Source organism: Cyprinus carpio, unplaced genomic scaffold (assembly GCF_018340385.1).
Source record: "Cyprinus carpio isolate SPL01 unplaced genomic scaffold, ASM1834038v1 S000006776, whole genome shotgun sequence".
Taxonomy (NCBI): Eukaryota; Metazoa; Chordata; class Actinopteri; order Cypriniformes; family Cyprinidae; genus Cyprinus; species Cyprinus carpio.
This window is the reverse complement of record NW_024879365.1, coordinates 372160-444248: the sequence shown is the minus strand read 5'-3', so window position 1 is coordinate 444248 and position 72089 is coordinate 372160. Positions and strand designations below refer to the sequence as shown.

The following is a 72089-nucleotide window of genomic DNA, read 5'->3' as shown; positions in this document are numbered from 1 at the left end:
GACAGCATTGGATTCTGAAATAAATTGAAGCAGCTCGATATCACTTTTTAAATTTTGGTGTTATTCAACACATTTGTCAGTTAAATAAAAAATCATTCAGTGTTTCACTAATATACTAGACTCTGAAAGCCCGTTTATATGTGCCAGAGTTTAGTAATGAAAATATTTAAAAACTTATCATAACTTATCAACAACATATTGCTTCGACAAAACAGCTGTCAAATGAACTAAAATCAAAACTGCAATAAGGCGTTGTGTTTCAAAGCGAAGCCCACACTTTGCTCACAGGAATCACTGGCTGATCCAGTGTTTCTGCATCTTTAGTGCAGCTCAGGTCAGTGAATGCAGTGTAGTGTTCTACATGTGGTGCTAGTTTTAACATGCATTTGGCAATGAACATGCACCCAGTCACGCATTATTTTAGCATTTTGCATAATTTACAACATTTTGGTGTGGGGAGATGATTACAGCATTTCACTATAGATTTATAATGAGAAGATGTTTTTCAGAGAAACAGTAGTTTCATTTAACACACTAAACGTGGTCTTAATCTGAGCTCTCCTCAGTGTGCACCAGATTCAATGAATTTAACTTTAAAATATACAAACTTTAAAAATGTAAAGAAATTTATGTATAATGTTATACTTGCTGACACTGTTTTATCTTATGTAGTGTGCTTTGTTGCCTTATAAAATATAAGAGAATGCAAACTAATATATTGGTACAATTTTGTGAAGAAGTAATTTTACATTGCATGTATTTGTGCAATATTCCCTGATAATAATATTTAATATCTCTGATGATTTACTCTCTGTGTGTGATGTTTGACTTGCAACATTATTTATAATCACATTTTTTTATAACACTTTTTTTAGTATGAAAAGAATATCAGAAAATCAGAATTGAAGAGGTTAAAAGTTTTCACTTGTTTTTTCAAATCTTTATTTTTTTTTTCAATTCAAACATTATTTATTTGTGTACCTTACCTATTGTTTCATTTTCTGTGTACTAATTGAGCTTTTTTGCACAAAAACAAAAAAAGTGAAAAGGTCTCTGGCCCCATGCAAATAAACAGATGGCAGTAAAGCTTGATTATAGTTAGTGATGGGAGAAATAAACCTTTCAAAGCTTCGAATCAACTGAACCAATTGCTTTGCAAAATGATTCACTTTCTCGAAGCATTCAAAACACTACACGCCTGACGGTCATGTTGTAAATTTAACGAAAAACTCAGGCCAAACATGCATAAACAGCACCTAACAAACAAACAAAGGTTTTATTCATTTATTTATTTAGTGGGCTATCATATATCAAATTAAGTTAAGTAATAATCTGATAAATATTAAGTGTGGGTTATGGGTTTCTTTTAGCAATTTTCAGGGCTTATTTTGTTTTTGTTCTATGGATGACTCAGCTAAACGGTACAATATTAAAGACCGCATGATTCAAACATCATTTCACATTTCGAAACGTTTCGAAACAGTTATGACATAACGAAGCCTCCTATACACGCTCCGAACCACTAGTGATTCGAAACAAAAGATTCGGAAAAACTTTCGAAGCTTCTTGAAGAAGAAGAAAAGAAGATGCTGGCTGCTGCTGGCCGCCGCCGGCAGGATTTCTGGAGCATTCCACTGCCATTCTTTCAGATTTTGGAAGCATACACTTATTGCTCCTTCTTTCATCAGTCATGTATATTTATTGGACGGTCACTGTTGGTATGAAAAGCTCTCGTTAGTTTTTAGTTCGTTTTGTTAATGTCGGTAACGCTGTCAGTAGGTTGTGTGTGGCGGTCGGGTTTATTATGCATCGATATTTGTTTTTTTGTGCGAAATTGCAACAGAATGAATGGCACTTTACGCATTTTTCTGTTTTTATTTCTAATGTGCGGTAAGTGTGTGTTTCACTTTAGGTTTCGCTTTGAGCATGAATGCTTTGAGCAAATAACTGTTTCTGTTTGTTCTGCAGGCGTGTTCGTTGCGGATACTGATGCAGTGAAGTCAGAGTCAGTGATGGAGAGACAGTCTGTTACTCTAGACTCTGATCTTACTCAAATACAGGAATTTATTTCAGATACAGTGGAGGTTTGGAGATTATGGTCCAGTCATTGCTGAAACCGATGGAAATGAGATCTCATATCTTTATGCTGAGAAATTCAGAGACAGGCTCCATCTGGATCCTCAGACTGGATCTCTGACCATCAAAAACATGAGAACACAGACTCTGGTTTTTATCAACTAGTGATCAGCCACAACACTGGGACCTCATATATGGCCATTCAGTGTTACTGTCTATGGTAAGGATGCAAATTATTATTTGAGTAATTTTGATGTCTTCACATTTTTATTTTTTTTTGTTTTTTTTATAAATGCACTGATATTGCAACAAACAAATAGTTATATATGGACCCTTTTCATATTCTGAGTTCTCATATGTGGAAGTAATCATAGTTGTAAATACTTCCGGTAGCAAAAGAAAAAAAAAATCTTGGCTGTAATTTTACAGTAAAGTACTGTTAAAATTACGGTTTTTTTTGGAAATGAAAAAGAAAAAGTCATTGTACAATTTACAGTGAAAAACCAGGGACTGTCTAATATGGCGAGAAGTTTCACTCTCACTACACTTCCGGCTTCTGAACTGGTTTCAGTTCCACTCTGATTCCATATGAGGGCGCTCACAGGACGAGTGCAGAATGAATGGAGGTCAATGGGGGGTATACCCTCAAAATCCACTTTTCTCAGGATATAATTTTTTGTCTAGTAATTTGAATGTTGTATTCGAAAGGAGATGCAAAGAAATTACACATTGCTGGGTGTTTGATTTTTTTAGAGTCACTTATTTGCTTTAAAAAGCCTTTTAAAATGTCAATGACGTCATACACATCGTACGACCAGAGATACTGCTTTACGGCAATTCTTCAGTCACTTTGGTGCTTTCAGAGAATGTCTTCCCCCTCCCAACAACACGTATCGTTACGATCCGTGGTAGCCCGCGCAACTGGCCGATTTTGGACATTAGCTAACTTGGCATTTGGCCAACCTTTCTCTCCAACGTGAACCACCGTAAATTCAGGTAGGCTTTGACAATTAACACAGTCCACATGGGTTACCTTTTTTTCGTTCATTGGGAAATGAGAAACAGGACAACCCTTGCCCACCTATTAAAACCAATTTATTTCCATCATTCCCACACCTGCGAGGCATTTTTTTCCTTTTTCAATTTTTATTGATATTTAACACTATTGAGCGTGACATTTTTTTTGTGTTTTTTTTAAGGTGGCAATACTATACCATATGTATTCGGTAATTTCAGTCTTAACACAAGAATAACAAAACAAGTACTCATATTTCAATTTTTTTCCACGTAAATTTCACAGTACATACATAACAATAGGCAGATAAAAGTGCCAGCACCCAAAAAAAAAGTTGCTGCGTTGAAAAGAAAAACTTGGGCGAAATAGTCCGCCTTAACATTCTGAACTGCTGATTCTGATTCGGATGCCATCAAGCGGTAATCTCTGGTCGTAATCAGTCCTTCACTGACCAATCAGCTTTCATTAGCAGAATGCTAGCGTGTTATGGGCAACAACAACTCAACCTGTAAGAAAATCGAAAGGACATAAGTACTCGTTCATTCAACTTTCGACCTATAACCCATGTTGAACTTGCAAAAGCTATAATCAGATCTGAGATTTCTCAACGGCAATCAGGTGAAAGGGACAATTTAGCCGTCCAGCCCCATAGACTCCCATTCATTTTGCACTCATGGCGATCGCTGGTGGAACTGCAACCAAAATTCAGTACAATAGGACTTAATAAGGAGTGGGAAGGCTTTCCATAGATGGGCTCTGGAAAAACTGTAAATTGACCCTCCCAGAATTTCCTGCATGAACTTTCATATTTTATGGGTTTTTGTTCATTAAAATAACTGTGTACAGGTCATTTCAAGAGTGATAACAAAGTAATTGAAAATATTTATTTTCAGGCATTTTAAATGTTTTAACCACTCATTGCATCACACCATCTCCTGACTGCATTATTATTTGTAAAATAGGGGCTTTATGGAGTGTGTGTATTGTAAGGGAAACAGGTCAATTTTAGCTCAAAGGGAATCATTTAAGATTTTAAAGGGAATATGAACAGAATCACTGTTTTACGGCTGATCACTGAGACGGCCAGCGATTCACTGAACAAGTCGTAGAACATCAACTCTGCAATGCATATTAATATCCAAAATATAATGAAAACACTAACAAGATCGGCAGTTTAAGACTTTAACTTGTAAGCACAAAACACAAGATACTTCTCTTTTCATTATGAATAATTATTTATTTATTAGATAAATAAGACATATAAACTAATCTAACACATAAGCACACGCCCACACACAATCACACAAGTTGCAGGATGAGAGAAAGTGAGGAAAGAATGAGTTTTAAGAGAATGAAAAAATGTGAAATCCCCAATTTACAGCAATACGTGAAATTGCATAGACATGAACAACCATCAATCACTTAATTAACCCCTTGCACGGAGTTCCTCAACTCCGAGGTTGCTGATTGGCTGGAAGTTCAGTAGTCATTGAAGTGACGTCTTTGGGAAGCCAATCGTTGGGTGTTGCCTGAAGATGCAGAGTTGTGGGCTGGTTGAAGTTTCAGACGGGCACTCGAGGTCAGAGACACGGCGTTACAAAACTTAATTCAGAACACGAAACTCCCAAACGGAAAAGAATAGAAACGAAAGTAAAAGAATAGAAGTGAAGTTTGACGAGACTATGTGGTGTATCTTCTCATCTTGGCTAAGCAGCAGCAGGCGTGCAGGCTGAAACATGCTGGAATGGCACTCAAAGAACTTAAAAAAGTAATGGCAAAAAGCATGGCTAAAAGTGATGACTAAAGCTAAAGAGCTAAAAGGCTAAAAGCAGGCATGCCCTAAAAGCAAAAGCTAAAAAGTGAAAGCTAAAAGCAAAGTTTGATGGTGTCCTGAGTTTTTTAAACCGGGCTGTGGGACACCTCCCAAATGGTGTCTTAACCAATTAGATAGTGTCTTTGCTCAGGGCGTTGTATATTTCTCCACCCCATTATTAATTCAAATGTTATCTTATCAATCACGTGCAGTCTGAATTTTCCCGCTCTTTAGGTCCATATATACATGGGAAAGGCCGTTTCTGTGCCATTCTGTGGAGTAAGGATATGTCCTGTAAAGACCAGAGAGATGGAAAGGTCTTCTAAGGAATTTCAATCTGGTTTTTCTTCTAGGTGGGGGAAACCACCCAAAGCAGTTTCTACTAATGATCTTCCTCATGAGATGGCCATGATATACTGTGTCTTTGACCATTGATCTCCTTTCTGATTTGGAATTGTCAATACGGGTTCTTTTGTTTAATGTTGAAAACTGTTTTTCTGAAAGAGTTTGTTGGTTAGGCTTGCTTCAGACTTGTGGCACTAGGAGTTGATTTACAACATCCTGTGTCTGAGCCTTTCTGTGGAATTTGGCTCCTCATGTTTCAATCATGCTCCCGATCGAATCTTTAATTGTCTGATTCGGGTCTGATACCCTACAGTACACATGGTTATAAGTATAACAGTTTTATATTCCATTAATTTAGGGAAATGAACAAGTGTCTTAGCCCCTCAAAGGACTATTTGGCCAACCAACTTATTCCTGCTTGAAAAGCAAAATGTTTATTGATAGTGTAAAAAACATCAACTTTGAAGCATAGCTGATTGATGGACTAGCATTACTCAACATTACTTATACCTTCCAGCAACACTACATTCAAAGAAGGTAAAATAGTAAAAAACATAATAATAGTTCATTTAAATGGAACCCGAATCTGAAACCCTACTTATGAAGTATACTGTAATATATACTGCGTATTGTGCATTTTTCCTTACCACTATTTTTTAATAGTTGATTAATGATTTTAATGGAAAACCGGAACCGGAACCAAAAAATTTATAATGATTCCCAACTCTACACAAGAGAGATTCAAAGTAGTACAGATTCATCTGCTCTCTATAGCTCTCACAACCGTGGTCACCATTGATTTGGTTCTGCACAGATTTTGCTAATCTCAGATGAGCCTAAACACTAATTGGTCTGCTCAGCGCAGCTTCAAGTCAAACACACCCTACAGTCATGCTGTTCTCTTAATGTCGTCTTGGCTGTGATTGGGCTGCAGTTGATCACATGACTGGTATTAATATGAAGTTGCTGCAAATGGCACCTTATACCAGGTTGTCAATAACTTCTGCTGTTAATTAAATGCTTTGGTAATACCATTTTAAATATATTTCTGATGAACAGTTCAGTTTGCTCAGTGTTAAAATTGCTAAAAGGCTAAAATCTTTTAAAATTTTCACAATTTTACAGATTGTCTGACACTATTTTCCTGTGAGAAGTACAGTGTATTGTAAATAGCCGTCAGAGGTGAAGAATGGCAATTTTTTACTTTCCTGCTTTCCAGGTGGACAGGATAAACTCACAAAAGTCACAAATCAAACAGTCAGGATGATGGTGGTTTAGTCTCAATCTTGTATTCAACTGTTGGAACTATTACACATTATAAAACAAATATTTTCAATGAAAAATAGGTTTTTTTAAATTGATCAAAAATTAGCGATAAAATATATTAAATATATCCTGTTTTATAAGTATTTTTTTTAATTGTCTGCTAAAAAAAGAAATGTAAATATAGCTCATTCTTAAATTCTAGATCCACTAACACTTAATATTCAGCAGTATTATTGATTTCACTGCACTGACACTATCAGATGAGAACTGAACAGAGGTGGATGATGGCATCACTGTTTTCTCCAGGACTGCTTTATAGCTGATCATTATAACTCATTATAACTGATGAACTTTACACAGTAAACTGAACTGACCTTAACTGAATAATGACACCATTGTCTTTTTTTATATATGTTTTATTATTATTTATTTTTGTAGCTGCTATTCAGCAGAACTCAATAATGTCTATATCATTGATAACTATTTCTTAGAGTGAAGCATGCTTCAAAACAAGGTGACTTGACTAACATGAGATTTTATTGACTTTAATCAGGACTGTTCTGTATTTAAAGCTGAATAAATCAAATTGTGTTTATAAGGCAAAACTGATCTTAATTACTGACTATAGCTCTGTTCACTAAAATCAGCAGTGCAATATGGCTTTAGTCTCAGATAAACTGTTTTCTTCTGTGTTTTCTGCAGCTGTGTTTGGTGCTGATGCAGATGAAGTGAAGTCAGTGATGGAGGGAGATTCTGTCACTCTGAACCCTGATCTCACTCAAATACAGGGAATTAATAGGATAATGTGGTGGTTTGGAGATAATATTTCACTCATTGCTCAAGCTGATAGAAATAATATCTCATATCCCAATAATGAGCTATTCAGAGACAGACTGCAGCTGAATCAGACTGGATCTCTGACCATCAAGAACATAAGAACCAAACACTCTGGGCATTATGAAATTCAGATCAGCCACAACACCGGGACCTCATTTCAGAAATACAGTGTTACTGTCTATGGTGAGTATACTTTTTTTTTTTTTTTAGTTTATAAGCAAACAATTACAAAGAAAGGGCAAGTAATATATTATTTAAAAAACAAATAAAACTTAGTATTTTGAAGTAGAAAATCAGAAATAATATTTTATATGGTATTACTTGTGAAATATAATCCATTAATCTATTTACAGCTTTGAAAAAATATTTTTTACAGTGTAGCTGAAATGAATAAGTTGACGCTTAAATTCTTCAATTACTAAAACTGAAAACAATAAATGGAAGCTGTGGAAATATATTAATAATAAAATTATAAAAATGACAAAAGTGTAAAAAAGAATGAAACTAAAGTTAAATAAAAATAGTAAATATTAAATTAAAAGCTAATTCAAAATTATTAATAATTTTTTATAAAAATAATATTAAAAATGACATTGGTCCATTTCACTGTAAAGACCTAAGTTATAATTTTTTTTTCTAATTTTTGTATTTAAGATTTTTTTTTTGCTTTGGTCAGCTACCTTTAAAGTACCTCATTCATTGTCTCTCTTCAGCTCTTCCTGATCCGGGTCTGTCTCCAGGTGTTATAGTTGGGATAGCTGCTGCTGTTCTGTTATTCCTGACTGCAGTTGTAGCTGTTGTTGTGATTTACTATCGCCACAGGATCTCTAAACTACAAAAACAAGTGGGTAAGTATTACAGCTGATAAAAAGACAAAGACAATGACTTCTACATTGCAACAGTAGTGTTCAAATGCATACTATGATGTTTCATAATCAATATTTGAAGGTTTCTGTTTGATTGATCATATCGCACATTACAGAATTAGATGTCAGTTTTACAACACATTAAGATCTGGGTTTGTTCACACTTTAATGCTTCAGATCAATGCAGGAGTCCATTACTATTGTAAATGGGGAATTAGATGAGAAACGTTTTACCGGATAGTCTATTTCCTGAAGACACTGACACCACAGCTTAATTCTTATCCGCCGACTTCTTTTTTTTTTTTTTTTACTTTTTTAGAATAAATTTATATTTATTTTTATTTAATTCTTTAAATTAAATGGGGTATAGTTGTGGATAGGCTGGTCATTTTTAAAAGGTTGTTTTACAAAATAAATGCACATACAAAATTTACACAGATTTTACTCAAGAATGAACTTTCTTTACACTTCTCATTTTCTGCATACTGCCACTTGTTTAATGTACTTGGCAGTTGGCAATGGCACATTCAAATAAATAAATTATCAATCAATAAATTTGAGTGAGTTTTGCATGTTCATTTCAGACTGATATTTGAGTATTCTTTCACATGTCATGCTTTACAGAACTAAGCTGTATAAATGCACCTTTGTGGAAATTAAATATAATGAGAAAATAAAGTTATGTAAACATCATGAGAAAACAGAAAAGAAAAATATGGCTTCCGTATAGTCCTCATTTTAAGTCACTCTTTCAATTTTTTTAGATATCTAACCACTCGCAGGAATGTTCTTGCTCTGAAATAGAGCTGTGCAATATTTACAGAAAATCAAACCTCAGTATTGTTTAGGCTCAATGGCAATATTCAATATATATATCATCGCACTTTCTATGATTTTCTATTTACATAAAAAAGGCCAAATTATATTTTCTGTATTTACTTTTAAAAATGTTATTTCACATACTGCCCAGTGTTGTCCTACAAACAATGCACATAATGAAGAGCACTCATTTACTAATTAGTAATGATCTGTTCTCTGCTTCTATGTGCTACTGTAACAGATAATGAAAAGACTGTGTCAGTGGAGGAAGGGAGATCTGTCAATCTAGAGACTGATACTGAACTACAGAAAGGTGATTAGATAAAGTGGTGGTTTGAAGTTCTCTATCTCACTGAATTCAGAAAAAACAACCAGTGAAGAAAATGATATACAGTGTAATGTTCCTGATGGGAGATTCAGTAACAAACTTGTTCTGAACAAGAAGACTGGAAATCTCATCATCAGTAACATCAGGACCTTTCACTCTGGACTCTACAAACTACAGATCAGCCGCAAAAATGGAAAAACCGAATACAGGAGATTCATTGTTATTGTCACTGGTGAGTAGATCAATAATCATGAACTTTGTGAACAGTTCAGATCATCTGAACTTAGCCCAAATTCCCAAAGTGCAGCTAATAGCCGTTTGTCAACAAACAAAAAGAAATTAAACTTAAATCAGTAGTAGCCGTTTGTCAACAAACAAAAAGAAATTAAATTTAAATCAAACTTACAAACGACAACTTCTAGCACCCTGGGCAGGTGATGTACGCAGGCAAGAAACAAAATCATATTCAAACTGGATTCAGGGTTGTGGCTGGTTTATTTGTTCCAACTGAGCAAACAATACAGCATCTCTCGCGCTGGTGAAAAACCATATGCCCATCACCCAGGTGCTACAGGCCATCTCCTACTTCCTACCTATATTTACCTTTACCTGTGCCCACTACCGCCCTCAGGTGTCTAAATCAAATATTGTAGTTATTAAACTAACCAAAAATAAAGACTAAACATATAAATAAAAACAATTAACTAAACAAACAAACAAAAGAATATTACCAAATATAGATTACTAATATAATCAAAATCATAATATTAAACAAATTAATTAACAAATTAGAACTACTGAAAGCAAACTAATGTAGCTCCAACACTCCGGCCCCTAATTGTGCATTATCACAATTACTGAACTCTCAAAACAGAGCTACACTATGTATTCTAACTATATCAGGCACAGATGTCTTGCCGCACCTGCAAGCAAAAGAGAAAGAAAGAGAATAATAGAGTCAGACAGAGAGAAAGAGAGAGAGTCAGTTCATGTGATCACACTGCCGCCTCCAGCAACAGGCACAACTTCGTCACAGGCCTCTCTAAGATGCTGGTCTTCGTTTGGAGGCGGACAGAGTGCACAACCCCATTCACATCTGATCTGACATCCAAAACTTTCCCCATCATCCAAGATTCTCTTGAAGCTGTAGCATCTACCACAAGAACAACATCTCCAGGTGTAAGGTTTCTTCTTAGTGCGGTCCATTTTTGTCTCTGTTGCATCAATGGCAGGTACTCAGAAATCCATCTCTTCCAGAAGAGTTCCGCCATATACTGTATCTGCTTCCATCTTTTTCTGACATACAGTACAGATCATTTCTGTCAAACAATCCTGGTGGCATAATTGGTTTACCTTTCAACAACAGAATGTGATTCGGTGTCAAAAGCTTCCAGGTCATTTGAATCATCTGAGGCCCTTGTAATAGGCCTATCATTCAATATTGCTTCAACTTCGCAAAAAATAGTATGGAGTGCTTCATCGTCCAGGGTCTGCTGTTTAAGGACTGAGGTAAGAACACTCTTCACTGAGCGAATCAAGCGCTCCCAAACACCACCCTGATGGGAAGCTGATGGAGTGTTAAATCTCCATTCTATACCATCCTGAAGAAAGGCTCTTTGAATTTTACCATGATTCAGAGCAGTCAGACTCTCCTTGAGCTCACGGCTGGCTCCAACAAAGTTAGTTCCATTATCAGACCTGAGAGTTGAAACTGGGCCTCGTCTGCAGATGAACCTTCTCACTGAATTTATACAGGAGTCTGTATCCAATTTGTATGCTACTTCCAAGTGTACAGCACGACTGGTCATGCAGGTGAAGAGCACTCCGTATCTTTTGAGAAGACCTCTGCCTCTTTTAACTTCAATGGGCCCAAAATAATCGATGCCAACATGAGTGAAAGGGGCTTCATCAGGCAACACTCTTTCAGCAGGTAAGTCCGCCATTTTTTGTTCAAGGAGTCTTCCTCTGTTGCGTCTGCAAACAACACAATCTGATATGACCTTTCTGGCAGCAGAGTTTGCATTTATAATCCAATACTTCCGCATTAAACTGGACAACATATAATTTCTTCCAGCATGACCTATCTGCTGATGAATATGGCGCAGAATTAGTGTTGATACATGCAAATCTTTTGCCAGAATAACAGGACGCTTGGATTCCACTGGCAGTGAGGCTTTGCTTAACCGACCACCCACTCTGAGAATCTCACCATCCATCACTGGGTCCAATCTGTACAGTGGACTGTCCTTGGATATGGATTTCATACCACTCTGCAGCGAGGTAATTTCATCCCTTAAACCGTTGATGTTGTACATACCGGATGATTGACAGCTCTGCCCTGGTCACATCTTGAGGTGTCAGACTCTGTCCTTTGAGCGTAGCCTTAAAGCTCTGCATTTGGCTTTCCACCTGTTGATGACAGTCTGTAATGTCCATACTGAGGTCAGCAGAGGCATAAAGCTCCTTTCTCCTATGTCCCAATAACACAAGAGTATCCTTGATCTTAAGAAGCCAAGCTACAGCTACCTGCAATCTCTTCCAAGATGAAAAGTAATGAATCAGGTGGCTCATAGCATTGTCTGTATCTTTAACAACAGCATTCACTGTCAAATCCCTTTTGATCTCAGGGTCAGGAATCACCCGAAGATCTACCTCTAATTTAGGCCACCCATCCTTGGACTTATAAAGGAAATCAGGTCCCATCATCCATCTCCTTTTATTCAGGAGATCTTCTGCCCTCATTCCTCTTGACGCTTCATCTGCTGGGTATTTCCTTTGTCCCCACATATCTCCACTGATCAACATGTTGCCTCTCTGATGACTGCAATTCTGTTAGCCACAAAGGTATAGAATCGCCGGCTTTCATTTGATATATATTTAAGGACTGTTGTGCTGTCAGTCCAGAAAAACTGACTTCTCCAGCCTAAGTTGCAACTCCTTCTGTAGCATGCGGTCTACTCTAACAGCGAGGACTGCAGCTGTTAGCTCCAGGCGAGGAATTGTTGTCTGCTTCAGCGGAGCAACTCTGGCCTTCCCCATCATAAATGCAACATGCACTTTATTATCCCTTTCCAGTCTTAAGTAAGAGACAGCTCCATACCCAACCTCACTGGCATCAGAGAAGTGGTGAAGCTGTACAGTGACAGGATTGCCAAAGTCATTAGGCTTAATGCAACGATCAATCTTGAACTTTGCCACCTTGTGGAGATCTTCCAACCAACCAGCCCATTGCTTAGCGAGAACATGGGGAATATCTTCGTCCCATCCAAAGTTTCTTTTACAGAGTTCCTGCAGTAACAACTTAGCCATCATTCTGAATGGAGCAAGGAAGCCCAATGGATCATAAAGGGAGCTGACCACCGAAAGAATTCCTCTTCTTGTCTGTGGTTGCTCTTTTGCTGAGGCCTTAAATCCAAATTGGTCAGTCTCAACATACCACTGTAGTCCTAATGTACGTTCAACAGGAAGTTGATCTGTATCCAAATCCAGCTCCATCATGTCTTTTGCTCTGTGGCCTTTACTGACAGAGCGCAACACTGCACGACTATTGCTGACCCACTTTGACAGAGTGAATCCTCCTTTCTGACAAAGTGCAGTTAAATCCTGGATCATTTTCCTAGCTTCCTCTTCTGAGGCCACTGAACGGAGGCAATCATCGACATAAAAATTGTTTTTCACTGTACTCACAACCTCTGGAGGGAAGTGTTCTGCGTTGTCATCTGCAGTTCTCCTCAAGGCATAATTGGCACAGCTTGGCGATGATGCAGCTCCAAATAGATGTACCTTCATACGGTATTCCTGCGAAACCTGTGCAGTGTCACCACCTGGCCACCAGAGGAAGCGGAGAAAGTTAATGTGCTTATTTGAAACATGAACCTGGTGAAACATAGATTGAATATCAGCCACTATTGCAATAGGCTCCTGCCTAAATCGGACTAAAACTCCAATGAGGCTGTTGGTGAGATCGGGGCCTTGCAAAAGCTGAGTATTGAGCGATGTTCCTTTATACGAGGCTGCACAGTCAAAAACAACTCTTAGCTTGCCCTTCTGAGGATGATACACCCCATGATGAGGGATATACCACACTTTCCCATTGCTCTGTGTCAGCTGGTCAAGAGGAACTGGCTCAGCATGTCGCTGTGTTATTACTTCATTTAGGAACGTGGTATATTCCTCCTTAAAAACACTGTTCCTGTCAAACTTTCTTTTCAGGCTCCATAAGCGCTGCTCTGCTATATAACGATTATCTGGCAGGGCTACATTTTCCTTTCTGAATGGCAAGTCAATACAGTAATGACCTCCAATTAGTTTTGCTGTACTACTGACAATATCCATGAACTTAATATCTTCTCTGGACATTTCAATCTGCTCTTCTGATGATTTCTCATTAAAGTCATGGTGATACTGCTTAACAAGCATTTCTTGCAGGTGTTCAACAGAGATGCGATTTGCTGTTACAGCAGAATAGCCACTCTTACCTCTACAGCTTCCACCATGAAGAGGACCATTAATGACCCAGCCAATCCTGGTTCTGACAGCATATGGGCCCTCATCTTGACTATTTATTACTTCCCATGGCTCCAAAACCTTAGGGGCATCGGTTCCAATAAGCAGATCAACATTTGCATGAATGTCATGGAGTATTACATCCTTCAAATATGGCCATGGATCAATATCTGCTTGTCGTGGAATATTAAGTGTAGACACAGGCATAGTTCTTTGAGTCAAAACATCAGGAAGCTCTATGAAATCTGCAGCACCCATGCCAGAAACTTCAAGACCTGACAAAACATAAGCATTCACAACCTTCCGTTGGCCCATTGTTCTCAACAAAATGCTTGTCTTCTTACCTCTCAAATTTAACCTTTTCGCCATGGTTTCTGTACAGAATGTGCCGGAACTGCCAGGATCCAGGAAAGCATATGTTTGCATGATCTTATTAGTCAGTTTGCTTCTGACCTTTACTGCAACAATAGAGAAGGTAGAATAATCTTCCACACCGGCCCCAATATGGCCACACGTCTGAAAGGTTACAGCTGAATCACTTGGAAGTCTCACAGGATGTTTGACTTGTTCTACAGATATGCCTTTATCCTGTCTTTCTATATGAAGGACCCCGGGGTGTTTCTGATGACATACATAGCAATCCAATCGACTCCTACAGTCTTTGCTTGTGTGGCCTACCTTCAGGCAACCAAAACAAATACCCTTGTCCTTAATGAAGTTGATCCTGTCCCGGTGTGCCTTGGCTTTAAACTGTGAGCACTGACCTAATGTGTGATTTCTCTGCAGGCAGAAAAGACAGCAATGAGTGGAGTGGGTGCTATGTTCTGCAGGCCGTGCCATAGCTTCTTCCCTCACAGGAGTGACATTCGTAACGTAGCTGCTCCCCTTCCTTCTTTGTCGTAGCTGGCTGCTACAGGAGGCCTTAACGTTAGGATGTTGTGGATCTTGAATGTTTCCAAAAACTGGATCTAAAGCAATTTTCACTTGTCTCTCAATAAAATTTACAAGATCAATGAATGTAGCTCTCTGCCCACTTCTTTCTTGCAGATCACATGCCATATTCCTCCATTTTTCTCTTAGTTTGTAAGGAAGTTTTAAAAATGATGCTCCGCATGTTAGATGGTAAATCCAGCTCCCTCATATACATTACTTGTTCTGTTAAGTTTGAACATCCTCGGAGAAACAGAGAGAATGCTTGTAATCCTTTTACATCTTCACCTTTAACGGGTGTCCAGTTAAATATTTTTTCCATGTAAGCAGATGTAATTTTATATTCATCTCCAAAATGCTGAGCAAGAAGATTCTTGGCTCTTTGATAGCCTTGATCTGGAGGTATATGTTGACAACTATGCACAAGATCCTTTGGCTGCCCCCTAGTGTACTGTTCAAGGAACTGCAAACAGTCGCTAGGATTATTTGTTTTCATCTCCACTACATTTTCAAAGGCTCTAATAAAGGATTTATATTGAAGAGGGTCTCCATCAAAAATTTGCAGATTTCTTGGAGGAAGAACAGAGGATATATTTTGCTGAACCAACTGTGCAGTGATTTCGTTTTGTTTTTGCATAATGCCCACCATGTCATTTTGGTTGTTACCGCTTTGAGTTTGAGAATTTTAATATATGTCCCATTTGACGTCCATTTGCAGTCTGTACTTCTTGATATGGAGCTTCTGGCCCAAATGGCCTTCCATACATTCTCTCAGCAAATCCTTGTTTTGGCCTAAAAACTGATGCCGGATCAGGTGCAGCATGAACATCATTTTCAGGTGGGACAAAGGCTTTGGCAAGAGGATCTAAACCGATGGATCTTTGAGCTTTGCTCCTCTCCAAATAAGAGTTCATTCCATCAGATCGTCTTGAACCACGCTGTGATGAGTTCACTTCTAAAACCTGAAGCCTTGCAGTTGTAGCTGCCAAGTCTGTTTCAAGCTCCAATTGCTCCTTTTCTCTACGAAGCCTTTCCTCCTGCGCTTCTATATGATGTTTCCTTTTTAAAGCTTCGGAGCGTTTAAGCACAGCTGCTCTCTCGGCCTCCGCATTAATGCGCGCCACGGATGTTGCAGAAATCTTTGATATACCAGTGGTGCGTGATTTTACAGAACTTGCTCTTACACTTAAGACGTTAGAAATACTGTGTTCAGGTTGTATTCCATCCTTAACGCATCCTGCGTCAATATGTTCTTTTGGCTGTGAGTATGGATAACCAGCCTTAGACAGCCACTCCTTCACATCTTCAATAAATGCATGACATGATTTCATCTTCTCCTCAAAGGTTTTAGTTTTAGTGATAAGTATTTCATCTTCTGGTAGAGGCAATTCCATAAATGTTTCATGTATATCGAGTGCTTCTTCATAACACTTAATGAACAAAGCGAGCTGAGTGTTCACTGCGTCTGCATTTTCATTTAATTCTATTAGGACACGAATTTTATCCATAAGCTTTTTAGCCTGGTTAGTTTTTGCAGTGCGTTTTTCTTGACAAGTTCGTATATAAAAGCACATTCCTTTAGAAGTCAATTTAATTGACCGCTTTGATTCTGGCCTCTCCAGATCTGTCATTTTGTTGCAAACTTATAGCCTAATTATTGATAATATCAGTGAATGTTCACAATCGGGCAACAAGGCTAGCAAAAGATGGCAACGTTTATTGAAACAACTTTGTTTTATACCAACAATCCTCTTCATCCACACAAGCGCACTTTCACTGGCTTTACCTTTTATAAATGTATGCCACCTGATGCGCTGATAATTCAACAAGCGCACAGCCAATTAAACTTAAAGCAGTCCAAGTTTTAAGGTCATGTAACTTTTCATGAACCCGTTTTCCCATACAGCATTTCTAGCAGTACATACCAACTGGAGATTTCTTAGCTCGGATCGGCCTCTGTCTCATGCCAGCAGATAATCCATGAATGGTGAATAAAACAATCCTTGATGATTTTCCATCGGGTATCCCAATAATATCCGAAGCGAATTCCAAGGAAAGTTCTTCTTCTTTCTTTAATCAATGGGCGGGTTTTTTACTTGATGTAGTAGCCGTTTGTCAACAAACAAAAAGAAATTAAACTTAAATCAAACTTACAAACGACAACTTCTAGCACCCTGGGCAGGTGATGTACGCAGGCAAGAAACGAAATCATATTCAAACTGGATTCAGGGTTGTGGCTGGTTTATTTGTTCCAACTGAGCAAACAATACAGCATCTCTCGCGCTGGTAAAAAACCATATGCCCATCACCCAGGTGCTACAGGCCATCTCCTACTTCCTACCTATATTTACCTTTACCTGTGCCCACTACCGCCCTCAGGTGTCTAAATCAAATATTGTAGTTATTAAACTAACCAAAAACAAAGACTAAACATATAAATAAAAACAATTAACCAAACAAACAAACAAAAGAATATTACAAAATATAGATTACTAATATAATCAAAATCATAATATTAAACAAATTAATTAACAAATTAGAACTACTGAAAGCAAACTAATGTAGCTCCGACATTTTAATTAGTGCCATGTTAAAATTACCAGAATAAATTCATTTTAGTATAACTAAAAAAAAAATAAATAATAATAAAAAAAAGTCTATATCATCACTATTTTATCGCCCCGCTCTGAACTGAGCCATTATTATAAATTTCAAACACTAACATTATGAATTTCAGTGAAGCTGCTTCAAAACAGTGTGTTTTATGAAAAGTGCTACACAAATATACTGAAATTATAAAACTAAAGGTTTGCTTCCACCATGGACAATACAGTGAAGATATATATATATATATATATATATATATATATATATATATTTATATATATATATATATATATATATATAGAGAGAGAGAGAGAGAGAGAGAGAGAGAGAGAGAGAGAGAGATGTTTATGTAATATCTTCCTAGACATATGAGCTGAAACTACAAACATAACAAACTAGGCTTAAAAAATGGCATCTAAATAAATTTGTTGAAAATGCAAATTAAATTAATTCACACTTTGTTTTTGTGTGTGTGTTGCTTTGACATGAAGTGAAGGAACTGTCAGTGAAGGTTGGAGAAACTGTCACTCTAGACTCTGGTGTTAAAACACTGAGTGGTGATCTGATACTGTGGACGTTTGGAGCTAAAAACTGTCTGGTTATTAAAGCTGAACCAGGAACGACTGATATTATTGAGAGAGACAGACTGCAGCTGGATCCTAAGACTGGATCTCTGACCATCACAAGCACCACAGATACAGACTTTGCACTTTTCAACTTCAGATCATCAACAGAGCCCGGACCAGATACAGGAGATTCAATCTGACTCATTCTGGTGAGCAGAACAACATTTAATACAATATCTATATATTTATTTTGAACAAACAAGTGTTTTCTACACATTTTTAGATGAGATGTGGACAGCCCTTAAAAACGCAAATAGGTTGTTCAAGTCCGTATCTTAATAAGTCATTTATTGAATCATTTATTTCAAAATGATTCATTCAAAATGGCTGATTCATTTAGAAATGAAGCAAGTGATAGTCTTTATGAATGGATCGTAGAATTATTGACTCACTCAATTCATTCAAAGACAGATTCACTCATGAATGAAACACTGCAGTGTTTTTATGAGACGCACAAAAAGTCTGCCTCCGGCTTTGTTTGGAACTATTTTTGCTGGTGAAACAGACAAAATTGTGTCTACAATGTAACACTATATATTAAGTTCATATTTGAACTGCTGTATAAAATTTTGTCACAAGATCAGGCTCACAGGAAAATTACACTCTCGCTTGTGTGATAATACTTCACTTTATCTTATAAATATGAAAAAACTCATACAGGGGAAAGTTTTGCGTTTTATACCTTAAATTATTGGGTCATTAACTGCATTCTAAAAGGCATCATCATGAATGCTATTGGACTCTAAAATTATTTTTTTTATTTTTTTTGAGTGACAGACTCAATAGAGTCAGTGCACACACCTGTTAAAACAATAATTGATATCAAAGATGACACATATCACATATCCCTATAGTACCTGAAGATGTTGGATTCATTAATAGTCTTTCATGAAAGTGATGTGACATACAGTACAGCCAAGTACGGTGACCCATACTCAGAATTCGTGCTCTGCATTTAACCCATCCAAAGTGCACACACACAGCAGTGAACACACACACACACCATGAACACACACCAGGAGCAGTGGGCAGCCATTTATGCTGCGGCGCCTGGGGAGCAGTTGGGGGGTTCGGTGCCTTGCTCACGGGCACCTCAGTCGTGGTATTGCCGGCCCGAGACTGGAACCCACAACCTAGGGTTATTTCCTCAGTTTCTATTCTATGCATTAAGTAAGGCAAAATGTGTAGTCAGCTGGTGATTATAACAAAATAAATCCCAACAATAACAGATTATGTTCAGTGAGCCTGTCTGTCAATTACCTTTTTTATTAACTAAATTAAATTTGGCGTGAGCATCCTTTGCGTTTACAGCAGCTTTTGCCCTCTGTGCACTTGCGCATTGCTTTTCAGGTAGCTTTGCAGGTAGATTTCTTGAAGCATCTTGGAGATGTAGCCACAGTTTGGATTTAGTCTGTCTCTGTTTTGTTCTGTTTCTTCATGTCTTTCCAGACAGACTGATGATGATCAGATCAGATCCTCTATGTGGAGCACTGACTGTTGTCAGACAAATCTCACTGGATTATTACAATGGCAAAATGAATGTTTGGAAACGTAAACTGATATTTCTTACTGACACACTTCAGCAAAAGATAGCTATTTCTGACTTAAAACCATTTTTTAGCTAGTGAAAATACTAGTGTTCTAATAATTTTGGCCACCACTGTATATTTAGATGTAAAGGTAGCATCAATGTTTCTTTCTCTTTTTTTTTTTACATTTCTCTCATTGTCTCTGCATTTTCTGTCAGATTCCACTAAAGAGAGGGAGAAAGAATCAGCAGCTGTGAGGAAGCCAAGTGAAGAGGATAAGCGGGAGGAAATGAGTTCAGTTTGATAAGACACAAGTCATTCACTGAGATTTGAACACAAAAAAGATATTTATGTTTTTTATTTTATATATATTTTATGTTTTATTTTAGAGTTTTTCAAGATTGTGGGAACCTTGGTTTTTCAAAGGAAAGGACCTGTTGTTGAGGGGGTTAATTAAAATAAGAAATATCTTGATTTTTAATTCTTTTAGCTTGTTTTTAAAGCTTGTTTTGTCTTATTTTTAAGTCATGTTGAGGCCCTCTTGAAAGTTTGCTCAGTCCCTGAGAACCAATGCTCTAGAAAGTTTTTTGTTTACATAATATATGTGTGGGTACTGTGTGAATTTATTATGTATAAATAAAGACACACACATACAGTATATATTTAGAAAATATTTACATTTTTACATGCATATTTCTACAGTGTATTCATATAATTTATATTATATTTAATATATAAACACATCCCATTTTTCTTAAATATATACGTGTGTGTGTGTATTTATACGTACATAATAAATATACACAGTACACACGCACATGTATTATGTACATAACTTTTATTTTGGAAGATCTGTCCTAAATTTAAATGCAAATTGTGAGAGAGGCTTCAAAGAACTAAAGAAAAAGCTCATCGTGCACAAAGCTAGAAAGATAAAGCCTCATTGTTTACATTGGGAAAAAAAGAAACGTTTCGAACAGATACAGATAAAAAATATTAGTATTTATTTATTCATAAATTTAATGTTTATAACTTTTTTTAACTCATTTCCTCCCGCTTTTTTGGCAGTGGTCCACAAGCAGGCCACTACACAGCCACATTTTAGCTAATAATGAACCAAATAAACCATAAATATATTTTATGGAGCCATGTGAGGGACATTTTATTACAGATGCGTGCACTTTATTTCACGTCTTCTAAACTATTGACAAAAAAAAAAAAAACATTTTTGGGTGAACTAACCCTTTAAGGCATCCAGATCATCCTGCATCAGCTAACTGTGTTGCATCCTACAGTAGCCAAATTCTATTAGGCCATATTTGGGTCTCACTTGTCGAGTGTGACAACCAGAAGTGGTCCTCATCTGTTTTATAATATATGGGGCATAATATCCATGTCAAAAGTGGGCACAAGTTAGGCTTACACAATGATTAGCCAATGCTGACTGTGGCATATATTTGGCAAAAGTGGCCCAAATTGTTATTAATAATAATAAATAATAATAATATTATTTATATGTATTAATAACTGCACCACATTTGTGGCATCATATAAGGGCTACTTTAGGCTCACAGCTACACTAGCCAGTACTCACTGTGCCATATCTTTGCTAAAACTGACCCAGATACTGTTTAGGATAACTGGGCCACATTTGTGGCTTCATATGCGGGCCACTTTAGGCTTACATTCATTTTGTCCAGGCCATAAGAAGACTAGACAGACTATGCTATCTGGAATGCGTCCCAGAAGTGTAAAAAGTACCTGAAAAACATTTATTTATTTAACATTTTTTTAATTAGGAAATTAATAAGAATAAGTTTCTTATTTTCAATAACAGCCTGGCAGGAGAATTAAGAGGTCAGAGCACATTTAATGCACATACTGGAATATTTATCTCTAGTTTCAATAGTTTTTGTAGCACATAAAAAATATACAGGTCAACAAAATAAAAAGATCTTAGTAGTAATTTTTTAAATGTACATACTGGAATATTTTTTCAGTAATTTTAATAACTTTTGTAGCACATTACACTCATTTGGGGCAACAAATTCAAAACCAGAACAACCATAAGTAGTTTTCATTCTAGGAATAGCCAAGTAAAATATAATTAGTTGATCTAGTTGTATAAAGTATTAGAATGAGGTTTTCAGCAACTTTTGAAGATATTCAGGTAATAAGCCCAGTAGAAAACTTTGTAAATAAAAATATACCAGTGGACTTCTCGTCTTGTATGCAATGATGTCCAATTCAGAAGGGAGTATAATTCGCAATGATGCGTTCTGTAAGATGCATTAGTAATCAATCTAATTGCTGCACAATATAACACATCCAATTGCTCCAGAACACCTTTGATATGCATTTCTATATATCACATCATCATAATCAAACAAGGGCAAAATAGTAATTTCAACAAGATATTTCTTGGCTGACATGGTAAACACAAATCTTATTTCGAAACAAGAAACAAATTCTAGATTTAACTTTCTTCTGGAGATTAGTTATGTGGTTAGAACTATCCTGTACCCTTTTTTAAAACATCATCATATGACGATCCCACAGGTAGAATGAAAACAGAGTTAATGCTAACACAGAGCTCTGAGGCACCCCTTTATTAATATTTAATGGTTCTGATAATTGTTGGTCAATCTTTACTTATTGGGATATTTTAAATAAATAGTTAAAAAAACAAGATAGAGTAAATTATACACACCAATACTACATTATCTGGATAACAATATAGAAAGATCAACTGTATCTTTAAGTAAAGTTAAGGGTACAGATACGCTGGAGCGAAAAATGACTCCATTACAAGTCACCAATTCCAATACAGCCTGAGTAAGAGTCTTAGAGATCTGATTTTAGCAGTACATAAGTATTATACTCGTACTGAATATAGGCTCAAATTTTCTACAGTCAAAATAAAAACTGAAACCCTAAATCAAAGTTGACACAACAGACTCTTAAATGTCTAAACAAACGCTCAAAAAGGTCTTTTAAATAGAACAGATAAATAAAATAAAGTAAATAATGTATATAAATAAATCTAAATAAATTTAATAAACAGTCAAAGCTTGCACTGGATGTGTGCGGGTTTTGGCCTCATCACCGGCTGCAGCCACATCTTCTCATCTCATATTTGAAACACTTGTAAGTCAAAACTATCTATTAATGCACTCAGCATTCATTCATATGAAAGTCTGTTTTTCACCAGTGAATAAAAAAATAAAGCATGCCTTGAAGATATGGTGAAATCACTTCTTGTATAGCAGAAATAAACTGCTGCAATGACAAAATTATCCACGGTGCTAGTATTACAAATCTTCATTATTTGGAAAACTGTATTAATAAGTAATACTAAAACAAATCTTCAAAATTATCAAAACTTTATAAAAAAACAAATCTTAATAATAACTAAAACAATAATAAAAACTAAATCAGAACAATTGTAACAATGAAAGCTGGCTCCATGTCTCCTGGTAATGAAAGTGTACATTACATTATTAACTACATCACTGAGCTTTTCTAAACATGTTTGTGATAATGATTGTGAAGGTTTGCTTGCTTTTAATCAATGTGTATATCAAATGTTTTCATATACAGTATAATATGCGGGGAGGTCATCGATGAATTAGTAACCTGTGTGTGTTTGTATGTGTGTGTTTGTCTTGGTGTAATAACACTTGTTGGATTTGTGCTGCTCTTGTCAGATGAAGTTACATTAAACATTGAGACACTAATATTATTCAATAAACTCTGCTAATTTAACATCAAATTTGTTTCCTGCTCTTTAGCTGCCTCTGTCTGATATATTCATTTGCTTTAATATTCAAAGAAAACAGAGTGATTATCAATGTTTCCACATTGCCAGCATTTGAGCTAAAAATATCACAATGAGGGAGCTGATAAAACCAGCTTGTGTTTTCATGTTCAGTCAGAAGGGGAACTACAGTGTCATCTGCATTAGGAGAGAGTCACATGTTACTGGTAAAAATATAATACAATATTTACAATTTAATTTCATGAATCTTGGAATGAAAGTGAATTTCAAGCCACATTAACACTGCTATGTTAAACATTAAAGACCTTTGCTTAGAGTTCATGGGGGAAATTGAGCTGAATAAAGTTTGTCTGTGTTTCCTTAATAATATACTGACAGAGGTTTTTGACAGGAGCTTCTGATGATAGATGATCAGATCAACTGAGCAGTGAACTGGGAAATCTCCTGATTCACCTGATTCTCACTCCAGGCCTGATTTCCATCATGTACGAAAACAAACACAATGAGAGAGAATCAAACTGAGAGCAAAGGGGAATCTAAACTAAAGAACTGACGTGACTAAAGCTCACACATTTATTTTTGTGATTGTGTGGCTGCGGTCACCTTTTTTTAACACCACAGTTCAAACCCAATGGTTTTTTCTTCAGTCCAGTGGTCGACATCTTCCTAGAACTGTTTCACAGTGTGTTCTCAACAGAAATGCCCAATGATTATATATAGATTAATGTTTCTGACATGTTAAAAGACATTTGCAAGGTTTGAATATATATTCACTGAAATGTTTCTCTCTTGGCAATTTGTTTTCATGTAATAGTTGCAACCAAACATTATAATAACATTAAAATGTTATTTTCAATTGACATTCTAATAGCATTTTTTTTATTATTTATTATTGCAATAACTGGCCAGCAGTGTCTAATATGTTTCATGGAAGAAGAAAAAATGCTTAACTGTAAGTAAAAAGTAAAATTCAACAAGACACCAGCAGGATGTTAACACTGTCTTGTAACAGCAGACAGAACCACTTTAGAAATAATAATATTGTTAAAAAATAAAAGTGACATTAAAATATAAATGAATGAACTTTACATTTAAAGAAAATGAATTCAAAATCACTTAAATTACATTTGCTCATTTACTCAAAGGAGATATAATGTCATAATGTCTCCAGTGGTACAAAATCATCTCTGCATTCCTGCAAATCTGTTTAATCTTTGTGTGATGGTGAAATCTGCTCTCTCTTCTGTTGAAGACTTCTGGATCTGATGTCATAAACCAGCACAGCAACAGCAGCCACAGCAGCTAGAGCAGAGAGAGCCAATCAGATCACAGCTTCAGTAGAACCACAAACAGCGACAGTCTTATGAGAGAGAAGAAATGAGCAAACATTACAAAACAGAAACTTGATTTGTCTAGTTTGTGGAAAGAAGATAAATATAGAGAACCACTGAGATACCTGAACATGTGATTTGGCTGAGGTCCAGATGTTGAGTCTGGTTTCTGATGGGATTGTTCACCACACAGCTGTACGAATCATCCAGACACTCCAGATGTAAAGAAAGACTTCTGCTGAGATCAGACACACTGATGCTGGACAATAAACTGTTTCCTTTGTACCAGGAGAGAGTCACATCACTCACATTCACCACTGAACACAGGAATGAACAATTCTGCTGGGATGAAGATGATGAAGAAGATGATGAATTTTTTGGACAGTAAATGCCGAGGACAGGAACAGGCAGAGGAGCTGACAAGAGATATTAGGAAACAAATCTAATTCGCAGTAAGCAAACGGGCAATTTTAATTGTTCATTATTTGATGTGTTGAGTGTAAATTGTGATGTCAGCTCAGTGAGAGTCTGATACTAACAGTCTTGATCTCTCTCAACATTTATAAAGGATTCAACACCATTACTGAACTGAATCAACACTAAATTAATTGTATAAGGGAACTTCTGCTTTCTGTACAGCTGCTTAAAGTTGAATTAAACTTGTTTCAAACTGGTGAACTTCACACTGGTATTGATCTGAACTGAACCAGCACTGAACTGACTCAAGCTAAATAATGACACCATTGTGTTTTAAAGCTGCTTTCAGCAGAATCTGAATTGTCCTCATAGTTGAGTTTCTGTAATTCATTCTGTTGTTTGCCTGTTTATCTCTGTGAAATCACTATAGAAATAAAGGTGGATTCCTGTTTACACAACTGTTGTAAACAACTGTTTACACAAAAAAACAAAACATGACATTGCAAAAAAATGTCTACAATGTAATTTCCACCACAAGCTGTTATCAAATAATAAAAAATGTGCTGGAAATGTTCATGACTTTCAGATGACAATATAAGAAAGAAGACAAAAATAACAATTTTCATGTTATGCAGTGTTGGCCATTAGTAGAGAAATTAAAGAGAAACTAAATAGTGAGAGTATGAAAAGTGTTTTCGACTCACCAAAGACTGTAAGATTAAATGTGTTGAGCAGAGTATTTCTTGTGCTGCTGTATACTATATAAAGTCCAGAGTCTGTGGTTCTGGTGTTTGTGATGATCAGAGATCCAGTCTGATCCAGCTTCAGTCTGTCTCTGAATCTCCCATCAGCATTATCATCATAAAATGTACTCTTATAGTTCTTTTTGTTGATTTCAGCAATGAGGATTTGTCCAAACCTCCACTCGATCTCATCATTGATCTGTATATCAGTCACATTTAGAGTGACAGATTCTCCCTCCGTCACTGATACTGACTGCACTGCATCAACACCAAACACACCTGAACAACAAACAATAACTGTTACTCAGAATAATGTTTTGACCTTTTAAAATGACTTTGTTTTAAACCTAAACTATCAACTATTTGTCAATGCAAAATAACACTTCACTTTGCACCAATTTGAGTTTATAATTGAATAAACCTCATACTGAAAGAGACCAAGGGGAACATTCAGAATGAACACAAACGTACTTGAGTACTTTAGTCAGATAACACTTGAAAATATTAGAGGCCAAATGAATGATGAAAATAAATATAAACAGATATTTGATCATACAAACAGAACTGAAGCCATAATACTTACCCGGCAGGACTCCACAAGCAGAAGAAAATAAAACATCTCAAACATTTTCTGAAGAGTTTCACAAGAGGTTTATAATAATGGAGTTCTGACTTTTGAAAATGCTTTTGTAACAAAGTGCTTCAGTGAATCTCTGCAGTGAGTGTGAATAAACTCCCTCCTCCAGTAGCTGCTCCCTTCACAGACTGAATAGCCTATGACTTCTCAGAATGACTGTTTGGTCAATGAAATAAGAGAATGGAAATACTTTCTGTTAGAATAAAAGTATATTCTAAGCCTTCGAGATTGGAAATATAAGTTCTGGTTCCGGATATCTAGTTGCATAACATCTGTAGCAATTGTTTGCACAGGATCAGCTATTTGCAGCAATGCCTGGTATGTATCTCTTGTTGTAATAGCTGTAATAGAGTGCATAATTAAACTGCTAATACATTGCATTAAGCATGGGGCTATCAGTAGTAAAAATCAACATCAATAGGACAACAAGTATAACAGTATGGAAAATCCAAGTTACCCTTCCCCCCTGCATCCCTGCACCCCCCACCCCACCCACCAAACCAAGAGTCATCCCTCTTTGGTTCCGGAATGGATTCTTTCATATGGTCTATGATGTTCGTGATGTTGTCTCAATTATCAGGAATATAAAAATAACAAGATACTCCCAAAATTTTACAAACTCCTCCTTGCTGCGAGGTCAAGAGTTCGAGGACAAGTCTATTCTGAAAAACTGCTTCTCTCATCATCTTCTTCAGTTCTTCTGTAATTAAACCTAGTGCTTGGGCAGTATAATTTTCCAATGACAAAACCTGCCAAGTTTTCAAGTTTTCATTTTCCCATAGAGTTGTCCATGGACTGACTGTCTTGTGCCCATTATAACCATCAGGCACATTTTCCCATAGAGTTGTCCATGGACTGACTGTCTTGTGCCCATTATAACCATCAGGCATGTTATGTATATCTCTTTTCTTTCGATCTTGTGCTACCTTTTTATCATTATTATCAATGATTTTTCTGTGTTAACCAGTGGCGTAGCCAGAATTTTATTTTTGGGCAGACCCGGGCAAAGGTGAGTGGGCACTAGGCTAACTAACGGATGGAGCACAAATGTCGCAATATTGTAAATATTTGTTTTAAAGCAGGAAGGCAAGCCAATGGATATTACACAAGCAATGTGCAAAAACTTGTGCAAGAGTTATACAGTGAACCTCTTATGCCTTGTCCAAAAACCCACACTAGCAGTCTTTGCACTTGACTACTTGACTACTTCAATGTATTTCCTGTATTTGGCCTAAGTGTTCAAGTGAGGATGAAGGATACAAGTGTGTGTCGAAACAGTGGCGTAGCCAGAATTTTATTTTTTTGGGCAGACCCGGGCAAAGTTGAGTGGGCACTAGGCTAACTAACGGATGGAGCACAAATGTCGCAATATTGTAAATATTTGTTTTAAAGCAGGAAGGCAAGCCAATGGATATTACACAAGCAATGTGCAAACTTTGCGCGAGAGTTATACAGTGAACCTCTTATGCCTTGTCTAAAAACCCACACTAGCAGTCTTTGCACTTGACTACTTGACTACTTCAATGTATTTCCTGTATTTGGCCTAAGTGTTCAAGTGAGGATGAAGGATACAAGTGTGTGTCGAACATTTCATTACCTGATGGGACACACTTATAGTATTGTAAAAATGCAAGTGTTTACATAGCTAATACAGTTAAAATTAAGGGAGTATGATCAGTAAAATAATTTAAGCAGAAATAACAGAATTATAAGTGGAGAGAGATAACTTTTCGCAAGGGATTTGCAAAGGAGTCATGGGAGTATAATTTAAAATTTAGAAAGCATCAGCCACCATCTGATCTGTTACGCTGTAAAGTAGATCATTTAGTTCGGGGGCGTTTATCATTCCAAATATATTGAGAGATTACTGAATCAAGTTTTTTTGCAATAGCCAGCAGGTCGGAGTAGAGGAATCATAGAGGAATAGAAATGAACGCGAGAAAGGATGTTCATTTTGACAAAAGATATTCTTGCATGGAAAGAAGTAGGAATATGTGCCCAATTTGCCAGATCTGAGGTGAATTTTTCTGATCAGATCTGAGACAAATTGTTGAATAAAATCATTATTTTTGTTTTCTTTGCACACAAAATGTTTTCTCATAGCTTTGTAAAATTATTGAACCACTGATGTCACATGGATTATTTTAATGATGTTCTTGCTACATTTCTGGACCTTGATCATGTAAGGACCTTTGCTGTATATGGGAGGGTTAGAAAGCTCTCGGGATGTATCAGAAATATCTTCATTTGTGTTCTGAAGATGAACAGAGGTCTTATGGGTTTGGAACGACATGAAGGTGAGAAATTAATGACAGAATTTACATTTTTGAGTGAACTAACCCTTTAAGTATATAATTTTTATGGGTACCGGCACATGTTGGGATGGAAGGAAATTAGGAAGCTGATCAAATGGCCAAGAAGGCACCAAAACAAACCAATACTGTTACGGCCTACGTCTTGTGTGTTCATTTTCCTTCATGTAACATCATGTCTCCCCTAATCTTTCTCTTTGAGTCTGATTGTTTAGGTCTGCCCCGGTGCACCTGCGTCTCATGGAATGAGTGATTACTAGCTATAGAAAAGACGCTGAAACGGAGCATGGAAGGGAAGGGAAGGAGATCCACCAGCAAACAAGCTTTATTACCCCTTTTCCTTTTCCTTTAATTTTGGGTTTGTTATTTCCCTTTTGTTGTCTTTATACCTTGGAGTTGCTCCGTGGTTTGGGGAAGTATATTATCCTTTGCTAGCTATTCTACGTTCATTTGTGTTTCCCGTTTTTGCTTGGATATGTGTTTTTTCCATTTGTGCGCTGCACCATACATACATAAAAAAATCAATATTTTTGCCTGGCATCTGGATTCACGTGTTTATGCTGCATCCTCCTTTCTGGCTAAACTTAACAGGGGTTTGTAACGATACAGATATAAACATATCACTAAGTAATGCAGAAATTAAAGGAATAATTAGAGGGGCTATGACTAGGAAATGACAAATGGGGAGATAATGGGTTGTTATATATACAACATTCAAAAACAAGTTGGAATCAGAAGGAAAAACATTGGAATCAGGAAGAGGAACACAATAATATCTAGACTCCCGTATTGGTCATACAGCTCTTAATCAATCACTATTTAATATTGGTAAACATGAAACAGGTAACTGCAACAAAATGTGGTATACCAGAGACTGTGGAACATGTCCTGTTACATTAATTGAATTGTTTTTTTTTTTTTTTTTGATTATTGAAAATATAACAATTAAGACAATACTAAAGAATGCTCCAGCACAGTATAAAGTATATTATGCAATTATAAGTTATTTGAAAGCAATAGGTTTAATAAATGTCATTTAAAGATCACATAATGAAGTACATATAGAATAACTGTGTCCTTGTTTAAATACTTTTCTGGTTAAAAGATTTTAATTTAACCCATTTGTTGCCAAATTTTTCTGAATGGTTTCATGCATATAGTCATGTTAACAGTGTCCTATGTGAACATGTTCTGCATTTTTTTTCCCCCCAGTTTTTACTAATTTATTTTCTTGAAAATTGTATGAGAATGTGCGGAAACTGTAGTTGCCGTTGGCCAAATATGTTGTATTCACCCCTTCAATGTCAAATTTGAATAGGAGGAGAACATTTGGCATCTAACTCAAAATATCTGTTTTCAACAGATCAATCTTTATTTATAAACAAATTAATTATGCATAAAAGTCAAAGAACATTTGATGCAAACCCCCAAAAAGTTGTGTCTAGCTTATAATCTCTTCAATATGAAAACACAATAAAATCAGTTTTTTCGTCTTAAGATGGTGGAACATAGTGCAGAACAAAGAGCAGCTATTTTTAAGGTGACCCAGCAGGGTATTTTGTATCAATAAAAGTTAATTAAAAATAAATAGAATGAAGAAAATATTACATCTGTATAATAAAACAGTTATAGCCTACCTTGAAAGAAAATTACGCATTTAACTGTTTGGTTACCAACATTGAGCAAAATATCTTCTTTTGTGTTCAACAGAAGAAAGAAACTATTTTGCAACTTGAAGATGACACGATGGCACAATGTTCCATTTTTGGGTGAACTTTCCCTTATGTAAGCAGTTTTCGTATAAGTAGCCTACAAGGAGTACCTCAGTGAAGGTATACACAGTTTTATAAATTCACATAAAACATATGGGGAAGTCGTGGCCTAACGGTCAGAGTGTTGGACTTGCAATCCAAGGGTTGCGAGTTTCGAGTCTTGGGCCGGCAGGAATTGTAGGTGGGGGGCGTGAATGTACAGCGCTCTCTCCACCTTCAATACCATGACTGAGGTGCCCTTGAGCTAGGCACCCGAACCCCCAACTGCTCCCAGGGCGCTGCAGCAGCATAAATGGGCTGCCCACTGCTCCGGGTGTGTGTTCACGGTGTGTGTGTGTGTTCACTGCTGTGTGTGTACATCTGGATGGTTAAAAGCAGAGCACGAATTCCGAGTATGGGTCGCTATACTTGGCTGTATGTCACGTCACTTTCACTTTTCATATTTTGCATATTATACTTTGTGATGTAAAATATGTAAAATCTCATATATTTCATGAATAGACACATATTGATCAAATGGTCAAATGGATTAATCCTTACAAAAGTCCTTGATATTCATGAAATTAATGATATTCTTTTTAAAATATATGATTATTTAAATAATTATCATGTGTAAGCTACAACCATGATTGTTTGTTTATTTATTTACTTATTATTGAACATACGGGTATTTTCATTCTTAGAAGTATGTTAGTTAAATAAAATAAATAAATAAAAAATAAATAGAATGAAGTAAATATTACATCTGTATAATAAAACAGGTATAGCCTACCTGAAAGAAAAATTACGCATTTTTTCTAGACCCATAGTAATTCAATGGCTGGCTGTAGTAGGAGTGATTTCATATAATAATGTAAATATAAACGCATTACTTGTATGAATTTTCAGCATTACAATGGAATCATAAGCTACTAGTCATAAAATTAAGGTACGTTGTCATTAATCTACGTCATGCTCCACACTCCATTCCAGTAGGTGGCGGAAACCTTTAAAGTAGTTTTGCCAACTGCCATTAAAAATAAAAAAAAAAAAATCATTCCCCTACATTCGTTCACTACTTTTTACCCACAATTCATTCTGATTTCGAGTGTACAACTGATGTACACTCTCTGAAGCACTATTTCCCACAGTCCAATGCGGAGTAGCGACGAGCTAGAAGAGAGAGCGGGAGCGAGCGAGTTTGAATGAAGAATGCCATTTACATCTATATTATTTCCGCTTTAACGTTTATTTCATACATTATTCATATTAAAATATATATTATGTAGTTAATAACTCAGTTTAATATTTTACTAATTTACTGAGGTGGCATCATTGTTAACTTACACAAATGATGATAAATTTGGTGGCTAACTTACAAATGTCCGTAAATCACCTGTAGGTATCGCATTCATTCTGATGTAAAAAATTAATGGACCATTATCTTATCTGGGCTCAAAACGCTGCTCGGGGAGAGTTTCAGGACACTACGGAGCCCCTCTGGTCCCACTTTGTCAAAAAAAAAAAAAAAAAAAAAAAAAAAAACTATCTTGTGGCCTCAAGATACTAACTCGTGGCCTCAAGATCCTACTAACTCGTGGCCTCAAGATACTAACTCGTGGCCTCAAGATAAGTAACTCATGGACCTCAAGATACTAACTCGTGGCCTCAAGGTACTAACTCGTGGCCTCAAGATACTAACTCGTGGGCCTCAAGATACTAACTCGTGGCCTCAAGATAAGTAACTCGTGGCCTCAAGATAAGTAACTCGTGGCCTCAAGATACTAACTCGTGGCCTCAAGATACTAACTCGTGGCCTCAAGATAAGTAACTCGTGGCCTCAAGATACTAACTCGTGTCCTCAAGATAAGTAACTCGTGGCCTCAAGATACTAACCTCGTGGCCTCAAGATACTAACTTGTGGCCTCAAGATACTAACCTCGTGGCCTCAAGATAGTAACTCGTGGCCTCAAGATACTAACTCGTGGCCTTAAGATACTAACTCGTGGCCTCAAGATAAGTAACTCGTGGCCTCAAGATACTAACTCGTGGCCTCAAGATACTAACTCGTGGCCCCTCATATATAGATAGTGAAGTGTCTGACACATGGACCCTGTACTGTAGTGCAATGTAATACTTCACATTCTGTGCAATATTCTCTGTTTTAATATTCAGTGTAATATAGTTTGCTGCAGTTCTGCTTTCTATTTTATTTGCTAGTACTGTTCATCACAATCTTCTGTTCTGTTTATACAGTAATTTAAATCTTGTAGGCTGCATATCCATAGTCCTTTATATAATTCTTCTTCATATTTTATAGCATATATTTATACTTTTTACATGTATATAGGCTACTTGTTTATTTACCAACTTCTATTATTATTTATATTCCTTTAAATGTCTTGATGTGCACATCAACTGTGACAAAAGAATTGTCCCCCCGAGTTATCAATATCAATTAAGATCAATAAAGTATTTCTGATTCTGATTTTAAGTTAGCCTATAGTAGTGTGCAGACTGGTTCATTAATTATTGAAGTGTTTCACATTTTGGAAAAGCATGTCCGTGTAGCCTACGATAAAAACGTCAGCAGAGGGCGTTCTAGGCTTAGGTCACTGTACCTCCGTCTGGGCCGTATGTATTTATGTGTATTTCCCGGTATTTCCCAGCCAGTACTTGTGACGTAATGTGCAAAGTATGAATTAGGATCTTGACAGGACGTTGCCAGTTTTAATATATAAATGTTGGTGTTTTGAGGTGTAAACAATCGTCGCCTGCATGGCAGATAGTTGTTGTGCGATTGGATGCGTTTGTTGCCCGCCAGGTATCCATGGTAGTCAAGTGACTGCAAAGTATGAATTGTGTGTTTACGTTAATCACAACAACAAAGTTGTCAGGCGTCTATGTTATCTGAGGAGATTAATGTTACAAAGATTAATACAAAGATTAGTGTTGTATTATGTATCATTGCAATTACTTGGTTTTGTTTTAACTCAGAAAACATATGCTATAAAATATGAAGATTGATTGTGATGAACTATGGATATGCAGCCTACAAGATTTAAATTACTGTATTAACAGAATTGAATTGATTGTGATGAACAGTACTAGTAAATAAATAGAAGCAGAACTGCAGCAAACTATATTACACTGAATATTAAAACAGAGAATATTGCACAGAATGTGAAGTATTACATTGCACTACAGTACAGGGTCCAGTTTAATAACAAAGGGTCCATGTGTCAGACACTTCACTATCTTGAGGCCACGAGTTACTTATCTTGAGGCCACGAGTTACTTATCTTGAGGCCACGAGTTAGTATCTTGAGGCCACGAGTTACTTATCTTGAGGCCACGAGTTAGTATCTTGAGGCCACGAGTTACTTATCTTGAGGCCACGAGTTAGTATCTTGAGGACACGAGTTAGTATCTTGAGGCCACGAGCTAGTATCTTGAGGCCACGAGTTACTTATCTTGAGGCCACGAGTTAGTATCTTGAGGCCACGAGTTACTTATCTTGAGGCCACGAGTTAGGTATCTTGAGGCCACGAGTTACTTATCTTGAGGCCACGAGTTAGTATCTTGAGGCCACGAGTTACTTATCTTGAGGCCACGAGTTATTATCTTGAGGCCACGAGTTAGTATCTTGAGGCCACGAGTTAGCACTTGAGGCCACGAGTTACTTATCTTGAAGCCACGAGTTAGTATCTTGAGGCCACGAGTTAGTATCTTGAGGCCACGAGTTAGTATCTTGAGGCCACGAGTTAGTATCTTGAGGCCAGGAGTTACTTATCTTGAGGCCACGAGTTATTATCTTGAGGCCACGAGTTACTTATCTTGAGGCCACAAGATAAGTTTTTTTTTTTTTTTTTTTTATAAAGTGGGACCAGAGGGGCTCCGTAGGACACTAAAAAAAAAAAATTACATAAAAATGTGAACGTGTTAATGTGTGTTTTATTTTTGTTCTCAGTATTTTAAATAATATGATTATAAACATAAAAGCATTACAAAACAAATAAATAATATACCATAATTGAAAAAACAAAGCTGACGGGGAGGTATGTATAATTACAATAAAGTAATTTTGAGTGTTACTGGTATTAATAGTATAAAAAAAATAAAAATTACCAGGGCCCCAACAGGGGCGTCGGACTGGGGGTAAAACCAGTACTGATTACCAGGGCCCCAAAGGAAGAGAGGGCCCTTGAAAAGTCTGGAATATATTTTATTTTACCTGGATATTTTCATAAGGGGCCCATCAGGACTGCCTATGCATAGGGCCCGGGATCTTGTGCAACGCCGATGACGATGTTTTTGCAACCGCTTCAAGTCTCACGCGCAGTGTAATGTCACCTTCCGAATCCGTTCACTTATTTCGTTCACCTCCTTTCTGATATAGTCCACTCAACTGTCATACACTATAGGGATTAGTGAATGAGTGAACGAGTGAGCTATTTCAGACACAGCACGGGTGTCCACGGCGGCTCACTTGATCGCGGTGGTGGACGGGTGTGGTTCATCAACCATCAACCAGAATAATAGCCATCGAAATCTAATTTGCCGGAATCTTCAAAATAATGAAGACCTTATTACATTTTTTTTCAGATTTTTCTTCTAATGTGCGGTAAGTGTGCGATTTCATTTTTTTTTTTTTAAATCAGTTTCGGTTTTAGTTTGACGTCGAAAACAGTTGTGTTCAATAGAAGATGTTCATACCTTCTTAAACTTCATTACATTACTAACAAATATCACATGCGTCCAGACGAATTTGGACATGCTCTCTTCCATTGTTTGTAATTAGGGGAGAGAAGGGGCGGAAGTACCATTTTTCAGATTAAAAAAAAAATAAAGATCAACATGAGGTATTAATTTTTTTCAAGGTGTCTGCGGGGTCTTAAAAAGTATTAAAAGTGTGATAAATCAATTTAGAGAAAATTAAGGCCCTTACAAAAGTATGTCAAAGCCTTAAATGCCATTTTCCAAGGTATTAAATTTTGTAACTCTTTTCATTATGTGTATTTGTCCGAATAGTAGGGTTCTGGTTTATAGACGTCTCTCACTGACTGACTGCGCTGCTGCGTGATAGCGCGAGACTTGTTGATCCCACTCTCGCTGAATTTCTGACCATTACCCCCCGCCCGCACCCGTCCGCTCCCCGCTAATATTGTATATAATTTTTCACACGCATCAGGGAGCCGCTGTCAATATGTGGGGTATTTTAAATAACATTTTAAATGAGCGCCAGTAGTCGCAGTTCACTTTCGATTTGGCGATCGCGCGCGCGCCCTGTGTGAAGGGAGCACATCTAAGATATTTATCAATGAGCTCAGAATCTGTTGAGGAGCAAATCCTCCAACATCTTGTCAGTCATCTGTTCTTACTCTCGACCCGTGCTCAGTCAAATCTGACTCCTGCAAAACTTGTGTTGAATGCAGGGTTGTTCGAATTGGGCTGCTTTTTAAACTGTTGCCATGGGCTCCTCTAATTTTTCCCGTGGGTTAAAGGTCTGAAATATTGCATAAATTACATTTGATTGAAATGTTTTAACTAAAAACTTTTTGCATTCTACCTGTAATAAAACTGTGCTAAATAGTGTAACTATTTAAAAGTTGTGATCATTATTTTTACCTTCCATGATCATTCAGAGATTTCAGAAAGGATCAGGTGCAGTATACTGACACACTGTCAAGTCTGCATCAAAAATCAAGCGTTCCGTAATCACAGGCAAACTGTCTGATCAGTCAGATGTTTGTCATGAGAAGAGTTCCACAAAACAGCTATGGTTTTGCAGACAGTTATAAGAGTTAATGTTACAAACTACATCTTTTGAATATACTGTGTGAACTCATCACCCTGTTAGCACAGAGGCGCTTATTTTCCCTCCACAATAAGTTTTGTCAGGTTGTTTTGTTTATTGGTCTAATTCTTGTTTCTTGTGCTTCGTTCCCCCCTTCTGAATTATGTCGTACTGATAAGGAGTTATCACAAAGTAGGTCTGTTTAGTTGTGCTAACTACAAACAGTATGGTAAAATGTATGTTGAAGTGTCGCCAATGTAACCGGTTAAAACTTGGAGTGGCGATGAGGTCTTAAAATGTATGGAAAGTCTTAAAAAAGGTCTTTAACTCCATGATTTCTGTATATATCCTGATGTAGAATGACTACAGTGTAGTTTCACTTTGAACATAAGTTGCACATTGTTTCTTTACTCTGTCTGTCTTTCTGACCCTCACCGCACCTTCTGATCAGTGACAATAATTTACTTTCAAATTATGAGGCGATATTTGGCTCCTTAAAGTGATCTGCAGGGGCATCCTTGGTATTCTAATGGCACTTCTTCCAACCTTATTAAATGCATCCTATTTTTCTGTCAAATTTAAACATTTATATTTAGAAACCTTTAATGTTTTTAATGAAAAAAAAATATATATATACTTGTTTAAAAGACTCAGAAGTAGGGTTGGGTGATATAGCCTCAAAATTATATCACAATATTTCAAGAATATTTGCGAAAACGATATTTAAGACGATATAGACAATGTATGTTTTGCAGGGTTCCCCTTTCTGTTAAACCCTGTTTTATTCGACTGTCCAAGCTGTTTAATGTTTAAGAGAAAACTCTTTTTATGAAGTGGGCTCACTTAAAGACTTATTTAGTAAAATTTTGCCAGGAAAAGTTTTAGAAATTTTGTCACGTTAATGTAAAATTTTTTGTGTGATTTAACTTGTGTCTGTTTGTTTGCTGGTTTTTATTGTATATGCTATACTTGTATTTTTAAATTGTTTTTTGCCATGAAATATCCTTTGATACTGACATGGCATTAAATAAATATATACTATAACTTGTATTTATCTATGTATATCGACGATAAAAAAAAAAAAAAAAAAAAAAAAATTGAACAATGTTTTTATTGGTGATTGCAGCTGGCAGCTAGATGCAATTATTAGTGCAAAACAAAATGAAGGGCGATTTCCATCCTTCCATCCAAACACACACGTGTTGTGCATCATTCTCCACACCGGATGCACACATTTTAAGTGCTTTGTGTTAAAAAGTGCAAAGCAAAAAAGGGAAGATAGATTGATGCGTAGTGTATTGTATCTCTGCAACAGTTATTGAGCCTTTCTTATAACAGTTTTAAATTTCAGTAACTATGCATGTTAAAAACAATTTATAGTCTTTTCTATGCCCATGTTTTGTTTTCACAGACATCCCAGTAGCAAGTAACAAAACAACATTAAACTCCGGCAAGAAGATAAAGTCCTTTTTAATAATTTTTTTTTTAGATACATTTTTTGCAAATTCATAGACATGCATTTATAAATCAAATATGATAATGGGAATACAGAATGATCTTGGAGAGAGCTTTACTGAGCTGACTGTCGTAACCGAACGCGACCAGGGTTTAAAGGTTGAGAGAATGGCCAGAGTGAAGAAAAGAGTTTGTGTGAACTTTAATGTAAGGACTTAAATATTCATATGTCACTCACGTTAAGCTATTCTATGGCTTCAGAAGTAAAACAGAATAATTTCTCTGACCGATACTCGATTCGATAAAAAAGGCCAAAAAAATCATATCCAATTACCTATAAAACTATCGTATCAACTCATCCATTAACAACCCAAACCCAACATGACCAACAAATCAACTCAACCCTGTGAAGTACTGCAACACCCGCTGAGTGCCATTAAAACAGTTTTGAAAGATCAAAGACAATTTTTAATATAACTCTGACTGGATTCGCCTGAAAGAAGAAAGACATATACACCCTAGGATGCCTTGAGGCTGATTCATTTATGGCCTAATTTTCATTTTTGGGTGAACTAACCCTTTAAGGCCCTATATGCTTCAGTTCTAGACATATTGGAAATTCAGTATGGCTTAAGAACAAAAAAAAAAAAAAATGATTACAAAAATATGATACTTTTTTACTTTTGAAGAGGAAAGTCTGAAGAACAAATAATATTAAAACCAGGAATGTATCTTGTTTCCTTCTGTCAAAATGACTGTATTGAACATATCTGTCTTGAGTGTCATAACTATTTTTTTTTTTCTAAAGTTTGCATGCATATAACTCAAGAAGTATTAAAGATAGCACAGTATGATTTTAGATTTTAGTTTTTTAATAAACTTTTCCTTTGGAATCTTCATTTTCAAGGCCCCACATCATTCAGTCCCAGAGATATGTGGACCTCAATGAGGCTCCATGTCCCAGATTGTTAAATAATACCCATTTTCAGTGTTTCATCTTTCTTTCTTTGTTTGTTTTTTTTTTTTTTTTTTTTAAAATATTGGCTCTAACGGCTATAAAAAACATCCATTGTTTCCTCAATATGTGCGTCATTTTTGGTGTGCGCACCTTCGCGCTCGTACTGACACTCTAAGTTTCGTTATGCTTTCAGTTTTGTTTGCTGTTTTGATGTTTCTCATATGCAACAGAAATTGCAGTGCTTATGAGTTGACCAACGCCATGGTCGCGCCAGTGCGACCACACACAGAATTTAGTTGCACAGGCTGAAAAAATGTTCGCAGTCTGGAGCCCTGCTATATCATCTGAAGCCATTCCATATCTTAATGTGAGAGACAGAATTTAGGATTACAGAAATTCATCTGCCTTCTGCTGCAGCTGTCAGTCATTGTCTTCTCTCTCCAAGATGACAGCACGTCACATTCAGTTATGACAGTCAGCATGGTAAAACTCTCTCTCCAAGATGATATATTCCCATTATAATACTTTAAGTTTAAGGAAGTAAGGAATTCACAAACAGAAAGATTATTAGAAGCCTTTCATTTTTCTTATGATATCTATCTTATATTCATGAATGTATTTTGTAAGAATACAAACAGAATAAACATGTTTAAATTGTATAATGTGCACCCAATTTTTTTTTTCAATATATATCGTTTTTGCTGCTAAATTATACAGACAGCTAGTTTATTTTCATAGCTTATATATATATATATATATATATATATATATATATATATATATATATTAAATGTAGTTTTTCTCTGTAATGAGGAAGTGAGTATTTAGTGGATTATCTTTAACAGAGAGTTTAAAAACGAGTGACAATTAGTTCCACAAGCACAGTATTGATATTCTGTAGTGGCAGGGCTGTACGTTAACTTTTTTTTCACATAGCACTGGTGCTACAGAGGTTGAAAAGTTTTGTAGCACAGGCCAAAAAGTTGTAGCACAAGTATAAATCGTCTGTTATCATGCCTGAAAACAAACCCAAGTAATAGAGTTCATCACTTAAAGAGGCACTGATGTTCCATACAGAGCACAAAAAATACAAACCTTCACAAAAAAATGTTTTTAGACAAAGTTTTCTAAATTTGCTAAAAATGGAAGAGTGCAGAGGCATAACACATCTTACACCTTAACAAAATGTAGAATAAAAAAGAATGGCAGATATTTAGGCCAAAGTGAGCAAAGATAAAAATCTTTGTCATTGTTTTATCTTCATTATTAGAAAATAAGAACGAAGATATACATAACAAATACACATAATATACAAATAAAACAAACATTGCTTTATTTTTCAGGCAGCACAGTATTTAGCAGTAACATTCAAGAAAATGAATGAACAACTATTAAAATAAAACACTATATACTATATAAATCAATTATACTTTTTTTAAGCAACTGACTGATGATAAGTTCATCAGTCATGAGCAGTGATTGATTTTTCTCTGTGTTTTGTAGTTTAGTTTAACATTAAAAGAATAGTTCACCAAAAAATGAAAAACTCTGTCATCTGTCTTTTAATTCTTTCATAGTCTTTCATTTTTATACCATCATTTACTCAAGTTGTTTTAAACCTGAATTAGTTTATTTCATCTGTTGAACATAAAAAGTTAAAAAAAAGTTAAAGTAACGTGACATATAGCCAAGTATGGTGACCCATACCCAGAATTTGTGCTCTGCATAACAAAAAAAATTAACCCCATCCGAAGTGCACACACACAGAGCAGTGAACATTGAACTGCTGGTTTCGTCTGGTCAGAGGAGAACTGGCCCCCCAACTGAGCCTGGCTTCTCCCAAGGTTTTTTTCTCCATTCTCTCACTGATGGAGTTTCGGTTCCTTGCCGCTGTCGCCTCTGGCTTGCTTAGTTGGGGACACTTCATTTACAGCGATATCGTTGACTTGATTGCAAATTATTGTACAGATACCATTTAAACTGAACTGAGCTACATGATGACATCACTGAATTCAATGATGAACTGCCTTTAACTGTCATTTTGCATTATTGACACACTGTTTTCCTAATTAATGTTGTTCAGTTGCTTTGACGCAATCTTTTTTGTTTAAAGCGCTATATAAATAAAGATGACTTGAACCAAAGTCGTGGTATTTAAATACCACACACACACTGTGAACACACACCCAGAGCAGTGGCCAGCCATTTTTTATGCTGTGGCGCCCGGGGAGCAGTTGGGGGTTCGATGCCTTGCTCAAGGACACCTCAGTCGTGGTATTGAAGGTAGAGAGAGAACTGTACATGCACCCCCCCCCACCCCACAATTCCTGCCGGCCCAAGACTCGAACTCACAACCCTTCGATTGGGAGTCAGACTCTCCAACCGTAAAAGTCAGTGTTTACCAAAAACTTCTTCTCTACTCACAATCACAAAAAAGAAATCAACATTTTTCCTACTGTAAAAGTCAGTGTGGACCAGCTACTGTTTGGCTACTCACATTCTTCAAAATGTCTTCTTTTGTGTTCAGCACAAGAAAGAAATTAACACAGGTTTGGGACAAAATGTGAGTGAGTAAATTATGACACAAATTATTTTTTTGGGGGTGAACTATCACTTTAATGGCAGTCGGCAGCATGTTTAGTAGCTACTGACCCTTTAAGAGCTGCACGCGTTTCTCTCTCAACTGTTTACTTTCATTTTAGACGTAATCAACTGTGTTTATATATAAACCATGTGTTTCTGACAGTATTATATGTGAAATCGATCAGACACAAAAGACAACTTAGTCAATAATCAGGCGCTTTTTAAAAGGCTCTTAGTGTGAGCACGCTTCATGAGTACGCGCTCAGAAAAAGCCCATGCAGAACAGCACGTGAATTAAATGTTTAACCGGTATGGCTTTAATACAGATGCAAATAATGTAGTTTTGTGATTGCACGTAAGTGCAGTGTCCCGTGAGAGTAACTCTACCGCTGAGCTAATACTGATGTGAATGCATGTGGCGTGGTACATTATATTCAGACGGAGGGAGGCGCCAGAACTGCAGCTGATGGAATGTGCGTTATAGCACGATACTACATATTTCTTCAAAAGCAGACCGTGGAGACATTTTAATCATCCACAATCAAAAATCGTCACACCCCTAATGACCAAGTATAATCTATCTCACACACACAAACAAGCACAATGAAAATCAGAGAGAGATATGCTACACCAAACATCAAAATTTTTGATTGATGACTTTGACCTTTTGACCTGCCCCCCTCCCCCCATCTGATCAGCCACATGGCTTTGATATTTTGACCTTTACCCCTCCCCCACCAGCATGGCTTTGACCTTTTAATGGTCACAGCTGTTGTTATGACATGTGATATAACATCTGTTTGTAATAATTCATGCTTATATGTCATCAGCTGTGAAATGACTCAATGTTTACAACGTGAATGATCGTCAGCTGTGATCTATTTTGTAATATATCTAGGGTTGGGAATCATTAGAAATTTTCCGGTTCCACCTAACGGTTCTGGTTCTGATTCCGGTTCCATTAAACTCATTAAAAAAACTATTAAAAAAAATAGTGGTAAGAAAAAAATGCACAATACTCAACTACTCAATGTTTAATACTGTTTATAACTTACTTTCAACTTAATTTAAAGGTTGGCAATGTCAAAATTCAACATAGATAACAGTATACAAATTTTCAGGTTTCAATTCCGGTTCCATTTAAATGAACAACCTTCATTGAATGTAGTGTTGCTGGAAGGTAGTAAGTAATGCTAAGTAATGTTACTCCATCAATCAGCATGTGCTTCAAAGTTGATGTGTTTTACACTATCAATAACATTTTGCTTTTAAAGCAGGAATAAGCTGGTTGGCCAAATAGTCCCTTGAGGGCTGAGACACTTCTAAATTAATGAACTATAAACTGTTATACTTATAACAATGTATACACACTCTCCATAAAGCCCCTATTTTACAAATAATAAAGCAGTCAAAAGATTTTGCAATGAGTGGTTTCCACATTTTTAAACATTTAAAATGCATGAAAATAAATCACTTTGTTTATCACTCTTGAAATGATCTGTACAGTAAATAAATCTATCCCTCATACTTTCATAACAATAGCAGTCTATTTATTTAGTGGTCCAAGTTGAAGTCATTGGTTGCAGTCATTTAGCCTCCTTACATGTATATTAATGACAATATGGGACAATTATAATGTAATTTAAGTGGCGGCAGGTGCTGCGCGCTGCAGGTACATGTACAGTCGGACAAAACAATGTGCACAGTTATCAAAGGCGTGAGTGCGCGTACAGTCTTGGGAAACGTGTTTGGCAGTTAAAGACGCAATGGGACGCGGCGAGTCTGTGGAGTGTGCGTCATTGGAAACAATGTGCTCCGTAATAAAAGAGGTAGGGCGGCATTTCTGTTATTCAGTTTGTGACATCCTTTATGGGAAAAGCTGAATCATCAGAACAAGGCTGCTTACAGCGCTTGGTCACGTGTCGCACCAGAACCATTTTCGGAACCGAAACTTAGAAATAGCTCACGGTTCTGGTTCTTTTCAAAAACAGAACCGGTTCTGAATAAGAACCGGTTCTCGGTTCCCAACCGTGATGAGTGGGGCGGGGCTGAGAGCCGTGGGAACAGAGCGAGGCCGGTGGAGTGATTGGGAAATGATCCACTCACCTCGAATCCACCGGTCTCGAGTCCCACGGAGGAGATCGGAAGGATACAAAAGAGGAGCGACGACAGTGAAGGACAAGAGAGGACCAGGCCTGGGTTTTATTTTGTGTTTGGTTTTTGTTTGTGCGCGGCAGTTGCCCTTGAGGGGCTGTCGCGCTGTTTTATGTTTATTTTGTGATTAAAGCTTTATTTGAATGTTCGCCGGTTCCCGCCTCCTTCTTCCTATGAATAGGGAGTTTTTATTGTTACACTGGTGCCGAAACCCGGGAGGAAGGAGGCGGGAACCTCGGTGGACGGCACGACACTCCTCCGCCTCCCAGTGGACGGCGACGGCTCCTCTGCTTTCGGGGCAGCCGGCAGGAGTCCCCCGTTCCCTGCTCCTCCCCATTCCGGCGGATGGCAGCAGGCTCCGGCCCCCTGGCGAACGGCGCCGACTCCTCCGCTCCCTCACGGATGGCAGCCGCCCCTCCACATCGCGGGCGGACCGGCAACGAGTTTGTCCGTCCCCGGTAACTCAATCCAGACTGCTACGCCCTGCTCGATGGCACCGCGGATTCACCACAGCTGCGAGGGATCTTCGGCAGTGCGTCCTTCCTTCCTCCCGGGTAACAAACACCAGTGTAACAATATAAAACTTCATATTCATGGGAAGAAGGAGGCGGGAACCGGCGAACACTCAAATAAAAGCTTTAATAACAAAATAAACATAAAACAGACAAACAAAAAACCAAACCACAAAATAAAACCCAGGCCTGGTCCTCTCTCGTCCTTCACTGTCGTCGCTCCTCTTTTATATCCTTCTGATCTCCTCCGTGGGACTCTAGACCGGTGAGTGGAGCAGGTGTCGCTCATTTCCCAATCACTCCACCGGCCCTCGCTCTGTTCCCACGGCTCTTGGCCCCGCCCCACTCGTCACACCAACCCTAAATATATCATGTCATTATGGATTAACCTTATGACAAGTGTTATAACATCTGTTTGTTATATAGACAACGGACCCTCCGGTATGTGACAGACATGACATCTGTTTACAATATTGGTTATGTCATCTGTTACGGAAGACAAATGTTGCTGTACATGACCATCCGGCAACAGGTGAACTTAGGGTGAAAGATTTTATGGTCTGTTCTGACATCTGGGGAGTTTGTCTCATCTGGGGGCCCCGTATGACCGGTTGCATTCCAAGGCAGGGGATTTTTTGCTCCCCTTTCTCACTCTATGGTGATGTGAGAAAGAAATTGGTTGTAAGGTCAATAATAAATAAACAATTTTAAACATTTTGTGAGAACAGATCACTCATATAGAATCTGTTGGCTGGTCGCAACACATTTTCTACATTATATATAGAACCTTTTATATTCATATTTACATTATATTAATGATTTTTCTACAGTATCATCCCCTAAACCTAACATTACAGTAAACATTCTATAGATCATTTAGTATAATTGATCTTTTTCAAAAGGAGTATAATTATTTATTTGTATGTACACCTACCACCACAATAAAATTATGCAGTGATCTGAATTATGACTACTCAAGAAATTACATCATAAACCGCATTTAACTTGTTATATCATTGTAATATCCAAAATACAAATTTGTATTCTGATAAATCATATAAACAAGCACACATACATATAAACATATCAAGTTAAAAAGAGACTTATCTCTATTTTAAATAATATGAAAATAAATATAAGACAGCATGTTACTATCATGCTACTAAAGAAAAACATTAATTTTAAACAAGTATTCACAATTTAGGTTTATTGAACTTATAAAACATGTTACTAAAGCAAACACATCATAGTAACAAAAATGTTACTAAACCAAAGCAAATCATTTATCATACATTTTAATCATGTATTCAACATTTACCTATGTTTATTGATCTTAAACACATTTTTAAACACACTTTAATTTTATTTTTTCATGCAGGCATAAACGTTGCTTTCTCAAAATCACAGAAAAGAATATACATTCATGTTGCTCACATATTTTTTATAGCCCCGTTCGTGCTGAATACAGTATATTCAGACTTTAGCCATTAATACGTTTTAAAGATGCTGAAAAAAAAAACACATGTCAGGGCTTGCCAAAAATATCTCCAGTGCCCCAAAAAACCCACTCAGACTCCAGGGGTTAAAGAATATGGAAATAAATAATTATATATGACATTGTCATAATCCGGTCACTGAACTTCCGTTTAATCACCCGCAGCTGTGGTCTGTTATTGAGATGAGAAACCCCCATTACACCAACAACACTAATATAAAAAAACATCTAAAAACAACACAAAACAAACAAACAAAACACAACAAAACAAATGCACCTGAGACCAATTACACACACACAGCACAATCAATCAAACACGCATTATAAGCACTGGACTTCCCTTCACACACTGCCGAGTATTGTTCTGCACGTATCCCTCGCATAGCAATAGCAAGCCATTCCTTGTTTGTTTCATAGTCTTGTTTTCGGTTTCTAGTTTTCATAGTCTTGTTTTCATTTTCTAGTTTTCATAGTATTGTTTTAGTTTATAGTTTTCATAGTCTTATCTTAGTTTATAGTTTTTCATAGTTTAGTCTTTTTTCCTGCCTGGCCCTGTTTCTCTTGTTTTGACCCTTTTGCTCTGGATTCCGGATTACCCCTCTTGCTTAGCCCTCTGGATATTGTTTGTTCATCGTAGATCCACGCGTGCCCTAGGAATGTACTTTGTCTTGCCCTATACAGTAAATACCTGTTTGCCAGTTGTTTGACCCCATGCCTGTTATCACCACGTCTCTGTCTAATAAAAGCTCGTACATGGATTCGTACATCTCACAACTCGTCAGCCCCGTTACAGACATCATGCTACTAAAAGCAATTCATTGATTTTAAAAAGAAGTATTCAACATTTAAGTTTATCGAACTTATAAAACACACAATTTTCTTTTTTTAAAAAAAGATGGTAATACATAAAATGAGATTATATATAACATACTATATAAAATATAAATTTCTGATGATAAATATAAAAAAAGATGCCTTACATTTCTTAGACTAAGAGATAAACAGAGTTACGCAAAGTATGTCCAAACATGAATGAAATGTCCCCAAAATAAAATAATAAAAATAAAAAAAAATGTTTAAGTTGAATCATAAACAAAATCTCACAGGGTCCTCGTAGGGGTATTCTCTTGTATGTGAAACTGAGGGGCTGCTTCACAGACCCCTTGCGGCGAGGGTGGCATTCCAGACCGCATGATCTAAGTAATGGGGTACATTATTTCAAAGCATAACATTAATGTGAAGTTTAAATAAATAGTACCCCTACTACATCTGATGTGCGGTGATTCTTAAATTTCAACAAAATGATAATTTATATTATGTATAATATTTATATTTTTATATAATATTATATAATATAGTTTATATAATATTATATCATATTATGTATATTGTTATATTAGATTAGATTTTTTACGCATTTAACACTTTAGATTCTTTAAAGTTCTTATTTTTAGCATGATCTTCAAAGTTGTAATACCATCTCTCTCTCTCTCTCTCTCTCTCTCTCTCTCTCTCTCTCTCTCAACTCCACACACACACACACACACACACAAAATAAAACATGTTGCCAAAGTCTTTCTGTATGCTTAAAATAAAAATAAAAATATTTCTTTTGCTTTACACATATGCGGAGGAGCTTGTTTGTTTGTCACAGCAAAGACACGGCTGTGAAGTTTAGATGAAGTTAATTTATCTTTTAGAAAAATATTTTCAGAGAAAGACCCTCGAGTGTATTCAGTCATTAAAGATGGTTCAGGCAGATGCCCTCTGCGGACCCATGCATCCTAGAGATGTAATTCGAGAACTGTGCCCTTCACTGCCATCAAGCTATATTATGCATCATTTAAAATGGTCTGTAAACACAAATGGTGTTTTCAAACATGGAGCAAATCTAGCCGTGAAATAGTAATTATTTGACTTTTGCTATGGTCGTAAACCTTACACATATCTATGCTATTTTCAGACACAGAGCGGAAAAAGACATTTTGCAGGGCCTCTGTTTAGCTGTTCAAAAAATATCTCTATTTAAAAGCAAAAAAGTTTAAAATGACCACCTATACATCTAACGGCTGTAATTCTATTTTATATATTTTATGTTAAAAAGTATCTTTACTATTCATATCATCTATCGTTTAAATATTTCAAAAACCATATTATGTTTGTCAGACACAGACGAGGACACAGAGGATTCAGTGCAAAGGTGTTTAATGTTAATCAGAGGTTTTCAGACACAGGTGAATCTTGACACGTAGACAAACAGTGGTAACACGACTTTCCTTTGAGGTGATGGTGACACAGATGGTGACTCCGACGAAGACGATGGGAACAGGTAGGCAGAGGAGGATGAAGAGGGTTCAACAGTTCTGGTAGGTGTTGACGAAGGGTGTTCAGGCAAGTAGGGAGATCGGTGCAAGACCAGACAATGAGTGATGGTGACTGAGGGCTTTATGTGTGGCACTGGTGATGATGCACAGGTGTTCAGAATGCTGGTGATTGGGAACGAGTGGGCGTGGCGTAAGTGTCTGATTCAGAGAGTGTAGATGGTGTGGCTGTGACAGTACCCCCTCCCCCACGGGCGGCTCCTGACGGCTGGGATCTTGAACGACGACGGGGTCTACCACGGCCACGGGGAGCGGGGCGGTCTGGATGGTCTCGGTGAAAGTCGGTGACCAGGCTAGGGTCCAGGATGTCATTACGATTTACCCAGCAACGCTCCTCCGGGCCGTAGTTCTCCCAGTCTACGAGGTACTCCAGTTGAGGACCCCGTCGTCGAGAGTCGAGGATAGCTCTCACCCGAAAGATGTTGTTGTCTTCTTCGATGGCGGGAGGGAGGAGGTACGACATCATCACCAGGCTCTGTGGATGGAGGAGACAAAGGTTCAGTGAATGGTTTGAGGAGTGAGACATGGAATGAAGGTGAGATACGGTACTGTGCTGGTAGCTGGAGTCTATAGGTCACTTCGTTCAGTTGCCGTTCGATCTTGAATGGTCCGATGTATCGAGGACTCAGCTTACGGCAGGGCAGCCGGAGGCAGATGTCCCTCGTCGAGAGCCAGACCAGCTGTCCAGGTTGGTATTGTGGCGTAGGTCTTCGACGAGCGTTCGCTTGCTCTTTATGCCTCCGAACTGCCCGCTGGAGATGCACGTGAGCCGAGTCCCAGACCCTCTCGCTCTGTCGGAACCAGTGATCTACCGCTGGGACCTCCGAGGGCTCACCGACCATGGGAAGAGGGGAGGCTGGTATCCGAGGACACATTGGAAGGGGGTGAGCCCGGTGGTAGATTGCTGGAGGGAGTTCTGTGCATATTCTGCCCAGGGTAGGTACTGGCTCCAACAGTCCTGATTCCGGTGGCAGTAGACCCTCAGGAACCTCCCGATCTCTTGGATCTTCCGCTCAGTCTGGCCGTTAGTCTGTGGATGGTATCCTGAAGAGAGGCTGACGGATACCCCTAGGAGGCGGAAGAAAGCTGACCAGACTCTGGAGATGAATTGGGGGACCCCTGTCGGAGATGATGTCTTCTGGAATGCCAAAGTGACGGAACACATTGTGGAATAGTGCCTCCGCCGCTTCAAACGCCGTGGGAAGTCCTTTGAGAGGTATGAGTTTGCATGATTTTGAAAACCTGTCGACTACTACCAGCACACAAGTATTGCCTTGAGAAAGGGGGAGGTCAGTCATGAAATCTACACCTATATGGGTCCATGGACGTTCAGGAATGGGCAGAGGCACCAGTTTACCTTCCGGGAGTCTCCTAGGGGTGTTCGCTATGGCGCAGACTGAGCATCCTTTGAGGTAACGGGAGGTATCCTGACTCATCGAGGGCCACCAGTAACGTTGTTGCAGGAGCGAGAGGGTCCGCCTCCTGCCTGGATGTCCAGATCCCGGAGAGGTGTGAGCTAAGTCCAGAAGGGTAATCCGATGTTGAGGAGGGACGAAGAGTTTCCCTTCTGGACCTCCCGGCGGAGCAGGGTGTTGAAGGTTTTCTTGTTCAATCAGACGATTAAGGTCCCATTGAATGGGAGCTTACAATCACGGCTGGAGGGAGGATTGGTTCAGGAGTTTCTGGTTCTGGGTCTGCCTGATGAAGGCGGGATAGAGCATCAGCTCTATTGTTCTGGGAGCCAGGGCGATATGTGACTTTAAAGTCGAATCTCGTGAAGAATAAGGCCATCTAGCTTGGCGATGATTCAGTCTCTTAGCTTCACGGAGGTATTCCAGGTTCCGGTGGTCAGTGATCACCTCGAAAGGGACCTTGGCTCCCTCCAGCCAATGACGCCACTCCTCCAGAGCCAGCTTGATAGCCAGTAGTTCACGATTTCCTATGTCGTAATTCTGCTCCGCCGGGGATAGCTTCTTCGAGAAGAAGGCACATGGATGGAGTCGTGGAGGATCCCCCTGCCGCTGGGAGAGTACTGCTCCGACCCCGGTCGATGAAGCATCCACTTCCACTATGAACTGTCGGTTGGGATCAGGATGAGCTAGGATCGGAGCGGTCTTGAAGGCTTGTTTGAGCTGGTGGAAAGCTTCAGTGGCCATGGGGTTCCAGGACAGAGACTTGGGCCGGTTCCGGAGGAGTGAGGTTATAGGTGAGCTGAGTAAACTGTAGTTCTTGATGAATCTCCTATAAAAAAAGTTGGCAAAGCCCAGAAAGCGTTGGAGTTCTTTTATGGAGCCAGGTTGGGGCCAGTGTGTGATGGCTTCCACCTTCCCCTGGTCCATCTTCACGCCACGTGGGCCGATGATGTATCCCAGGAACTGGACTGAGGGCGTATGGAACTCACATTTTTCTAATTTGAGGTACAGATGGTGTTCCCGGAGTTTTCGGAGTACAAGGATGACATGTTGGATGTGTTCTTCCTGGGATGTGGAGTAAATGAGGATATCATCGATGTAGACAATTACGAACTGGTTAAGGTATTCTCTGAAGATTTCGTTCATGTAATTCTGAAAGACTGAAGGACTGTTGGATAACCCATACGGCATGACCCTGTATTCATAGTGCCCGGAAGGAGTGATGAAAGCTGTCTTCCACTCATCCCCCTTCCGGATACGGATTAAATTGTAGGCGCTCCTCAAGTCCAGTTTTGTGAAGATCTTTGCTCCACGTAGTTGTTCCAAGGCAGCTGGGACCAGGGGAAGAGGATAGCTGAACTTGACGGTTTGAGAATTGAGATGGCGATAATCAATGCACGGCCTCAAGCCTCCGTCCTTCTTGGCCACGAAGAAAAAAGCTGGAAGCGGCAGGGGAAGTAGATGGTCGGATGAATCCTTGAGCGAGAGCTTCCTGTACGTACTCCTCCATGGCCTTCTGCTCCGGGATGGACAGAGGATAGACTCGTCCCTTGGGCAGGGTTGCTCCAGGCAGGAGGTCGATAGCGCAGTCCCATGGCCGATGAGGTGGAAGTTTCGTTGCCAACCGCGTGCTGAACACATCCTGGAACGCCCGATATTCTGGAGGGATGGTATGTTCCACCTGAGATTCTGGGGCTTTCCACTGATGTGGACTGGACCGGTAGGGATGACTTCTTGATGGATTGACTGACCTTGGGAACTTTAAACGGGTGGAGTGATGCAGGTAGAATGGCAGGATTTTCCCCATTTCAGGATCTCACCTGTGGGCCAATGGATGTGTGGTTGATGTTGGTTAAGCCAGGGGCGTCCCCAGGATGATGTCTGCGGTGAGATTCCTCCAGCACCATGAACGTGATTTCTTCCTCATGCAGGGAACCCACGCGGAGGATGACTGTGGGGGAGAAATAGCGGATATGACCTCGGCCCAGCGGCTTTCCTTGAATGGTCGTGATTCTGAGTTCAACGGGGCTTCGATGACGCTTGACACTTAGACGATTTAATGTTTGCTGGTTGATGAAGTTCCCCGCTGAGCCGGGAGTCGATGAGGGCTTGTACTGAAATAGAAGAGTGGAGATGTCTTAGAGTAACCCAGGTTTGAATCAATTGAGCAGTTTTGAGGTGGTAGATGGATGGTACTCACCGCTGGGCGTGGAGGTCGGACGGGACACGATGGTAATAGGTGTCCTTCTCCCCCCACAGTAGAGACACAGCCCGGTGTTAATCCTCCGCTGACGTTCAGATGTAGATAGATGGTGTGAATCTATTTGCATGGGTTCAGGTGCTGGAGGAGCGACAGATGGTAGAGCGGGCGGAGGACATACAGCGGGAGTGAGTTGTCTACATGCAGTGAGTCTCTGAGCGACTCTGATGGATTTCTGGATTAGAGATTCCAGTCCCAGCGAATCTTCATATACAACAATCAAACTTTGTATTTTCTCACATAGACCGTGGCGATAGGCGGTGATTAAGGCCGTTTCATTCCAACCGCTGATGTAAGCGAGGGTACGGAAGCGAACCGCATAATCACTCACGGACTCATTTCGCTGTTGGCGAATTGTAAAACAGTTGATCATGGACAGATAATTCAGACGTTTGTTGACCAAAGACAGACTTTAACTGGGAACAGAAATCCGTAACAGATCCAGTAGCAGAGGAATTCGATTCCCAGAGAGATTGGGCCCATTGGAGAGCTTTACCTGTGAGTAGATTGATGATAAAGGCAACTCGACTGCGTTCGGTGGTGAAGAGGTGAGCGTTGGACTCCAGGTAGAGTGAACACTGTAGCAGAAACCCGCTGCAATCCTCCGCCGCGCCGCTGTATGTCGCTGGTTTGGCCATGGGACTCGCAGGGGCAACTGAAGAAGTGACCAGAGTTGTAGCGGTGTTGGATGGCGATGAGCAGTTGACAGCAGGTGAGGGAAGTTGCATGAGTGAGGACCGTACAGCGTGAACCAATTCAGTGAAGGGATCCGCGGTGCGGTCCTCGCCTGTCTCTGAAGAGCTCTGCATGAGGTCTGGTCTCCTGTCAGACACAGACGAGGACACAGAGGATTCAGTGCAAAGGGTGTTTAATGTTAATCAGAGGTTTCAGACACAGGTGAATCTTGACACGTAGACAAACAGTGGTAACACGACTTTCCTTAGAGGTGATGGTGACACAGATGGTGACTCCGACGAAGACGATGGGAACAGGTAGGCAGAGGAGGATGAAGAGGGTTCAACAGTTCTGGTAGGTTTTTGACGAAGGGTGTTCAGGCAAGTAGGGAGATCGGTGCAAGACCAGACAATGAGTGATGGTGACTGAGGGCTTTATGTGTGGCACTGGTGATGATGCACAGGTGTTCAGAATGCTGGTGATTGGGAACGAGTGGGCGTGGCGTAAGTGTCTGATTCAGAGAGTGTAGATGGTGTGGCTGTGACAAATATTCTTCATTTAAAATAATATATTTAACTGACTGTATATCCCAACTTGTGTTTACCGTATATTCAGTTGTTTGGTCTTTGAACTTTTCTCTTCTAGTGAGTTTTTATGTAGTGCTTTTCAGTGGGCGCGGTGACTGGTAATTTTGTAAAAAAAAAAAAAAAAAAAAAAAAAAACACTTGATTGGCGGGTTTGTTGATGATGATGTTTGGACATTTAGTTTGTATTCTTTTTTGTGTTTCTATTCTGATTCCTTTTGTTTTGATCACTAGTTTGCTGTCATGGTAAGTTTGGTAACTTATTCAGTTCGTTATTATACACTACTGCACTCTCACTGAACAACCTTCTTGACAGCAACCAATCTGGCTTCAGAAGTGGACATTCAACTGAGACTGCCTTGCTCTCAGTTGTTGAAGCCCTAAGACTAGCAAGAGCGGATTTCAAATCTTCAATACTTTTCTTGCTGGATCTGTTCGCCACTTTTGACACGGTTAACCACCAGTTCCTCCTGTCAACCCTACTGACAAAGGGCATCTCAGGAACCGCACTCCAGTGGTTTGAGTCTTACCTATCAGATAGGTCCTTCAAAGTATCTTGGAGAGGTGAGGTGTCCAAGTCACAACATCTAACTACTGGGGTTGTCTCAGGGCTCAGTTCTTGGACCACATCTCTTCTCTGTCTACATCATTAGGTTCTGTCATTCAGAAACATGGCTTTTCATACCACTGCTATGCTGATGACACTCAACTCTACCTTTCATTCCATCCTGATGATCCGACGGTGGCTGCTCACATCTCAGCTTGTCTAACACAGACATTTCTTGCTGGATGAAGGACCATCACCTTCAACTCAGCCTTGTTAAGACAGAACTGCTTGTGGTTCCAGCAAACCCATAGTTTCATCACAATTTTACCATCAAGTTAGTCACATCAACCATAACTCCTTCAAAAAACAGCCAGAAACCTTGGAGTTATGATTGATGATCAGCTAACTTTCTCAGACCACATTGCTAAAAATGTCCGACGCCAAAATTAATGCATGTTTATGGTATTCTTAAAAATATTAATAGAATGAATAAACTTTGTGATGCAAATAATCCATCTCTTGGCAGGTCTTCCAGCCAGTTCTATCAAACACTCTTGGCAGGTCTTCCAGCCAGTTCTATCAAACAATTTGCACCAAGATTAATTTTTAATGAGCCAATATAACACACATCACACCTCTGTTTATCAATTTGCACTGGCTACCAATAGCTGCTCGCATAAAATTCAAGGCATTAATATTTGCCTACAAAACCACCACTGGCTCTGCACCCATTTACCTAAATTCATTACTTCAGACTTATGTGCCCTCTAGAAGCTTGCGCTCTGCAAGTGAACGTCGCTTGATTGTGCCATCCCAAAGAATGCACAAAGTCACTTTTACGGACTTTTAAATTAAATGTTCCCTCCTGGTGGAATGACCTGCCCAACTCAATATGAACAGCTGAGTACTTAGCCATTCTTCAAGAATCGGCTTAAAACACATCTCTTCCTTCTTTATTAGACCCTCTAACTTTAGCACTCCCTATTCTAATTCTAGTCTTTATAATTCTATACAATTATTAAAAAAAGACCTCTAACACTAGCTTGCTCTATTCGTTTTCTATTCTGTCTGTTTTCTTTTTATATATTATATTATTTAAAAGCCCTTGCTACGTGTACTGCATTTAAGCTAACTGAGACTTGTTATAGCACTTATATATCATTGCTCTTTTTGTTGAATTTTGATTGCTTCCATTGTCCTCATTTGTAAGTCGCTTTGGATAAAAGCGTCTGCTAAATGACTAAATGTAATGTGATGTAACGTACTACAGTTCAAAATGGATCAGTAAGTTTTTTTAATGTTTATGTTTTTGAATTTAGTCTTTTATCCTCATCAAAAGCTGTATTTATTTGATCAAAAAGTGAAAACCATAATTCAGTCAGGACCACTTTCTTCAAAGTATTTTTATAACAATTATATTGCATACAGTTAGTGTTGGCAGTATGGTTCTGTCCTGGGCAAACTCCACACAGACAGAGCGGGGAGAGCAGAAACTCAACCCCTCTGGGGTACAGAACAGATCCAGTATATGCCTATATAATTACAATTCATGATTACATGAGTTGTAGAAATACAAAAAACATGATAGAGGGTACTTGCAGTGAAGTGAACTGTAAACAGAAAAGAAACAAGAGTCAGATTAGATTACAGGTTAAGTTAGGTGGAGTTGGGGTTGGAGGAGGGAGTTTGATTTGCGAGCAGTGATGAGTTAGAAGAGATGGTGAAAGAATGGGGATTTAAATGGACCATGTGATAAGTGTCAAGACTGGATTGGGTACACGTCAGGAACAGCTGACTTATCAGCTGATGCGAGCTTGACTGACCTGGGCTGCCTGAACTAACGTGATGCTTGATTATTGTGAAATATTTTTACAATTTTATAATAATGGTTTTCTATTTTAATGTACTCGAAAATGTAATTATTCATGTGATACAAGTTGAATTTTCAGCATCATTATTCCGGTCTTCAGTGTCATTCTAGTATGTTGATTTATTATCAATATCAGAACTAGTTGTGCTGCTTCATATTTTTGGGGAACCTGTGGTACTTTTTTTGATGAATAACAATTTAAGTAAAACGGCATTTATTGAAAATATATATAAAAAAATAATTATAGGTCTTTACTATCACTTTTTTTATATAAAGTTTTATTATTTATTATTAATTTCTTTAAAAAAAAACAGACTGACCACATTTTCACAATAATATACTGTAAAATTTCTATAAACACATTTGGTGTTGTGGTATGGATGATAAAACAAACACACGTGTGTTTAACTGCAACCATAAATAAACTATTGAAATGAAAAGACACTGAACATAAATGCTTCAGATAAATAAGGTTTTAAGCTGCAAATTATATCTTCACATTAATTTGAAATTATCCTGTGACATGAGTTTCATGTAAATTTAAATGTTGAATATCCACACATATTATGATCAAACCTTATCTTTCAGTGAAGATTCAAGACAGACTATGGACATACAGTATGGTGCTATAAAATCACATTATAAGATGCATTTCAACTGGATGGCTTATCCTCCACAAGGGCATTAATACTTGCACCCTGATGATCAAAATTTATTTATACATTCAGCAAAAGTTTATTCAGGGGGCTTCTTGCCACAGTGGGCTAAGATGGCCTCTTTAAATATTTTATATTTTATTTTTATTTTGTTTATTTATTTTATGAAAAAAAAAAAAACATATCACTGCCTCTTTAGGATGTATGTTGCATTTCTCATGTGTAAGTAGCTTTGTATAAAAGTTTTAGCCGAATGAATGTAAAGGTAGCACATCCTTAAATTCTAGATATATTAATAGAAAACAGACTTTACTCTCAAAACTAACCAAACAATACACACTAAACAAACAATAAATTTAACAAAAAACCAAAAAAAAAACATTCTTTTAAAAATCTCTTTCCACTTTAGTTGAACCACTTGAGAGTTCTATATATAATTAAATGCAACCCCTGCAAATTAATTTTGATCCAAACATACATGTAGCATAGGAAGTTTGATTTAAATTAGATTCTAAAAAACATTCCTGCATGAAACAAGAAGCAGAAGACGGGCTGAATGACAGGGCAAATTCACTCTGTGACAGCAGGTGCGGCAATATGAATTATGCATCAAAATGACTCTCATTAAAGTCATAACCCAATATAGATTTTATTGCAATATATTGTGCAGCCCTAATTGAAATTATTATAAGTGAATAATACATTAAAACATTAACATGTAGCTTTCAAATATAAATATTAAATAAACATTCTATTTAAAAAAAAAAAAACAGAATCTTACATTTACTTTTAACATTTACATTTAATATATATATATATATATATATATATATATATATATATATATATATATATATATATATATATATATATATATGTATATATACACACACACTTTTTTTTTTCCTTTCTTTTTTTTTCCTAATGTTTTCTCAAACATTGCCATTTCAGATTCAGTCCCACATTTTAACATGGTTGTCACTTTTGAAACGTACTTAGCAGCATTATGCTAATAATTATTATTAAATTATTAGCAGCATGAAAAATAATAATAAGTTTCATTTAAATTATGAATGTGTTATATACAGAAAGTGAGCAAAGAGCCCTGCTTTTATAATCAATGCGGCTGGTATCATTTCAGTTCAGTCACTCTTGTTATATATATAAAAAAATACTTTATGTATTGCACAATAAAGAAGAAAAGGGAAATTAGCTAAAACTTTCTCTTACATTACTGACACCTGTCAATACAATCTGTAATAAATACTGATTATTGTCAGGCTTATAATGATAATGTTAACATATTTAATTAGTTTAATCTTCATCGCTGTTTTAATGTTTCTATGTAATTATCACAATCATAATCAGGAAAGGAAAATCCTGCATACATGACAATAATCACTCAAAAACACAAACAAACAAGTTACTTGCATGTGTAAATTTTAAAATAAGAAGGAAGTAATAAGATCCTGATGGATGAGTGTTTATCTTACAGTTCTGTGCTTCTATTCTATGGCAAATGCAAGAGTTGTCAATCCAATCCAAGTATGTTCCACTGTAAATAGTCCCTAATTAGACTGTACTACTGTATGTTTTTTTTTTTATATACATATCCCTACACACTATACCCACCCACCATATCCTTTGATAAGTCAATTTGTGTTTATATTAGACAAGACTATCCTCAGTTGCTATCTGTTGGCTAACATTATCAGCAGTGTTATTGCGTTTAATCTCTGGAGAGAGTGTTTCTGTTTGTTCTGCAGGTGTGTTTGGTGCTGATGCAGATGAAGTGAAGTCAGTGATGGAGGGAGATTCTGTCACTCTGAACCCTGATCCTACACTCATTGCTCAAACCAGGAAAACTGAGAGCTCAATTGAATAGAAAGGTTCCACCATTGCTCAGATTGATGGAAATGAACCCTCATATGAAGATGGTAAGAGATTCAAAGACAGACTGCAGCTGATCCAGACTGGATCTCTCACCATCACAAACGTCAGAACCAATCACTCTGGACTTTATGAAGCAGAAATCAGCCACAAAACTGGAACTTCATTACAGAAATTCAGTGTAACTGTCTATGGTGAGGATATCATTATTTTTGAAAAAGAAGTTTTTGAAGTTTCTTGTTGTTTTAATAAATTTGACTAAATTGATATTTAAAGTGCAGCCAGCAAATATATGTAGAAGTATTATAGAATTGTAGTTTCACAATATTGTGTAGTCATGCTGTTCTGAATATCTTTCACAGCTGTGATTGGACCCCAGGTGATCACATGACTAATATTCAGCACAACAGCATGATGTGGAGTGTGATACTGCTTGAATACTAAAGTTTTAGAAATAAATTCACATTGAGTGATATTTCACACACAATTGTAATTTACCGGTTAAAGCAGGGATGAGGTAAATGACTCAACCAATCTAATAACTGAAATGAGACACAGGTCACACAACTCAATTAATCAGTGCAAAACTGTATAAAACACTGAACACAGACAGAGGAAACTGATCTAGAAACAGTGAAAACCAACTCAAAATCAAAACACAAACACAGAAGTAAAAGTTCATACAAACTTTATGGCCAGATATTTTTTAGTTTCCACTGGTATTAGTATTGAAATTATTCAAAGCAGGATCAATTATTGTATAGAATTACAAATATTAATTATATCTGTTGAACACAGACAAGTGCAGTGATTCATATAGTGAAATGTTCCTGTGCTGTTACATGAAATAAGACAACTCATTAAAATAACTTGTTCATCTCCAACAGAATACTTTTATTAACCTACATACTGTATGCCTTGTTTTGGCAAACATTTGTCTGCAGTGAAGACAGACAGCAGCTTTGTTTTACTCAAGCTCGATCAACACATGTAATCACTGCATGTTAATGCTTCTTTCTGAAGTCTTTTTTCAACAAAACTGGCAAATTAAGGTGTAACAATATAGTCCATCAGTTTGTTTGCATCCTTGAGTGTGTGAGCACGTCAATAAGTGTTTCCACTTCCTGCCATCAATCTTATTATTGGTCTGTGCTGTTCATTAAACTTTATTGTGCACCTGTGCATTTGCCCCTCTTTAACCTGTATAGGGAGCAAACTGAATCAAAACACACACACACACACACACACACACACACACACACACACACACACACACATGTATATAGAGAGAGGTGTGTGTGTGTGTGTGCGTATATAATGTGCATATATGTATGTTAAATAATGAATACATTTAAATAAAGGAAATTGCATTTGAAGAAAATGTAATATAGTACTTGAATTAGATTAATACCATAAACAACTTAATATATGACTCTTAAATGCTTTGTGTAGTAACCATAATATGTAACTGACTGTAAAACTTCATATAGTGCCAGGAACTGTGTTTAAAGTTTAATCTCTGTCTATAAATCTGTTTATTGTAGAGTCTCCATCTGTTTATTGATGCTGGTGTAGCTGAAATGAAGAGTGTGTCAGTGACGGTGGGAGATCGTGTCACTCTTGATGTTTCCTCAAATACAAGGAGATGAGCTGATAGTGTGGAGGTTTGGAGATGAAGAAAAACTCATAGCTAAAGCTGATATAGAGAACAAGAGCTCACCATTATATTATGAAGAGAGATTCAAAGACAGACTGGAGCTGGATCAGACTGGATCTCTGACCATCACAAACACCAGAACCAATCACTCTGGACTTTATACAGTGAAGATCAGCAGCAACAAACAGACTTTATACAAGAGATTCACTGTTACTGTCAGTGAGTAACTCAAGACTTTTGAAAATGATTGTTTATCAGCTGTCAGTGAATAATTCAGCCATTTGTGATACAAAAGGGCTCATATTATGTGTAATTAAACTTACAGTGTACAGACGTCATACTGTAACCTTCAGAGTGCAAAATATTTTCCTCAGACCTTTTATTAAATGGGTCCTATGATGTGATTTACATTTTCCCCTTTCTCTTCGGAGTGTTACAAGCTCTTGGTGTATAAAAAATATCTGTAAAGTTGCAAAGACTAAAGTCTCAAATCCAAAGAGATATTCTTTATAAAAGTTAAGCAGTCAACCACAACCCCCCCTAAAACGGCTTGTTCTAACACCCCCTCCACAGCTCTACATCACTGTGGGAAGATTTGCATAATCCCGCCCAAATGTTAACGCAAAGAATGAAGGCATACCTTTTATTCTTGCCATGTTGTGGAGACACTGTGTTTGGTTGTGAAATCAAAACTACTTTGTTTGGCCTTTCCAAAAGAGGACAGGACTAGAAATCGGTGGTTAACCTTTTCAGTGGTGAGTTTAAAATATTCTAGCGGTCCCCCCAGAGTGAGTTTTTTTTAACAGGCGACTGTTATTTTAGAACGTTCCCCTTACTGTTTCCATGGCGATATTGTCAGCTTGTCACGTGACACGCTGCAGCCACGAAAACACTGCATGACAGATGGATCGCTTTTATTTCTTTTTTTTCTTTTTTTATCTAAAATATTCATAAACTTGCATACCATGTCATGAACAATCTGATATTCTGATTCACAAATATGTGTGTTTTGTTGTTTAAAAACCTTTCTTAACGATCTTGATCGTGATCTGTAATGTGAGATGGGTGCCGCCATGTTTGTTCGCGCTGCAATTCAGAGGGTCCTGTCAGTCCGATTTACAGCACATGAATTCATCAATTTCTACCGAAATACTCGTAATAAGTGGCCGGTGAACTGGGTGAAGAATAGAGTGAGTTTTTATAGTTACTACACTATGTGTATCTGATATGAATATAAACTAGGGGTGCACCGATCAGATCGGCCGATCATTAATGCGCATCTCATCAGTAAAGCCAGTTATCTAATCAGCGGTAAATTCCATCAGGTGCGTGATTTCACATAGAGCAGCTGTTACTACAACGGAGCCGTTGTTAACTGACAAGTTGCGCAAATCCACGTTCATTATCAGCGTTTTATTTGTGCAGTTTTGTCAGTTAACAGCGGCTCCGTGTAGTAAACCTAAATAATTTTGCCAATGATGATTCAAACACGAGTTTTCAGCAGTGTAGAGTAGGCTTGTTTTTTGTTTCTCCAATCACCAATGCAGACATGGTTTTATGTTTTACGCAGCGCAATACGCTATGTGTAAAAAGACAGTATAAGTCATTATAATCAGTAATTATGTCCCCACTGGATGCAACAAATGCCTAGATTGTAATGGGTTTATTGGTTTTGTCTCGCTAGTGATGTCCGGATCGCGAACAAATCTTTTTGTTTTACCGGATCTTCTCAGTGAATCGGTCCGATCCAGTTCACCAAATCGAACTGAATCATTTGAAACCGTTCGTGTCTCTAGTACGCACTAATCCACAAATAGCTTAAGTTTTCGGTTATAAACGTGGTCCTTACACGCGAAATAAACCATTATCCCGAGTTATTCAGTTACTCCTAACAGTACATTGCCTGAACTGCTAAAGGAGAACTGATGATGGATTGTGTGCACGAGGCAGAGCAGCTGGATGAGTCTCGTGCTGCTGGCCTGGGAGACAGCATCACGGTACAGTGAGAGGGTGTAACATTTCAGTCACACACGGCGAAAAACCAACATAGCTGGCCACCCTCAGAGCACACCTTGCTTTTTCAGAACGATAAGCTTTGTAAAAATCGTTTCAGAAAAGGCAGGGCACAGAGGAGAAACTATAATGTACATTATATGGAAAATATTGTTTTGATGTATTACATTTGATGTATTACAGCCTTTTCTAAATAATTTCTGAAAACTTTAAGTAAAACATTAAATCTATTAAAACCATATCCAAACAATTCCTAAACAATCCTAAAGAGAACATTCCAGAACTTTCCCTGCAGGTGATTTTTAGGTTTAATTTTATAACCTACAGTGAACCGTTCCCCTTGCAGGTTATTTTTAGATTTTATATTGTTTATTACCTATAGAGAACGTTTCCTGTAGGTTATTTTTAATGTTTATTTTTTAACCTACAGAGAATGCTCCCCGGAACATTCCCCTGTAGGTAATTTTTAGTTGTCATAACCATGTAAACTAATTAACACTTTGCAGATGTTTTCTTATTATTTTAATGCTGAAATGTGCATTTTTTAAATCATAAAACAAACATTTTTTTGGCAGAACTTAATGTCGGAATAAGCTTTTAATAAAGTGTAGACATCAAAGTAATCAATCCAAGCTTTCCGCTAAATAAGTTTTCTCACCGGTGAGTGGCATATGATCTATTGTAGTAATGTTGGTCTCTGGTGGTCTGATCTGTGCGCGCGTCTCATGCGTTCAGGGGCGTGGCTTTGGACAGCGATTTGCAAGGAGGGTGAGATCTTTTCACTTTCTCCCCCGCCTAGTTATCTATCAGTGCATCAGCTAAGTTAGAATTTTTATCAAGTTCTCATATTGCAACCTTTTAAAAGTTAATGGGACATTTTGTTTTATGACTGACTAACATTCGTTTATCTCTTTATTGAATAAATACTTATAATAATATACAAGAGATAAATATTGTGATTTTCAGAGAGATTTGCCACTCCTAAGTGAAGATAATATGATAATTAGACATAATTTTTAATTCAGTGGTAATAAATGAAGTGTAACTGTTTATCTTAGTTAAAGTCAAATAAAGGTTATTCATTTATATGTATGGAAAAAATAAAATTAACTTTTTTAAAACCTAATATTTTGTTAAAGTCATTGTTTTTAGATGCTTATAATAAGCGTAAAAATGTACATCGGTAGCTATACAATGGATAATTCAATCTCTATGTAATGCTTCCTTATGATGGTTAGATGTGCTCTGATTATCTTTATGATTAAACACATAGTTTAAAAACAAGACTTGTTTTGTAGTACTGATTACACATCCGTCCATCTTCCATGGCCACATACTCTACCGACACTGGAGTGCTAGATGATTACCGACATACAGCAGCGGTATTGGGAAGTAAAGTGTTTAGGAGAATGTTCTGGCAACCTTCAGGGTAACTTTCTGGGAACTTTCCTAGGAATGTAAATAGACACGTTCCCTTTTAGCCCGTTAGAGGGTCAGTTTGTTTCTGCAGAATCTAGACTGCGCAGGCAAAGTTCTTGGAACCATAGCCCTCCCCTAAACTGGAACATTTCTAATTTATGTTAATTAAAACTTTCCTGGCTAACCAGACAGAGAAGCGTTTCTGGGAACCAGTAATTGTTGTTCTGTATTTTGTTTCTACTTGAGTTTAGCTGGCAGTCATAATAAAACATCTATATCAAGGTCTTTAGGATCACTTGGAAAAGTCACAGGAAAAGCAAGTCTGTAACACAAACTTTGTGGGACCCGTGTGTTTCCCAGGATAGGGTTGAAGACCTTATGATGATCACTGTAAACCTCTCGTTCGTTTTTCTACACCATTGTTTTTTTCTCTCTCATAAGGCATTTGGCCCCCCCCACCCCGCTGTTGTGGTTGGCTTACTGAGGCTTTTGATTCCAATTGCCGACCTCTCTGCTCTGGTTTGTGGGGCGTGGCCTGGGTGGTCATTCGGTTTTTTCCGAATTTGCAGAACCAGAAGATCGTGTGGACAGTAGCAACAAACACCGATCCTTCATGTGTACGTTTAGATTTCCGTTAATTGCACCTGCAGCCCTGCACCTTTCCAAGTTGACAAAGTATCCAACCTTTCATGTTTAAAAAAAAAAAATCTGATCATTTTTTTTTTTTTTTTTTGCTTGCAGAGCAATTCACTGCTTTACAAAACCACTGCCATTACACCTCGGTCAATCTGTAGCAGTATTTAAAGTAAAATGTTAAATGAAAATAAACATATGGCTCTGTATGTCTGTTTTAGTAACATCCGTAATCTCTCTCAATGTGATGTCATATGTCAAATTGTTTATTACTTGTATGCTCTTTCTTTATTCATATGAAATAACATGCTTTCATATCATTTTAAAAATTTATTTGGCCCCTCATTTCTGACCACTGGGGAAAACAGAGAAATACCATATTTGCAAACACAACACCATCATTCAGTTCTGTTCACTGTTGAAATTGTATTAAATCTTTTAGTCTGTTAGTCTCAATCATTCAAATTTGTTGCATGAGTAATAAAATCTAATATAAAAGACCGAGTTAAAAACTATTTAAGGGCATGGTGTCTTTATTTATTCTTATGAGCAGCACAGCAGATCACAGACCGTCAAGAGCAGGAGAAACAGTCATAAGTAGAACAGAGGTGAGTACAAAGTTGTAAATCCACTGTGAACATGGCCATAGACGAGACCAGACAATGTGGTGAGGTGCTGCTAGTGCTGGCTTATAAGGAGACCCCTGATGAGGCTGATGGCAGACATGGCTGCGGTGATTGTGAACTGTGAGGAAGACATTACACTGGTGAGCTTGTGACAATATCCCACTGGCAATAACATTATTAATATTTTTACAGTCAAATCACTTCCATATTGCTTCTGCCTTTTATTGTTTATATCATAAGTCAAAGGAGTAGGCAATGGAACTTTAGTTGGGATGAACCTACGAGTCTTTCTTGTTTTTCAGAAGGCTGAGCAGCAACAGGGATCGCTGGCTCGTTCCTCGCAGGCGAGAAGACGACAGGAACACCGTATTTTAAAAGAACAGAGGTGAGTACAAAGTGTAAATCCAACTTGAGATTCTTCCCTTTATGGGCAATAGAACCGAGACCAGATAATGTGTGATCGGGCTTAGTGCTGGATTATAAACACCAACTGATAAGGGCGGATGTTTAAAGGAGACCTAGAGGGCTTAAATCACATTTCCCCCATGGATGTGGGGGTTTTCGAGTTCTACATAAAACAACCTCCTTCCTGACTAAGTTTCAGAAGGAGACATATGAGACAATTAGCAGTGCAGTCACAAAAAGATAAACGCATAAATGCATAACCATTAGTTCGTTGTACGTTGCACGTTTATAATTTGATGCTCACTATCTCTAGAGCAGCGGTTTCTCACCGCACAAGCGTCTGCTAATTCAGCTGCGCTGATGATGAGGATTGCTTACCCCATTTTATCCGGTCCACTACGTGGCGCTCTAGCAGAATCTTAGGCTAAGTCCACACGGAGCAAGAGCTTTCCCTATCCGACTTTTTTTTTTCCCGTCGTCTCAAGAAATGTGTGTCCACACGAAACCACAAAACAACACAAACGATGTAGTAAAAATGCCGACGGACCAGCATGTGGCGCTGTTAATTCGGTAATCCACAGAGATACACTAAAAATGGAGAAGAAGACTTGGACTGTGCGCATGAAACCTTGCCATGTTGGGTATACAAACGCACGCACCCGGAACATTACATTGTATTATCTAATGTGTTAATGTTAGATAAATAAAAGAACAGTCATTCAGTGTTTTTTCATGTCTTTTGTTGCTGTTGACGTTGACGTAGCAGCTGGTTTGACTTAGGGGCGAAAACGTGGGCTGATGACGTCATCGTTTCAGAAAAATACACGGCATTCGCTGTCCACACAAACAAATCTCGCAAAGACGGCGTTTTCAGATTTTATTTCCACATCTGGGGACCCGGTTTCAAAAAAAAACAGCCGGGTTTCCACCTTCCAAAAATGCCGGATCCGTGTGGATAAACGCCTAACCTTCCGATAGAAATCAATTTGTGGCGTATTCAACAGAAACGGTTTCCGTGTTGACGGTGGCCTATAAGGAGAGAGACAACTCTCTACCCCATCAAACTGATTTTTAAAATACTTTAAAATGCTGATTCTTATTTAGATTGATCGTCAATGTATTTTAAAAATTCTTGCAGAAATCTGCGGTTTGGCTGTTTTAAAAACAGGCCATGGTAAATGTACTTTCATGTTTGTGTCTCTGTCTGAGGCTTGTTTGGCATGTTTTTGGCACAAACAGATACAGGACTTTGGTTGACTTTTTCAACTTCAGATCATCAACAGGGAATGGACCAAGATACAGGAGATGTCAGTCTGACTGATTCTGGTGAGTAAACAACATTTATTACAATAACTATATATTTATTTATGTCCAGTAACGACAGGGCTAATTATTTCCTCAGTAGGCCTATCTATTCTATGCATTAAGTAAGGGAAAATGTGTAGTCAGCTGGTGATTATAACAAAATAAACCCCAAGCAGGAACAGTTTTAGTTCAGTGAGCATGTATGTTAATTAACTTCTATAACTAAATAAAATCAACATTTGATGTGAGCATCCTTGCGTTTAAATCAGCTTTTCCCTAGGTGCACTTGCGCAGAGGTAGTCACACCCATTCAAAAGTGACTTATGAGACTTTTGAGCCGAAGTGGATTTGTTAACTTATGAGTTTTTTATTCACATTAACTTTCCAATGTTAAAAATCACAATAAACTAATAAAGGTCAGATCGTATTAAACATCCGTTTTACGGCACGCGGCACCCATATCTGTTAATTTAAGGTAAACAGACAGGTTTTTATGTATAGTCAATAGATTACACTATTAGGCTACTTTGAGACCATCACCCCACTACAGATCAGCTAACAATCTATAAAGGTGAGAATGTTTCAAATAAAAAAGGAAAAAATAAATAAACATAAAGCTGTTGTGCTGTTGTGTGTCACATGACGACCCCCCAAAACTTGTGCCCCCTTAAAAATAATGAGTTCATGATGCCCCTGCAGTAATCTGAACAGTCATTATAGTTTCAGTGACTTTAGTACAGATTTTAAAGGTAAAATGGTCACCTTTGGAAACACTAAAAAGTAAGGCAAGGCAAGTTTATTATATAGCACATTTCGTACACAATGGTAATTCAAGTGCTTTTACATATAAAGAAAGTAAAATAATCATGAATGAAAAATAATAAAAAAAAACAAGCAATTTTTAAAACTTTGAAATGATTTAAAAATTTGACTTTTTTTTTTAACGAATTTTAACAGTTAAATATAGAAAACCTGATTTTTACATCAAAAGTACAGTTGCAATCAGTTCGGACATTGCACAGTGCTCATTTCAATAATGCACAGCTAAACAGATGAGTTTTGAGTCTAGATTTAAATGTGACTAATGTTTTTAGCACATCTGATCTCTTCGGGAAGCTGATTCCAACTGCGTGCGGCATAGTAGCCTACTAAAGGGGGACTCCCCTTGTTTTGTGTGAAACCCTTGGTATTTTCTAACTGACTCGATCCTAATGATCTGAGTGGCCTGTTAGGTTTTATATTCAGTGAACATATCTGCAATATATTTTGGTCCAAAATCATTGAGTGATTTATAAACGAGTAAAAATACTTTAAAATCAATCCTACATGTAACTGGAAGCCAGTGTAAGGACCCGAGGACTGGTGTGGTATGCTCAGATTTTCTGGTTCTAGTCAGAATCCTGGCAGCAGCGTTCTGGATGAGCTGCAGCTGTCTAATGGTCTTTTTCGCAGACAGCAAGCAGTTTTCGGCCCAGATCCGGCCCACATCTGGCCCGCGTGAAATCCATGCGGGCCAGATGGACCGAAACAGCTTGCTGTCTGGGTTGGGAAGGCCTGTGTGGAGGGCCGGTGAGGAGAACCATTACAATAGTCCACCCTGCTGGTGATAAGGCAACAACAAGTTTCTCCAAGTCTTGACCGGCAACAAAACAACTAATTCTTGCAAGGTTTTTTAGATGATAGTATGCTGATTTAGTTACTGCGTTTGAGATTCCTGACTTGATTTTTAGTTGTTTGACCCCTAGAGTCAAGGTATGCATTCACCTTAAAAACTACATCTTTGTTTCCAAATGCAACATGACGTTCAGTGGTTTTCCTTGTTTAACTGAAGAAAGTTCTGGCATATACAGCTATTAATTTCATCAATACATTGGCAGAGGGAGTCAATGGGGCTGAGGTCATTTGGCGATAAGGCTAGGTAAATCTGAGTATCATCAGCATAGCTGTGATAGGCAATTTGGTTCTTTCTCATTATTTGACTTGTTGTCCTAGTCTCTCAACAGTGGCAAAAAAAAATATGAGGTTGTTTATGTTATTGTTTATATGGTTTGAGAAGAAATTCTGTCTAGCTGTGGCTAGGTTCACATTAAAAGCATGAAGGCTGTCTTTTATAGATGCTATATTGAATTTCAAGTTTCATCTTGCCGCCACATCCGCATCACTAACATTCTTAACTTTTGAGTTAAATGAATCAGGGATGAATATCAAACAGAGTCTGCAGAAAATGCTTGTGTTAAAGATAAAGCCTCCATAAACAGCACACTAGTGTTCTCGTTAATGCATCGCCTTCTTACAGAGACAGATCTAGATTCAGTGGGTAGCAGAGATCAATATTGTGACCAATCACGGAAAGTAGGGACACAAGTCGGTTCGGGGGCATTTTGAGTTATTCACATATTCTGAAAGTATAGTCTCCAAGCTTGTTCAACGATGTGTAACACATGGAAATCTGATCATATTTGGAGAAGTTATGGCCATTTTGAGGTAGGGCACTCAAAAAAGCTCAAAAGGGAGAAAATGGCCTCTAAGAGTGTGCAGTTCTCACCTGTTCTCACCTGCAGGGAGTGACAATATGGCTCATTTTACATCTCATTTAGATAAGCCATGCCCCCTGTAAAGCTGCATGGTTGCATAACAACGACAGACGCAACGGGAAAAATCGGACCGCATACTATTAATAATAAAGGATAATGTGCATTGTAAAATGTCAGTAATTTATCTTTTTTGACTTTTATAAAAAATGATTTAGAGGCTGAAATATGTGAGTTTTATCTTTTTATAAAACCTTTTTTGTCAAAACTCTATTTGAACTTGTGCATTGTAGATAACCATTGCAAGACACTCCTTTAAAATCTGGCCATGATTTTTAATTTTTAACACAAAACGACAAACTTTGATGTTTATGGAAACTCACCCCATAAGAAAACAGAAAAGTATTCTTGCAGATCTCGTTGCCTCCAATGAAATAAGTCGTTCGGGCACACTTTCTCTTTGTCGGGGGTCTTCTTTGTGGATGTTACCATCTCCGAAGTTTGCACTGTGCGTCTGTTTGCCTCTAAATGTCCAATAATTCGCATGTCCTGCCACTCTGTTTTCCCGCAGCTAAAAAATCCAGCCGTATGTTGTACATTATGACTGGAGAAGATTCTCTGGCTACAGGACTGTCTCCTCCCATGCAGAGAGTTCTCTTTTCTCCTCGTGTAGCATTTACCAGTCAAACGATACGGATTTTCCCCATTTCTCTGTCTTTATCCCCATCAAATGGTTACTATCGATATAGCCGTCTGATATCTTACGGTCCCACTCGTCTGATGCCAGTCCGATACATTCTTCCTCGGTCTTTATCTTCGCTCAGTTGTAGATTAGGGATATTATTCAGTCTTATTATGCTGCTTTCATCGTCGGTCAGATCGTCTTCATAATCAGTGAGCGCTTGTTCATAAGAAGTACTTCAAAACGTTTTTCGCCGGCCAGAGCGCTGCACTAATAATTAGCCACGCTTCCCTTTGAGGGCGGGGGCAATAACAAAAGAAACAAAAGCCCGGCTTATCCAGTATGGAAATACACACAGGCAATGACACGCCCCTACTGCGTGCTAGAATCTCCGAAAAAACAAGCCGATTTCAACCTCAAAATGTACGCTTTTAAATATACCAATACGCTATCTCAAACACGGGAGAGGCTTCTTCATCTTGCTCGAAAAGTTTGTGCTGCCGACTTGTGTCAACTGGTTTCCGTGACGGGATCACATATATCAAGAAAATACAGAAGTGATCAGCTAGTGCTAACGTCCTTAATAACAATGGATGATAATTTTTAGACCCCTACTGATGATTAAATCTAGAGTGTGTCCACCTTTGTGTGTGGGGGCTCCATGCACAGGCTGAATCAGGTCAAAAGTGTGTTAGAACCGTTATCATTTCTTTTGTAGTTTTGTTTTCTGCATCATCTATTCTTGAATGTTAAAATTCCCCTGCAATAGCTAAATAGTCACAAAAATGTCTGTGACCTCTTCAACAAAGGGCTGGAGAGTATTTTGGAGGCCTGTAAATCAATGATAACAGAATGCTTGGGAGCACCTTTCAGCACAATCCCTAGACATTCAAGAGTACAAGTACGAACAAATGACACTTGCTTGCAATTGATAGACATCTTTTAATAGAGCAGCTACACCTCCACCTCTCCTACCAGTCCTCTGCAGACACTCATGAAAGTAAAGTTAGGAGGGGCTGTTTCTTCATTGAGGACTGTTTGCCACTGCAGCCTGCTCTTCTAGCCCATGTTTTCGTTTAGGAACATAAAATCCAGATGGTTTGTGGTTATAAAAGTCATTGATTAGAATAATGATTTTATTTTTTATTGAGCGAATTGTTTTGGTAAATGCTAACTTGATGTCTCAGTGCTTTGTGTCTTAACATCAATCTTAGTTTGAGTGTATAATAGGCCGCAGATTAGATGAGTTTTTTCCCCTTCGGCTTGAAAGTGCCTTAGACTTTCTATCACGTGATAAAACTGAATAGAGAAAGCTACAGGGACACACTGGGTTCCCACTTGTTCTGTAAAAATTTTTGGGGCGGTAATGTTTGCTGCTATTATAGCAGGGACCTGACACATATCACTGCGAGAGCTGTGGGGCTATCAGTTGTTTTTGGTTCACAGCGGACAGCAGTGGTGGAGGGTTTGGGCCCTGTGGTTGTGGCAAGGCGGTCGGAGGGCTGTCACAGGAGCAGGGCCCACAGGCTTTGGTAGTTGGGGGGGCCCGTCCGTTTCCTTTTTTTTGTTGATATCTGCGGGCCTGCAGCGAATGAGGATGGGAGAGTCGTTAGTCCCAGCATACACCAATTCCCCAACTGCTCTTCGGGGAATTTTCTGTGAGAACGGCCACAGAAGTGGAGATGGCTGGAGAGAGCGGATAATGTGACACACCGTGTCGCGGTGAGCGGTGGCGTGATACTCGTGCCGCGCTTCTGCTTGGTGTGGTTACTGGGTGACTGGGGAGTGTATGTTGGTCCTGGCTTCCCTGCTGTTTGCGTCCAGAAACGTCGTCCTGCGGTGCTGAGTCTCTGTAGCTGTTTTGGATACATCACAGTCCCCCAAGCCTGGTCTGTGAGGAGCTGCTGTTGCAGGGCTCGGCCGAGATAGAGTCCCATCAGCAGTGCTTGTTGTGGCTGCATGGTGTTATCAGTGTCCTTGTGGGATATGTCAACCAGCATGATCGACTCGTCGCACCTGGTGTGTGTGGTGTTAAATGGATTGACACACTCTCTCTGCTGAAGGATGACAAAGTAGATCTTGTCCTTAAGCACTCTAGCACCAAGTTTGTTTGGGTGGGGGCCATCCGGTTTAAACAGTTGTTTATGGCCCCAGAAAAGATTGAAGTTGTCGATGAAATTCACTCCTTTTATATTGCAAGATCTTTGTAGCCATGTGTTTAGCCCAAGCAACCATGAAAACATTAGTTCCCCTTGCTGGAAGTAGTCCACTGATGAACGACTGAACTTTGAGCCTTCGAAGTGTTTCAAAAAGTTCGCTGAAGTCCTTCTTAAGGAGTTCTGACAGCTTTTACCAAATATCATTCTTCCCCACATGGATGATGATTCGATTTTGCAGTCTTGTGCTTCATCAGAATTGTTCTGAAAGTTCCTTGTTCGCATCAGAGACCGTTGCTTGAGGAAGGCAGCATGTTGTTGTAGTCCCCTGCGACTGATGTTTCTGATAAATAGAGTCACCCACTATCAGAGTCCTGGGCTCAGCTGTGCTCTGAGCTGAATGACGCTGTCTGCTCGACCTTGCGCATCTGTAAGTAGCGGTGTTAGCTGCTGGCTGATCCGATCCATGTTTAATCACATTTGGGGATTCCTTAGCCGCATTCATTAATGCTTCAAATCTGTTCTCAAGATGTATAGGGGGTGGTAGAATACCAGTATTCACAAGCCTTGTCATAGTTTTGAATCTGGGGTAGAGGATGAGTAAGGCAGCAATACGAGAAACTCGTGACAATCTGATTTGTCTCGTGTTCCTTTGGGTCTCGCTCCCTGTTTTGTGCCATCGATTAGTGTGATGATCAAGTTTTTGGCTTGTTCCTCTACACTTGGTATAAACTGTTGAGATTCAGAAGATTCATGGACACTCACGGCTGTATGCTGAGAGGGTCCACGACGGTCTGCTGAGTGTTCTGCCTGTTTTGGAAGTCCAGCAAGTAACTTTGTTTCAAGAACCATCACAATCCTTTGTAGAAGTCTGCAGAAGTTCAATGCAACAACGTATATT

At 38.1% G+C, this 72089-nt stretch overlaps 1 protein-coding gene across 1 annotated transcript; it reads right to left on the bottom strand.

Moving 5' to 3' along the window:
- Positions 1-23878: 23878 nt before the first annotated feature.
- LOC122144840 lies at positions 23879-50023 on the bottom strand. Its single transcript, XM_042756041.1, has 5 exons — positions 49901-50023; positions 48048-48342; positions 25794-26129; positions 24798-25088; positions 23879-24701 (listed from the first exon to the last, which is right to left on the bottom strand). Exons 1-5 carry the CDS (start codon positions 50021-50023, stop codon positions 24676-24678), a joined length of 1071 nt encoding a protein of 356 aa, XP_042611975.1. The 3' UTR covers positions 23879-24675.
- Between the last annotated feature and the right edge of the window lie 22066 nt (positions 50024-72089).

Excerpts from the sequence above, each read along its gene's own strand:
- LOC122144840 (XM_042756041.1), bottom strand. The coding sequence starts at position 50,023 with ATGGCCACTGAAGCTTTCCACCAGCTCAAACAAGCCTTCAAGACCGCT. Across the intron at positions 26,130-48,047 it reads AGCCGCCCGTGGGGGAGGGG|TTATTGTTTGTTGTTCAGGT; the intron begins GTACTGTCACAG and ends TCTGAGTAACAG. Across the intron at positions 25,089-25,793 it reads ATTTAATCTTACAGTCTTTG|CTCCTCTGCCTGTTCCTGTC; the intron begins GTGAGTCGAAAA and ends ATCTCTTGTCAG.